The following is a 71,415-nucleotide window of genomic DNA, read 5'->3' as shown; positions in this document are numbered from 1 at the left end:
AGACAACAGAGTTTTACAACAGCTTAAAATGTAAAGGCCTGTTCTTAAAAAAAAAAAGAAGAATCCCACTACTATTGTACTATTGCTGTGGAAATTTACTACTTATTTTGTGGTAATCAAAATCTTTCTGATTATTAAGTTCATATGGCCATTAAAGAAAATTCAAGCACATAAAGTAGGGATATTACAAGTTCTGATGACAGCCATTTAGTCATAAAACTATTTTGGTGACAGCCTTTTAGTCATAAAACTATTCTGAATTTATTTTTAAATTAATTAGAAAATACAAGTTATGGGTAACGACAAGAAGCTACAAAACAGAACCTAGAAAATATCCAAGTAGAAAGATTAGCTTCTACACTTGGTTCATTATGAGATCACTTGTAATTAAACATATACCAGATTTAAAGACTGATTTTCTAAAACTTTGAGTCACTAAGAAGATTATTCATTTTGTTGTGTGTTTTCCTTGGTAATCCATCCATTGCACCCCTTTCAGTGCTAAAAATATTGTCATTCTTCTGGTACGCTGCCAGCATGTCAAACTCAAACCAGTGATATTAGCCCTATTTCCCTCACTGGAAAAGTACTTCAGTCACACTATATCATTTTCTAGAGCAGCAATTTTGACATGGTGCTTCACAGGCTACTTCAACATGTTCTTTGGAAGGTAGGTATGTTTGGAAAATGCTCTCAGACACATGGTGGAATTCTTGGGGTGTCCTGTATAGGGACAAGGGTTGGTCTTGATGCTCCTGATGGTCCCTTTCAACTCAGCATATTCTCTGATTCAACACAGAAGCTCTGCCCTTCACTGGAAAGTGCATTGTATCAGTCCATAAATCTGAAGTGATGGTGAAGTATTCAAGCAGGGCTCTTGCCCCTCCTTTTCCTCAGTCTTCTTTGTGCCACCCGTGCTTGCTTTTCCAGAGTTTGTCCAAAGTAGCTCCAAAATGAACTCTGTTCTTTGCTCCCTTGTCATGTCCAGTAAATGGTGTTTTTTTCCAGGGTTCTGCCAAGGTACCCACAGAGCAGCACAAACAGCCCAGACCTTTCTCAAGCAGCCTTAAAGCAGGACTGAGAATTCACAGGTAAGCATGTTGGTTTAGGATTCAAAGGGACTTATTTCAGTTGTGTGGAAAAGATGAAGTTCAAAGCACACTAAGCATTTCATTTGGCCATCAGCTCAACAACTCTAAAATTGCTTCAAATAACAGCAAAGAATTTGGGGTTCTGTGAGCAGAAAAAATTCTTTCAAACAGAAGGACAACATACATGCAGCTATCCATCTGGTATGTTCATACTGCATGTTTTTACTTGCAAATATATTTTTAACTTCTCTCAGGTCATTGCATATATAAATGTTAAGAAGTCCTCTAATCACTACTCAGTTCTGAACAGAAGGATAGAGGGATAAGACTGGCCTCTTTGATTTAAAATGATCTACAGGTGTTAAACAAATCTGGCTGAGACAGTCTGTAAAAGTCAAGGAACGACTTTTAAAATTTCTGATCTTCATCAAACCTAATATGGTCTGCTCTTCTAACACTTGCAAAATAATAGAATTAGAGTTTAAAATGTGGGTTTTGACTATTCTTCTGGTCTGAAGAAGCAGGAAAATTTATAAACTTTCTCACATGAAAGCAACTATTTCTAATGCTATGCAATACTTACAGTGCTTGGACTATGATAGTAATTAAAGTAGATTTTCATGTCAGCCATGTGAGTAAATATTCGAATATATCATGGTGAATGATTTTGATTTCTAGGTGTTGAACATGAGTGTTTAACTAGGGTTTTCACTGAATAGTCTTGTCTCAGGCATGTTCCTTTATGTTCTATGGGAATGTAGAGGCAAAAAAGATGAAAGAATTTTCATGATACACTGTAGTTCCATAATTAATCATTTATTTACCATATATTTTTCTCACTTTTTCTTATAATAAAACAGTTACTAGCATAAACTTAGCCAGTGTAATAATTCTTCATTGTTTCTAAATATCTTCAGTGTTTTTTCTTCATCGTGAATTTATTGTTGGACTCAAACTGCTGGACCTAACTAGTCTAGAACAGCACTGTCAGAACAACACTGCTGCTTTTGTGACTTATCTGAAGGACATTCACAACACACAATGGTTCTGAATGTGTATGAAATCTAGTGATACAGGCCAAATATTCCACTGAAACATTCTGTAAGTGACAAGGGGTTCGTCTCCTCCCTCTGTAGCAGCTTTCTGGGACAAGTGACGTTGGCAGTGTGGACACCGTGAGAGTTGACAAGCTGAAAGGAAGTGGCCTAAAATGTGCTTAACTAATCTTCTCCAGGAATAAAACAGATAACAGAATCTGAGCAAAAAGCAGGTTGGATCTGAGGGTTGGGGTAAAGAGAAGGATCTGCTCTGTTTTTCAGGGATTGGGTGGTCCCTGCAGCCTGACCACCCCTTGCAGAACAAGCTACTGCTGGAAACCACCAAGGAAAGGATCTGGACCTGGCAAAGAGTGACTGGGGAGAGGGGTCCTTCCCGGGCTTCTGTTAATTTTCTTCTCTGGCTGGTGGCGAAGACAAAACCAAGACAATACAGATGTGGTTTATTTGCTTTTCAAGGCACAAAAACATTTGAAGAACCTGCTAGAATAAACAAAACACATTAGCCTTCTCAGATTCCAAGGCTGGAGGGAGCTCCCTCCCCACCTGGGGTTTTTAGACATCTCTAACTTGTAGGACTACCGGTAAGAATCGACATTAGGGATGTGGCAATATTTGTGATGCCATGAATGGTTCTGTACATGTACTTATGCAACCTATAAAACTTTTAAAATTCAAATGCTTTTTAAAATTGCTTCAGGAAGAAAAGATTTAGCAACTCTGCCTCTCTGCAACTGACAGCAGAGATGACACTTTTGAAAGGCAACTCCAAGTGGTCTTTTCCAAAGCTCAAGAGAACATGAGAGAACATGTTGACAGACTCATATTTCCATAATAAAAAATTTTATTACATTCCTCATTCATATAAAAGTTTTTTAGCTAATAAAAATTCATTAGAACTGCCAGAGGCAAGGGCAGTTTCAGGGAACTTCAAAAATTCAGATGGACTGAAGGCTGTGTGGAAGGAATAATATAATTCTCAATCCTTGGAATGCCTGTTAGGTTCACTATCATTGCTAGATCCTTCCTACTTTCTATAAGTTTGTACACTGCCATGCACATACCAAAACTTGCATATGAATGCAAATACATGTTTTGACTATATCTGGAATTTAACTTTCAACTATTGTTATGTTAAGACTGGTTTTAATTAGACTTAAAAGATATTTGAAATATCTAGTGTTTTTAAGACAATGTGGTTTTTTGATCAATGCTTTGGCATTCATACCTGTTTCAACAGTGAGCTGCACTACTCAGGATGACTTTTGGTGAGAGAGAAGCACAACCTGGAGGAGCAGACTAGTTCTGAAGAGTCAGAAGAGTCTTGGCAAGAGAGGGTGCTGCACAGACCCTCTCTCTCAAAGCCAGTGCACGGGTCAGCGTTCTGGGTTTTTAACTACAAACAAGTTGCAAGGAACTAGTGTGGTGGGGAAAGACACATGCTGAATGAGCAGTTACTCTTCAGTAAAGAAAAGGTGCAATAGTGATCCTGCAGCCAAGCCGGGGTGCTGAGAAGAGCTATTTTTTGGTACGGGCAGTAGGACAGTTGTAGGGCTGCAAGACAATCAGTAGCCATCACAACTGAGTTACGAGTCCTCCCCACAAATATAACCTTGACTGGTGATGAGTGCTGCTGTGTTTCATTTGGTTTTGGGGTACTCTTTGCAACCATTTTAGTACCCATAGAAAAGTTGCATTTTCATAAAAGTTTGGGTTTTCTCTTCTAAAATTTGCACCCCTGTTTTATGCAGATCTGTAGCCTGGGTTAACAGAGAAATACAACAGCTTGGCTTTGTCAGGTTGTAAAAATCTACAAATGAATGCCTACTTTGGAGAAAGTTAGTTACTTGGCTCTAGTAAGTCATGCTTAGTTCTCTAGCCAGCTGTACAAATCCTTTGTTTAGCCATCTTTAAATATTGCTAAAACGTGTATTCAGAAAGAGATTAATGCTCTCAGGAATCATTACTAGGGCTAGTATCAGGTTAAAATTACTATTCCATTATAGATGTAGTCCCCAGCAACCTACAGGGGTATTCAGAGCATGACACAGAGGCAGCATACAGACTCAGGAGGTTGCAGTTATATGTCCCTCCTCTGAGCCACACTGGATGCATGTTGCAGCTTTCACTACTTCATGGGAATTTCCACCTCCACCAAAATATTTCTAATACAGTTATTTATCTGGATCCTTGTACTGCTGTTGTCTGGGACAGAGCTGGTTTTCTTCACAGTAGTTTGCATGGTGCTTTGGATCTGTGCTGGAAGCAGTGTGAATCCCACAGGGATGTGTCAGTCCCTTGCACAGTGCCAGGGGCTGCTCTGCTCCTCAGCCACCCCACAGCCAGGGTGGCACCAGGAGCTGGGGGACACAGCTGGGACAGCTGATCCCACTGGACACTGTACTGGGACACAGCTGGGACAGCTGATCCCACTGGACACTGTGCTCAGAGCTGGGACAGCTGATCCCACTGGACACTGTGCTGGGACACAGCTGAGACAGCTGATCCCACTGGACACTGTGCTCAGAGCTGGGACACAGCTGGGACAGCTGATCCCACTGGACACTGTGCTCAAGGGACGTCCCAGACCACTGTGCTCAGCATATAAATCTGGGAAAGAAGTCAGGGGGGATGTTTGAACTGGTGGGGTTTGCATTCCCAAGTCACTGTCATGTGTGCTGGAGGCTGGCTGTCCCGGGAATGCCTGAGCACCTGCCTGGTATAGGAAGTGGGGAATTAATTCCTTGGCTTGCTCTGCTGGGAAGCTAAATTCTTGCTTGACATACTAAACTGTCTTTATCTCAACCCATGAGTTTTCCCAGTTGAACCCTCCCAGTTCTTACACTGAAGGCTCACCTGCCATTTTGCCAAGCTCCCCTATAATGGCTGAGGGAGTCTGCACAAGCAGAATCATAAAGCAAGTACCATGGCCTATATACCCATTCTGCAGTCATAAGATTCTTCTTTCTAACTTCATCAGAAGGGCAGAATTAGCAGAAAAAACATTCTTTCTGGTTTATTAAAATGTGATTTATTTTGAAACCAATTGATTTTTGAATTCTCTTTTACTTATGTAATCTAACAACGAAATGGTACAAATATCTGAACATCAGATTTAAGTGCAAGGCAGCTACCAGGCTAGTGTGAAGCTGACTGAGTTTTATCCCTGTACAAAAAGACTTTCTAGCCAGTTTTTAGGAGCATAGAGCCTGGAGCTTATTTTTATGAGACACATTGCATCTCTAGAGATATTAAACCACTGACTTCAGACAACGTGTAGTAGCACCTTTCCTCTTTTCCAGCGGCTGATCATTGCTTTGAGAGAGCTAATGGCAAGGCAGTGAGGTTTTCTGTTTCTGTTAAGTCACTTAGATGAGGTCCTGTGTGCTTAAATATCCTCGGATAGTTGAACTCAGGACCCAGTTTCAGGAAAAAACACGGAAAAGGAAAGGACCCCCTATTCTGCTCTGGTAACAATAATGAAAGTGGCTTTGGTTCTGGTCCCACCTAGTGGAGCCAGTGTGGTGTCTGCTTCTCCACTGCCCCATGTCTCACCATGGTTGCACCTGGGGACTTCCTCAGAGGAGGCATCAGCCTTTATCTTGGCCCCTGTGCTCACCGCTTTTTCACCAGCTCATGGGTCTTGTGGAGCACAGAAGCACTTAAGGGGCATGAGCACAACAGTTTCAGCTCTACACTGAGGCAATGGCTGCATCCTCACCTCAAATTTGTCACTTCAGCTGGACAACTGCAATGCTTAGGTGCCCATGTTGCTTTGATGTACAGTTAACCAAGAAACTAAGGTAGGAAGAGAGAAGACCCAATTCCTTCCGCAGCACAGGCATTTTCAGTACTTGGCTGCAGTGGGTGATGAGATGTTAATGGATCTGTTGTGCAAAGATCCCTCTTTTTCTGTCTCTGTGCTGTGCACCTGGAGCTGTAAAGGAAGGGACCCCCTGCAAAACCCTATCCCTAACCCTAGTCTGTTTGACAGGCATCTTTGGGATTATCACTTGGTCATTTATACAGTTCAGCAGCAAGGGATACTCAAGCCTTCACTTCATGTACTCCACAGCATTTTCAGAGGGTTCAGAATTGCTGGATTCAAAACCTTCCCTGATTTCAGTGGCTTTCCATCTACTGTCCCAAAGTCTGAAATGCATTAACCAAGTAGAGATTTCTGAGATATAAGGCACTAACTTTAGGATTTCATGTGCCATGATTTATGATGACAAAACAATTCAATTTTGTCATCTTCCCTTCATTTATGAACTCTGTTAGCAGATTTAACTCATCTTCATCTCCCATAAAGGTTATGGCCTGACATTAAAAAAAAGAATATACTTTCTAACATTTTTACAAATGTTTGATCATATTTTAAAATATTCTTTATAGTAGTCAATCACAGTTTGAATGCTATTAGTTGCTTGACCTCCAGAACTTCCTACAGCAGCAATTTCCTCAGTCTAATCACATGTTGCATAATAAAGTCCCTTGTGTTCATTTCAAACTCTTGCCTTTGTTCAGCAAGTGTCCTTCATCTTCCTGACAGGAGATGCAGAGAATAGATATTTCCTCATTATTACCCCCAAGTGACCATTTTGTGTATAACTGCCACTTCTTCCTATTTCTGTTCCTTGGTAGTGCCCACCCCATAATCAAAGTCAGCATAGGCCATGTGCCCCAACAGATTTATGGCAGAGACAGATGGCACTAGTGTGGGTTTGGGATCCAGCCCTACTTTTACCAGGATTTCTTCCTGTATGCACAGATTATATGTTCTTCCTTTCTCTTGTAAGAGAGACAGCTGAAGATGTTACAATCAGAGAATCCATTAAGGAATGCAAACCATCAGTTTTATCTGTGTACTAAAGTGGAAGGCACTGTTCCTAGGGTAGCAGTTTCAGTCTCCCTGAGCTTTAATCATCTCAACTTTCACTGCTAGCTTCAAGTGAACTGCCACCTAAAATGCAATGAGCATACTACTTCTGCAGGGAGTGTAATTTCTTTGAAAGAAGAGATTCTAGACAGAGAAATGCTTCCTTTGCCATCAGTTCTCCTATTAGGATAAAAACCCCTAAAGATCCATGTTTATTTTGTGGTCCAAAGTATTCCAAGGGACTCATGGCTATGCGGTTTTTTTATGTGTATTTTCCATTATTCTTCAGGTGCCTTTCAATAGTGGCCAGTATAATTTTCTCCAGAATTTTCCCAGGAATTCAGGTTAGATTAGCATGTCTGTAGGTTCCTGGGATGTGCTTCAAGCCCTTCTTGTAAACTGAAATTACATTGACTAGCTTTCAGTCAGCAGGAATCTCCCCATACTCCCAAGATGTATGGTAGATGAATTTATCAATTTCTGTTTGTAACATCTTCTTTTTTTTTCTTTTTTTTTTAATGCAGGATATTTTTCAGGGAAAAAAAAGAGAATTCTTTCAATGTGATTTATTACAGAATCCTTCTACATTCAAGATGCTTCTGCTTTTATTCACCCTCATGGTTGCTTTTGGAAGTAGTACTTTCAATTGACTCATGTCACCACATACAAAGTCACTTGAAATGTTAGGACCATGTTTGAAGATCCTTTCTGAAACTTGGAATAATATATTGGTCAGGAAAATATGATATCTTTGTTTCTTTTAATTCATTTGAAGGAAACAAACTAATGCTTCCTTTCATTTTATAATATATTTTATCAGAACCTTCATGTATTTGCCAGTACAAGGAGTCAGGGCCCAAGATGTCAAAGAAACACACAATATTACATCACCAATTTTTTCCTCCTCAGAAGTATAAGCAAAGGGTCCATTTTTAGAGAGGTTTAATCTCTTTTGTCAGACAGACCCATTAGAGTACTTATCCCCCATCCTGACATTCTCTTAACAATTCCTCACCTAACCTCTTGGTGACTCGATCCTTGAAATTGTTTAAAATCCTGTTTCCAGTTAGATTGCATTTATGGTCTAAACAGGGTCTCTGCTCCCAAGACCAGGTGTGTTCAGGGGGTGCAGGAAAGAATCATCTAGGATTCATTAATTTTTGAATGCTTAATCTGAACACTTCTTATCAAGGCTGAATAGAGCACTTGTGCACATCCGCTCCAGAAGGTAATTTGCTGTCTGTAAACTGGTGTGAAAGGAAGAAATCATTGTGTCAATTGACACAAACAAAGAAATCACTGCACAAGTTTGCAGGCCCAACATCAGTCAGGAGGTGGCTTACACATCATGGCTCATTCACGCACGGTTTTCCCTCTCAGACAGCTGCAGTTAATGAGCTGAATACAAGAGACAGCAGCTCATAGTTTGTCTCTAGAAAACGTGAAAATTCCCATCTTTTCTGTTATTTTTTTTTTTCATCTTTGTGGTTATTTATATACAGTTACCTATATAATGTGCAGAACAGTCTATTATTATTGCTGCCAGCTCTAATTGTGTGATATCCAGGAAATTCAGGCATGAATTACAACCCTGTTCTTCTACTTGCTGCACAAGTACAGACCAGAAATTACTCTGCTCAGAAACATCAGTACAGATGTTCACTATGAGAATAAGGCAAGTGGAGCAGACAAACAAGGGGAAACAAGGAAACAATGAGTCAATAAAAGAGGGAGCTTATGTTTTTTTGATACTATGCTGACTGCCTATCTAGGTCACAGAATCTCACCTCACTTTCAAGTACCTGTAAGGCTAGGTTGTCCATTAGCAGCCTTGTCACTCAAGTAATCAAACCCAGCTCCCTCCATTGCTCATCACATCCCATATGTTCAGCCCCACCTTGAATCCCATTTATTACACTCTCCCCAGTTCCTTGGTAAGTTTTTCATACTGGGATCCACACACCTGTGGATACACATGAGATGCAGCGCTGGACAGAGGGTGTGCTGCCTGCCTTGGACTTGCTGACAGCACTCCTGCTAAAGCAGCCGGGGCTGTGGGACCTGTCCATCCAGAGCTCCAGGTCTGTGAAAAATGATGGTTGTACAGACACACAGTGAATTAGAAAAATTGTTGTCACATCTGAAATGGATAAAAGGAGCTGCAAGAAGGTCACGCCCAGTTTGGGCAGAGCAGGTGTGACAAGGCGTGGCAAACAGCACAGAGCTCAGGGCATGTTATTAGCAAAAGCAATACCATGTTACTGGGCTACATGGTTATAATATGACACACCAGTTGGTATTAAATTTTTTTCTTCCTTCTGATCCATCTCCACCTTTCTCAGACCCATGACTCCCCCAGTAGGATATTTTACAAGGGAAAGATGTTAGAAAATATTTAGACAAATATTTCAGAGGGAAAGCTGTATGTGTTTTTGTGACATTGATTTTCTTGCTCTTTGCTACCTGAACCAAAGTGAAAGTATGGGGTAATGGCCACTAGGCAAAGCCTTTAGTCAGCAGGGTCTGACAGGTGACCTGGTCACTGCCTCAACACGTGCTTTGTCACGTATTCAGAACACGTTTGACATTAATGACCCTGCAACACAGTAAATCTGCACATTTGTTTTACAAAAGTAAATAACAGCTATGAATCATGTCTCCAGAATGTTTTACTGAAGCCATAAAATGCTGCAACACGGTCTGCTTCAGAGCAAACACGAGGTAACACCAAGCACCCCTTTACACCGTAGGGCCCAAGCCCTGATACCACCGTGCCAGGCAGCCACAGCGCAGGATTGCCATCTGCAGGGCAGCCTGGCACCGGGCTCCCTGGAGGCTGGCATGCTCCTGATCCCCATGGATCTCAGAAATATTTATCTCGCTCTTGCAGTGTTTAGGTGCTCAGATGCCTGGAGGGATTCCCAGGTTTTGTGCTTGTACTGTTCCTATAAAAATACTTGTTGTCTTTTACTGCCCTGGAGCTGCAAGTGACATAAAATCAAAGAATTATTTGTGGGGGAAGGAACCATCTAGACCACCTAGTTCCAACCCCTCTGCCATGGGCAGGGACACTTCCCATTGTCCCAGGCTGCTCCAAGCCCCGTCTGGCCTGGGGCACTGCCAGGGATGGGATAGACAGCAGCTTCTCTGGGCAACCTGTGCCAGGGCCTCCTGACCCTCACAGGGAAGAATTTCACCCCAATATCTCATAAGCCACATGCAAAAACACACATACGCTTTACAGCCATAGATGTACATGTCAGTATTAGCATATCTTGCATGGAAAACAGACTTCTTACTTTTTAAGGCTTCAGTAACTCTTATTTGAGTGCACAGCCTTTCTTCAGCTGAAAATGCATGCAAGGGAAGCATTAGAAGAAGACAGTAAATGCAAATGAATCTGCAAAATCATGAATGATCTGAAGAGCTGAGGTTCTCATTGTTGAAAAACAGATTGATATAATGAGGAATAATTATGGGATTATTATAAGCCATTTTCCCCACTTGGTATTTTCCATTAAATGCACTTACACGAACACACCCATCATCACAGACCCATACAGGTGGGAGACCAGCTGTCAGGCAACACAAAACCTCACAGAGGTGTTCCAGTTCCTCTCTGATAAGTCAACAAGAAAAAGAACATTACATCAGTAGGTTATGGAGTTTCTTTTACATTTACGTTTTTCTAGCACCTGAAATATGAAACAAGATGAGAAAAATGGGGACAGAATTTTTCAATGCTGGAAGGAGAAGATGGAAGTAAAAATCACTGCATGAAGAAACAAAGAGTAGAAAGTGCTGGAATGGAGGACAAACATTAAACAAGCAGTAATTGTACTTGAGAGGTGGCAAAAATGACCATGCACATGGTGTGCTGTCTTCATGCAGAGGTCAGCATTCCACAAAAAAATAAGGTATATTAATGCAGAAGCCAAATTCAGATGCATATTACTTAGAGAAATTGTGCATCCCTACAGAAAAACACACCCATGAAAACTGGTGAGTAACAGTAGAAGGGCCTGGCAGTGATTTTACTTTGCACCTCTCAACCCATGAACTTCCCTGTTTTGTTCTAGATTTTTCAATATGAAGGTGCTGGTCATATGATTGCTCTCTACAGCACCTATGTCCATCACATGCAGAAAGGCCAGCTTCACACAGCATGATGGTCAAAAGCACTGTTGTTGTCCAGCACCAACTACCACAGGCTGCTCCTTTGTAATCATGAGTAAATTACTCCCCACTCAGGTGGACCTCACCCCCTGCTTCAGCCTCATCATTTTCACTCCACCTTGTTCCCCCCTTTTCACCATGTGAAGAAGCCAGTTGTGACCAGTTCCCTTGGGCAGATCCCTGAGTGGTTACAGTCAGAGCTGGCAGGTTGATGTCTGAGCAATCAGCTGAGAGGGACAGTGGGAACTGCCTCCTGTCAGCATGGGTGCCCAGCAGCCCTGCATCATTTTGCTCATGTACTGAGAACCCAGGGCATACCACAAAACAGGAGACATTTCTCAAGAGACAACAGAAGTAGTCTAGAAGCAGATCAAGGAACCTGACCACAGTTCTTCGAGACACTGATAACCACACCAAAGATCAGGCAAACTCGACAGGCAGAGTGCACAAACCGGAAAGCCCAAAATGTAGTGCACTGCATGGCCAGACATTCCTTTGCTGTCAGATCATGTCAGAGCAGAGGCAAACTCCCCCTGACAACTACTAAAATGCTCCTCTTCTTTTCCCAGTCTATTTCCTGAAAAGAGGAGCGTCAAATCTGCACAGTCTGAGCCTGCTTAATCTTGCAGCACGCCATCGTACTGCATGTCTGAGGCACCTGTCTCAGCAAAACCCTGCCACTGCTCTGCATCCTGGGGAAGCTGGACTGTGCAGAAGACAGGTTACAGGTGGCACCAGGCTGTGCTGTGTCACCTCACACTCTCTTCCCGACTTGGACTGCTTTCCTGTTGTCTTGTGACTCAGAGTTGTTCAGTCTTATTAAATCTCCTCATTGCAAAGCGAACACTGGCCATATATTATTCTGCACCACCTCAGCTAAACTGCATGCAAAACCTCACAATGAATTTTACAAAGTTGCAAGTGCTGGAAAATATCCACGTCCTTCTTGTCCAAGGGTCCCAAAGCTGGATGCAGGACTCCAGGTGGGACCTCAGCTGAACAGAGGGGAGCAGCAGAATCCCCCCTCACCTGCCCACACCGGGGACGCAGCCCAGGTCACGGCTGGTTTCTGGGCTGCCAACACACACAGCTGGGACACATCCAGCCTCAAACCCACCATCACCTGCAAGTCTTTATTCTCCTCTGCAAACTTCTATGGCAGCAATCTGCATTACTCGGCACCCGGCTTCCTGCAGCACTACACAAGCTGAGCACCGAGCCACATCCTGGGAGCAAAGCAGCACATGCTGCTGCAGCTGAGCCTCTGCTGCTCCCCTGCTCCAGAGGCTGCTCCAGGGGCTCTCCCTGGACACTCCTGGGACCTGCGTGGATCTACAGGAAGGACGGCGGGGCTACACAATGCCTGTGAGGCAGTGGTAAACCTGGCTCTGGCTCTGGCTGTCTCCTGCTGAGCATGTCAGTCCTTGACTCTGAGTTGCAGGGAGGGGTTGAAACATCAAGGGCTGGGATTCTGGTGAACTGCTCTGCATTGTTTATTGCTTTCATCTTAATGAATACTGTTTCTCTTTTTTCCTGTTTTGTACAGAGGGTAAAAAAAGTTAATACTACTAATAATATATACAACATTATATTTATGAATATATGAATTATGAAAACTAATTCTTTTTTCAGCCAATGTTAATTGAACAGGAATCATAAATATAGATAATATATGTAGCTGAATATTTTAGAAATGCTTGCCATTGTCACTGGTGGCAATCAAGGTGTGTGTCTATGAATATTCATACAGTATCGAGATAAAATGACAAATAATGAAAATGTTACACTTTGAATGTTAATGACAGTCTAATTCTTAGTTTCTAAGGCCTTTATAACTGTTTTGTTGGCCTGAAAATGTCATCAGATCCATAGTGCCTAATCTGATAATGCATATTTTTATTTTTACAATGCAATATTGGTCATAAAGTAGAACCTTCCAGCGATTTTTATTGATTTTACTAAAGGGTTAAAGTACAGAAATGATTGTTTAAACTATGATTTTTGAATGCATAAATTATTAACAATATTTCTGTAAGACATTTACCATAACATGTTCAAAAATAAATATTTTAATATATTTTTGAAAATATTTTATATTTTCAATTCTATTTAATTTAGATAAATTTAATATGCCTTTTTCTCATCTCTGTGTCACAAGGGATAATGAAGTATTAACTTTGTACATTTTTTGCTCCTTTTAATGAGATAAAGTGTTTGTCTACTCTGGTAAAAATAGTGAGGAAAATAAAGAAAATAATGAAAGTATTGTAAAAGGGCAAACCTCCGTTCATCACACATTCCCATAAGGGTGTAACACACAAGACAGTCTTCAGGATCTCCCATCACAATTACTGCGTTCAGCAATTCGGACAAATGAGAACTAGAATAATTTCCAGCAGCCTTTCAGATTGTTAAAACTGCATAAAGGATGATGAACAGGTATATACACAAGATACAATTTAAACAGTCACATTCAATCTATCAAGGACATAGTAAAAAAGAATTGTGTAACAGTATAGAACAATCAAAATATATATGGAAGCAAATCAAATATTCAGGACTCATATGGCAAAAGAAAACAGCTGTTTCTTTAGTAAAGAGAATTAGAATATTAAGGCTTGAGTTTATTTTAAAGGAAAGTTATTTGATTGAAACATAAATTCTCTGCAAGATAAGAAGTGGGAATCTATGGATAACCAGGGAAGCAGGCAGTGATCTTCACTGAGGAAGACCAGAGAAGGCACCACTAAGAGCCCAAAATCAGATCTGCAGCAGTCTATCTCCAGTGAAACTTCAATATTAAAGGGGCAGGATGGAGATAAACTGTCCTCAAGTCCAATTCTGGCCTGCTGCACCTTGGGTGGGATTTCCAATTAGATATCTTGCAACTTCTAGAGCAGACATGACACAAAACATTCCAGGTGTGTGGAGCCAAGTTCTGTACAAATCACACAGCAAGGACCTGGCTGCCAAGCCAAACGTTTCTCCCAAAAGCTTCCTGCCCAAGAAGACAGGAACTGCACGGATGCATTGGCACTGGGCATCCCAGTCTCTGTACAGGCATGGCAGCAGACCTCTTGCAGAGACTGCATGGCTTGTGACATGGGCATGTCCTGCTGCAGGAGGGCGCAGAACCCGGCCACGGGCTGCAAGGGACTGCAGCTTCCTCACCACACTGGCAGAATCTATCTGGTTGGCAGAGATTAAAGGCCAGAACACAGAGTATCCTGCCATGGGTTTTCACATAAAAGACATTCCTGCATGGTTATTTTAAGTGAAAGACCCATACAGACATGAACAACACCACCACAATGCTTGAGAAAGCAAGTAAGTGCAAATTTTGAAACAGCAACTACAGTATATCTTGCTTAGACTTCAGCATTATTTGGGTCTTTAAATCTAACTTTATTGCTCCTGTGTTTGTATTTCTGGAGATATCCTTAGTTAAATATAATAATTTTCTAAGTCAAAGTCATCCAGAAATGAAGAACCAAGCACTTCTCTCCAAAATTGGTTCTGGTGCTTAGTTGTGGTTGGGATTAAATGCAGAAATAAGGTACACAAATTTCTGTGAGATAAGATGACTCTCTCTGAGCATTCTGCACTTTCCTTCCCTGAGTTATTGATGCAGACACAGGTGGCCATGTGTCATCCCTTCTAGGAGTACAGAACTTGGCACCTATATTTATCATTCCACTGGAAGTAATGCAAATCTACTTGGACTGGCTTGTAGGTAAATATAGGAAGCTACTGCACTCTAGCAGGGTATCTTACCCCACACAAAATTTTACCTATGGTTTGTTAACCAGTCAGATAACTCAAGCAGGACAAGTTGTCTTGTAGTGAGCAATTCTGGCATCATTTTGGCACCAGGGTTGGCGCTGGTCTGGCATCTCTCAACTACCAATAAACAACTTACTTTGAAGTGTGATCTGGAAGATAAGCTGAATTTCTGAGTGACAGCCATTTACTTTACCACTATAAAAGCCACAGCACACTTCCACAAAGCAGAAATCTTCCATATATTTTCCTGGAAACTCATGGAGTTTCTCCTGTCAGTAGGGACAATTGTTTCACAGTTACTCACCAGGGGCTGAGTGAAGGAATTAGTGCACATCATCACCATTGCGGCAGGAAGTTACATTTAACCCCTAATCAGTATTACTTATTTTCCTAGCTTTAATATAGGTAACTTGATACAGTGCACTGTTCTAAGTGATGCTATGATTTATTAGTAGTTGTTTTAGTTTTATATTCTATAGTAATTTTGATTAAGATCTTTTGCCTGTTATGTCTGTTCATTTGTCTTAATAAATATTTCATTTTTATATAAGTATATCTGATTTGCCATCATTAGAACTTTCAGGACAAAGTGCTTCCTTAAATTTATACTGTTGCCAAAAGCTGAGGCTAAAGAAGGATTTACCTTAATTTAAACCTTTTTCTGTGAAGGAGGTTAAATACACAAAGGAGTTGTTTCTGCCTCTCACACAAACTTCCCAGACAGCAAAGCTTCTTCTCAAGTAAACTTCATCTGCAGCTCCCACTCTCTCTGTGAGATGCACTATTTCAAGTTTTCACATTTGCAGTTTTCATTGACACAAAGTGTGGAAATAAGTTAAATATTCTCTCCACCCCATCAGTAAACTGCTCTGCACTGAATTTCTGAAGAGCTACATAATTGTAATTAATCTGACACAGAATATTATAGCATAAACAACACACCTGTGAGATAGCCACAACTTGTTCTCACAGCACCAGCCAGATAAAAAAAACAAAAGCTCATGCAAAATGAATTCTTTGACAGAAATGTCATTGGAGTCTGGTCAGGATAAATCAAGGAATCTTAGTTTTGTTTTTCATCGCATTCTGTTAAATGGGGATATATAAACAAAATCAGTGTTTGTGTGTGCTATGCAAACAAAGCTGATAAAATACTGTCACTACACTCCATAATCCCATTAAAACTACCTCATTTTCTATTACTTTAAATTCTATTACTTTTCAAAGGAATAAAGGAGAACTAGCTCTAGTATTTAATAACTGCACTAATATTTGAAACTAGCACTAGTATTTAATGACACTCCAAGTATAACATTACCCAGTGGGAAGCATTTCTGTCAACCTGGATTACTCAACAGAACAAGTAACACAGGTCTTCCATTAATCACTGCTGAGTTGTTACCTAACAGTTTCTCAGTGAGATATTTATACTCTGCTTGTTACACTGAAATCGTTGTGCAAATTTCTCCATTTGTAAGAGTAAAATAAACACTAGCAGCACTATCTGCTGCTAGCAGAAGCTTTAAACAGAATTTAGCAAGGCCACTCATGTTATATGTTATTCAGATTGACTTCTGTACCAACAGTCACGGTATGAGCATTTCACATTACTAGGAATTTATTTTATTATACAGATTGTTATTACACATAATACATATAGATTATACATAATGTACATATAAATTATGTCTGTAATATATTATAAAATATAATTAACATTATAGTAATACAATGATATTTTTAATGGATTCAATACATTATATATACCAATTTTCATTATTTATGATGCAAATACAGTTAAACCGTATGCTCTCTGACTCTTTCCTGGGTAAGGATTTATACTCAGCAGACCAAAACTACAGTGGCTCGTTGATTTCTGGGGATCTGTCCAGCCCTTTTTTGGTTTTTTCCTCCCAAGAATTCTCTAATCTCTTCCTTTCACATGGCCCTGTGAAGCTTATGGTGTTTCTCTTTTGGCTACAACCATATTATTCATTTCTAAATGAACAAATTATGGGAATTATCACTGTATGTTAAATTAATAAGAAAACTAATTACATCATATTTTACTTTCTTCTTTTTTTTCTTAGTAAGTTATCTCCTACTCATTTCCAATTTCTGGTTTTCTCTTTTTGATATTACAGATCAGGTTTTAGTTCCAGCAAGGTCTGTAGCATGAAAACTAGTCCAAAATAGAGGCGCTTACTTTGCAAATGACAAGGATCTATAAGTTATCCATGGCGAGTCATGCCCGAGCAGTCTGACTGCTCTCTGTGCTGAGGTCACTGGCTCTGTGCTGAACAGTGCACTGTGTTAGTTTTATCTTAAGCAAGTCATTAGACATAGCCTCCCATGAAATCCAAATGGTCAAACGGGCAAGAAATGGAAATATTCCATTACCAGAAATTAGTGAAAGACAAATTTAGAGCCAGAATGATGAGAATAAAGAACATTTCAGGTTCATCAACTGTCCTATTCTAAGAAGGATGGCTCTAGGTCAGTTTGCAGAGCTGCCATATAACTAGTTACAATTCTGACCTCTTTTGGTAAGAAGCAGGTACTGTATAGTACCTGATTAAAAAAGGAGATGCGGCAAGAGGAATTAAGGTCCAGAATGTCTGTTTTAAAATGCTGGGATTCAATTTCCTAGGGAGAAGAGGGCAAGGTCCTGATAAAACACTGAACTGAAAGGTCTTTGCATTTCACCTCCCGGCTTTGTCTCATATTCCTGACTGCTGATGGGGTGTGCTGGCATTAGTGCATGCAACATTTATATTTTTACATTAAATAGAATAATGGAAAAAAATGTATAGAATGTGTTACTAAGACTGAAAAGGCTGTCTAAGATTATGTGCAGACTGACAGAAAGAAAGCTAATAAAATGTAGTTTGGCTTTGAAGTAAAGCCTGTAGATTAGCCTGCACATTTCTGTGCCAGAGTTTTGTTATTTATTACTACTGACCGTTACAAAATCTTGAGAGAGATACAGAATTACATGAACAGAGAAGCAGATTTTTTTCTTCAGATCTCCATTGAAATAAATTGAGTCTGAACACAGACTTTGAAAGGAGTACTGGAAAGCAAATTATGTATTTAGGGATTAAGCTATTTTACGTAGCTGGTAAGTCAACAGCAAGCCACCAAAGCAATATGTAGGACATCTGACAAGAGAGCACGAGCCCCAAGTTCCAGGTTTGCTGCAAGGCTGTTGTCACCACAAGCAGCAGAAATACCTGTAAATGGCTGGTAGCCTCTAACTAAATCTACTGATCTATCCTATGACTGATAGGAATGAGACACAGAAGGCAATCAAACAGGATTTCTTCTGTGAGTTACCTGTGTTTTAAAAATATTTGACTTCATGAGAATTTACATTTTCTGCAAACTAGACGCTTTTTTTTTAACAGATACAGATTAATGTTCCCGCACTAACTTCATTTCATGTGGATTTGTGAAGTACTTTAATATATTTATTGGAATTCCCACAAGGATCCAAATACAAGTTACAGACTTTAAAGTAAGTAAAGTTACACATTTATCAATGACGGTTCAGATATTTTCCCTTTACTGGGCTTTTTTTTTTTTTTGTTTGGGAGACATGTTGAATATGTTTGAGGCATATGTCATCAGGGGGGGCTGAAGTGGACAGGGCTTGGACAAAACCCCTGAAAGAGATGATGTGATGATGATGTGAAAGCAGTGATGAATGAAAGTGAAAAGTGAAAAGTGAAATCTCCCTTGTCTGAAAAACAGTTCTTTGGCCAGGGATTGCTCTTTGGAAGGGGCTGCATATCACACTCCATGTTTGTGTCTCTGGGATGACCAGGAGAAGAATCAGATACCAGCCCAAGCAGGACACACCCGGCCTTCCCAAAGCCCCAGTCGTGCTCTCTGACCTGCAAGCACAAAGCTATCAAGAAATCAGGCTGTTGCATTCAGAACTATCCTGCACAACGTGCATGCAAAGCTGCAGGAGATCATCAGCTGCACAACAGCAGTAGCTGCATGCTCACAGAAGGATGGTGAGCAGCCACTCTGGGTTGTCAAGGGTAAATTTATGCAGTGTTTGAGATGTGTTTGGGACAGTTTGAATAAATGGAATCTATTTTACAGGAAAAACAAGGCAACCATCATATCTCTTAATAGAAAGATACTCTCAAAAGCAGCAGAAAGAAAAACTTCACAAAGCTTCAAGAGCCTTATCAAAATGTGAGTGGTGGCATGTTGAAGCACCACAAAACTCAATATGAAAACCCTTTTAATCTTTCTCCCTGTTTCCATGAACAAAAGAAATACTTCTTGTCTAATAGTTTCTAAGCTTATACACTTATGGTCTCACCTGCATTAGAGAAAAATGGTTTTAAAAATAGCATCTCCTTTTGTGAAATGCACTGTAATTGATCAGGACAATTGGTAAGTTTTGTATTTATTATGTACACAAAACATTGTAAGCCTAATCTTATACAAGAAGACCTTTTCTGCTTTGTCTCAAAAAAATACCTTGATCAAGGAAATAAAATGTTTTTGCAAAATGTTAGTTATTTGAAATAATTGCTTTTTAAGGGCAACAATTTAATTGCCATTCACTCTTTAATCTATTTAGAAATTCTCATGTTCTGAGGAGAGATAAGAAGTTATACAAGCTCTCTAAAATGCATTTCAATATTAATTTCAAAAAGCAACTTATGCAACTGAAGTGTACACTTTATATTTATCTGTCACTGAAAGATGAAAAGCAATCCGTTTTATCTCACCCAGTCCAACAAAATACGGGGTAAACTCTGTTTTCCCCTATTTTTTAAAACCAAAAATGACCTCTTTAGTGACTTCTTTTGGGGGGACAAAAAAAAGAAAGGAAGACAAATCAGCTTAAACCAATGCAGTAAATGCAGACAAATCAACTGCAAAAAAAGCAAGAAAATGATCCATATATGCAAATGAAAAATACAAAATGAAGGTAGGTTACTTAAGAAAAATTGTTTGTTCTTGTAATATTATAGTAATTCAATACAGTTTGCACTATTTAGAGATTGACGCATGCTTTTGCAACTCTGTACTTTGAGCCACAACATCTTATTCATTTACTCAAGGTAGTCTCATTTGAACTGTAAAATCCCTCACTGCCTTTACAACAATGTTAGAACAGGGCGTCCCAAGCTGGATTTGCTGCCATACAGAACATGGTAGGTTACTGCACACCTTGGAAAGGTGTCTGCACCTGACTCAGGAGGACCCTGGATCAGCACATCTCTCATATTCAGAAGGCTCTTACATATTTGCTGCAATACTTTTTGTCAGGCAGCTTGGACAAAGTGGGAAATGTGGGGGAAGAGAGTGAAGAAGCTGCCATTTCAACTCACAACTCACAGGGACAGAGCTGGATGTTAAACCCTTTCTGATGACCAGTTCACAGGTATTTCTGGGCACTCAGAGGGAGCTCTGTTATATCTGACACCTGCAGGTACTGGGACCCCTTTGTAGTGTACAGAGGGAATCACACTTACATCAAAGGGCCCCGAGCAAAAGTGTTGAACCAGGTGGCAGGAATTTGCACGGTGAGTTGGAGAGGATTCAGTAAGATGGACAGAATGTGTAAGAGGAAAGCCAGCTGAGAGCTGTAGTGGTTGTTGCCTTAAATAGTGCCAAGATAATTTAGGAACTTATCAAACAACCCAGAAGAGGGTTTTGCAGTATGGAATTGTTGCCAAGGCTGGCAATTCTTACAAGCCTGAGACAGACAGATGAATACAGCATGGTTCAAGGATGGATGGAGTTGCAGACAACATCCTTCCCTTTCCAGAACTACCAAAATGTAAGCACTTGGTATCTCAGATTTTGTTCAGGGAGGTTACCGATTTTTAACAATGCATTGTAATATTTTTTTTTTTTAATGCTGTGGATTTTCAGAGAGTAAATAGAACTTAGGACTCAAAAGTCTTGACTGTGTCTCATCAGCTGGATATACACTGAAAGATCTGTTGATCAGTCCCTAGAAAATTCATGAAAACTGCACGAAAGTTTCATGAAGCAAAATCCAATTTGCACAGTTAATACAAAGGCTGTTACAGAAGTAACCCAGTGCTTACAAATGCACTTTTACTTTTGATCTATACTGAGTCCCTGACAGCATTTAAAAATAAGCAGAAAATCTAAATTAATGCTGCTTATATTGGCTTAGAATGCACTGTGTAAAACTCACAATAGAATTTTAAAATCTCAGGGGAAAACTTACTCTTTCTAATCTCCCATTTAATTAAACTGATCCTTTAGGTTGCAATTGGATCCAGCAATAAAGTCAAAAGCCGATTAGCCATGGTTTAGACCATGCAGGATGTTCAGGAGGACATGATGTAGCCCTGTAGCTTTCTCAGCCCTATTTTATAGTTAGATTTGTGGAAAAAGTGAAGCTGACAACAGTATCCAGAACAGCCTTCTGTTTCTCTTCTCCAGAGAACAAGTGTCCACCATGAGGATAAGCAGATTTGGTGGGAGCTATGCCATGAGGGAAAGGCAGTGGCTCGAGGTGCTCAAACTATGGATCTCTCCTTTGATTCCTTGCTGGAGTTAAATAACTCCCAACAGAAATTTACAAACCCTGTCAGGAAAAGTCTAGATACACTTGATTCTCAGCTAATAAAGTCTGCTGCAGATGGTGTCTTACCATGTTTTTTAGCTTAAGCGAAAACTACACCCACTATAAAGGTAAAGGACTTTATCTTTTTTTATAGAAACAAGCTAAATTATTTTTAAATCTTTCCTTCAAACTATCAGCTGTCAGAAAACTTAACCACAGAACAAGAACACTCAGATGCAAAACAGAATTATATATACATGTATATATATATATACATATATATATTATATATACAGTTATAAATACAAAGCAAATGTTGGTTCCTTTTGTAGAGACAGGATCATAATACAAACAGAGAACCTCATTACAGTCATTTCTAGATATGTTCCATAGAAGCAACTTCCTGTCCTGTTTGCAAGGGTTCAACATTCTGTCTGAATGCACAGAAATATTCACATCATGACCTGTCCTAGGAGTTTTAAAATGTAGGTAAATGATGCAGGTATGAAAGATGCAATATCTACCACACAGCACTGAGCTGCGTTCTGCACCAGATAGCTGTGGTTCCTGGCCTGTTCCTGGTGGTTCCTGGCCTGTTCCTGGTGGTTCCTGGCCTATCAGAGCAGAATTGTAACTGGCACAGTTTGTGCTATGTTCCTTCAGTGCCTGGTCTTTGGTAGCAAGGACAGGGCAGCATGCAATCATATTGCTCATGTTTATGCTTTCTTTTAATATTTTTACCATCTCAAATAAAAGCAAAACAAGGATTAATATGTGTGCATTTTCTCACTTAGCCAGGCATTAATAACAAGGGTCTGTCAACAGACCGTGGTTCTGAAGCACTGCTCTATTCCTGTGCATCCATGTCAGCTGCTCTGATCCTAGAGGAGAACTGGAACAGCTGACTCAGATGGGAAGGCTCAGAGGAATGGAGGGTCACCCCAATTTGCCATTAGCATGAGAACTTAATTTTATTTGAGTTGAATCCTGTCTGCCAGGCTGGATGTGCCTGGAAGAAGAAAACAGCTTGATGATACAAATCACTGATTGCTGGTACACAAATAGTTTTTGCTTGCACAATAAAGATAATAAAACATCTGAGAAATAGAACAGATAAATGTTACAAACATCTGGCAAGCACTGGAACCTCAGGTTTTCAGCTGAAAAGTTTTATGCTTTTAGCAAACAAGTGACTAGAAGGGTGAAAAACACATGAAGCAAACCCCTCTGTCTCTTGCAGGGCAGATGGTAGCCTAGGGAACAGCTGGCTTCAGTTTTTCCATCTAGTTGAATTCTGGTCTGCCTAGTGCTACTCATTTGTGCTCAGACTAATGCTTCTCTCCCCTCTTCACTGTGCAGCTGCAAGTTGGGATTGTCAGTCTGTAACAACCACTGGAGTTATTTCACCACTGTTTGTCTGGAATGAAATGAGTGGTGACCACCTGCAGCTGCTCTGGAGATTGAGGATTCCTCCTCCTGCTATCCCTTTCCCCTGTCTTCTCACAGAGGACTTTAAGCTTTCTCGAGTCTCCAGGGCATGGCTCACTGAGGTGTCCTGCACCTGCCACGACTGGAGCAGTTTGCCATTTCTAAGGAACACAAAAGATGCTATTCTTAATGAGCAGTGGTTTAAAACAAAATATTTTTGCTATGCAGTAAGAGAGGGAATCAAATGACAGTCATATTAAATTCATAAAGTCTTCATGAAAATTCTTTCTTCCTTATGTTTCCTAAACAATACTTTCACAATATTCAGCTGCATTTTGGGTCCTAACGCGGAATCAAGAGGTAGACATGGCCAGCTGTTATTCATCCCAAGGCACTTACTAGACTCTCTAGCATCCTCCATCCTCATAATCTTTGACAGTGTGCTGCCACTCCCATCCCAATAGAATCAAAAGTTTACTTCTTCTCACTTCTTTTTATATTGTATCTTTTACCTCCATTTGCCTCAACATTATTTTGCAAATTCTTTTCAACTAACTCCACCACTATTCTTAGTTTTTATTCTGGTTTTGATGAACAACAACAACAACAAAAAGGAAAACAAACGCACAGATAAAAACAACAATTTTTTGAAGATGTAAGCCTGTAAAAGAAAGGTTAGAAAATACAAGGTCATGATAGCTGGCTAGAATACTTATCACCAAGGGAACCATTTTTCCCCTGAAGAAGGTACCAGTAACTTACTGATAATTTCATATAACTTACTAATAACAATCTATTTTTTAAAAAAAATTACTACAGTATGCAAATAGAATTATTCCAGTCAATATCAGGATAAGACTTAACAGACAAGAATTATTTCCATAATTTAATTCTTTTCCATGCTTATGACAAGAGTTTTCAGCATTTTATGAATAAGTTAAATGGACTAACTGAATGCTTTTAATCAATGCTTTGATTATCTTTATTAGAAAGAATAATTGTGCATTGTACTCACAGGTGAGGGCATGGGTAACTGCAAACACTCCAGGGAAGTACTAGAATAAGCAATGCACAACTCCATTGCACAGAGAAGATCCCTGCTCAAAGGTGCAGATGTAGACTGGATCTGTCCCAGATTGCAGAAGGCACCTGAACAAAGCAAAAAAAAAAAAAAAACAAAAAAAAAAAAACAACAAAACCTCCTGGGGCAATTAGAGAGTTGTTCCCATTCACTGGTAAAACCCTGCACCACGTTGTCCAGCCCTGCACACGGTCACTGGCTACAGCATCCATTTGTTCTATGCTGCCAGCAACATGACATCTGCATTAAGAGGACCACTACAGTCCATTGCACCTGTGCAGATGCTCATGGCACCCCTCAGTGCTTCTGGGCTGTGGAAAGCACCTTCCAGACTCTCAGGTCTCTCCCTGTGGCTGTGGCTCATCCAGTGCTGCTTCTCCAGCAGTAACAGAGCCCCCTTGGGCTGTGCCTGCCCTCTTGCACGTTCCATGTGTCCCTGGAGGCTGCTGGAGCACAGCGAGATACAGATATCCCTGGCTCAGAACCGGGCAAAACAACTTCCCTCTGCCTTGCCTGTGTAGATCCGTGCACACGGATCAGTGTGCACAGAAAACAATCAGTAACCAAGGTCACGTGTGGGAAATTCACTTTAAGAGCTGGACTTCGACAATCCTTTTTAGTCCATTCAAACGCAAAATATTCCATGAATACATGAATCAGGTTCTAAAGCTTTTCCTGTTTATGGAAAGAATATTTATCAGCAAAGTTAAGCAAGCTTTTTTTGGGAAATGATACCTGAGGTAAGCTTGAAGGAAGTAAAACAAGAGTCATTGTAGATGGCCTAGGTTTATTATCAGTAAAATGGATGAGGCCTTGCACATCTTGAAATAGGATTCTTTGAAAATTTTCAACTGATTTTAGCAGGTTCTTTTTCCCTCCTTTCCTTCTTTCACTCATTGCTCCACCTTAAAACTTCTCCTAAAGCTTCTGCAAAAGAGTGTAAAGACCTTTTAGATGCTCATTTTTTACTAGCTAATCAAACAACCTGGAGCATAATATTTTTACTCATATGTAAGAATTCCAAGCCGTTTTTAGTAAATGAATAGCCAAATTATTATTAGCTAAAAAAAAAATTTAATCTGTAACATTAAACTCAAGTACATGTTTTTAGTGTATTTATGTTTGTATTTTACTGGAAGTTCTTCTCAGCAGTATAAGTAAAGGCTTGAAGAGTCTGCTTCTAGAGGCTGACATTGTTGACCCTTTGACATCTGGAGCCAGGCACTCCTCCGATCTGTCTGTGTTCATCTCTTTCAACTCCAATTTTGCTGAGACAGTCCCAGAGGTTCTCTAATAATGACACCTAGCCTAAGCCTGTGCTAGGCTGGACAGACAGCAGCAGCATGTGCAGAGCTGTGCAGGGCTGTGTGCATGGCCCCAGACATTCAGGAAAGGAAAGGTGCTCGTATTTCCTTCACAGTGGGTCCTCTTGGGCAATGAGGCCACTATTCCTTCTGTGCTGTGCTGCACACAGGAAGCGTGCATGAAGACAGCCAGGCCCTCCAGGAACAGTGATAGTCTTGGTGCTCAGAGGAGTACACCCCTAAGCCTGGTAAGGACCAAGGAAGTCAGAAAGCTTTGCTCTGATCCTCAATCCTTTTGGTCAATCTGCATTTTATTAACAATGAATTCTTTATGCCATCCATGGGGGAAAAGAAAACAAAATTCTATTTTGTGGAGTGTTTGTTTTCAAAAAGAGGGATTGGAGTTTTGTTCATTTTTTCTTTAACTCAGTCAGTAGTAACTTCAACATGGGCTCTGTGTGCATACCAGGCCCCTCTCGGGGTGCAGCCAGAGAACTTGAGGCTGTGTCTGCAGTTGGCATGTACCTGAGGATAGAAAGCATGGAAGTCAAGTGTGACAACCCACAAAAGGAAGATCCAGCTGTGGCACAGCAGCTGCCAGTTCTGGGGGCCAGTACCAAACTGCCACTACATAGTGACAGTGCTGGTGACAGTAGTGATGGCTTCAGGCACAGTGACCACATTGGCCCTTATGCCAGCAGCCAGTTCTCTAAGAGAGAACCACATTGACTGCCCACTGGTCATTGCCACTTAATTGCGAGAGCCACATTAACCTTCTCAAGGTGTTGGTGATGTTAGATTGGGTGAGTGTAAGCCGTGCCAGTTGCCACTGTCACCTAGATCACCCTCTCAAAGCAAGGACAAGCAGCTGGCACGACAGGAAGGGTGATACCATTGTTCAGGTGCCAACTTACAAGTTCACCCCAGAACAACAACAGTTTTGGCAGGTACCTATTTCTAGTAAGAATAAACTGATCAGACTCTTCCCATGTGCTTTTCTTTGCTGTTCATGACTACTGCTGTGAAAAGGACTGCTGCATTTTTTGGTCAATGTTCTGGAATAGTTACCTTTAGCACTCAGTATTCAAACATAAATGCAATCAGTAGCCTTTAAGCAGAGTGCCTTCTATTGTTCTATTTACCTGTTTCCTGTGCTCAAGCAAAAAAGAGCTCATTAATGACTGAAATAAACCATCAACAGGAATACTAAATAGTAAGAACCAAACTCATCACACAGACACTAAAATTTGTTCTTGCAAATTGTTTGTATAATATCTAAATAGATATATTTGTTTGCTTATTAATAGCCAGAAAACTGACAAAAAATGTTAAGCAACTATTTATTCACCATAAAATATGTACAGTACATTACTTCCAGGCAAATCCCTAAATGGGAATGACATAGTTTAAAAGCACCATTAATATCTTCTGCAGTTACAACCAGAGAGGAAATTTTCTTTAGAAATAGCAGACTGCACTTGTCAGAATGTATATCTATCATCAACCAAACAAACCAAAACAAAATACACAGCAGTGCAAACTCTGAGAAAGATTTAATTTTCACATTGATGAGTGACTCCATTTCCCATTAATCTGAGTGGTTTGCCTGGCCTCTAGTAAATGCATCTTTCCATCTTCCCATAGAGAAGTTGAGTTTACACTTAAGAACTGACTACATGAAAGATGAGCCAATTATTAGACATGAAACAAGCTCTCCTGGCAGGGGAGGGAAGCAAAGCAGCAACCACTCCTCTATTAGGTGCCCAAGAGCGCTTTCTATTATGTTACAGCTGCATTTGATGGGCATTATTCACTTTAAGTGACTGAGAATGCAAACATGACTCAGATGAAGCAGATAAAGGCAGATCACATATGCTGCACAGGCAAAACCAGCAGTAGGGCACCACATTCTCCAGGATTATCTCTATGTTGAAATGCATTTGCCTTTCTGGAGCAGATACCAAAACACACTGAGCATCTGTGACATCCTTCTTGAATACAGAAGGGACAGCTTTCAGAAATCTATTTTCTCGTATACTTTCCTGTCTGCAAGGTGCAGAAACTCCATTAGCTGCTGTCATATGAGAAAGGGACCAGCTCATATTCCAAACAATTTTTCACTTTCTGATAACAGGAATGGTTCATGGTGCCAAATTTTTCCACACTCCATTTAGCCATGGCACAGTTGTATACCAATCACAGGAAGTCTGAATATTCAAACAAATCAGACTGATCTTCTCAGCCTCATTGTCCAGTAAGAAAAGAAAATATAACAAAATAAGAAACAGCTGAATCACTGGGAGACTTCCAATACAACATGTTTGAAAGAGAATACTAAAAGTTTGAGAAGCATGAACAGCCCAATTGCAGACTTCATTAAAGAATGAGTCAGGGACAGACCTGCTGCCTCCAAGTAAAACTTTCAATTTTTGCAAGCAGTGTCAAAAACATTATCAAACATGAATTTATAGATATTATGACCCTTTACTGTTGAGTCCATTAAAAGAACAACAATCACTTTTTTAGTTTGGTAAGAATAGCTATATTACTAGTAAACCAGGAAAGAATAGGAAACTGTCAGTCACATCCTTTGGTCCATATTTATTTAGTAATTTTCTGTCCATTAGCAGAGGGGAAAAAGAAAAAAAAGTAAAGGGTAGCTAACAGTTGTTTACACTCCTTAGTATGGCCTAACTGAGGCTGAGTACAGAGGAATCCCTGCCCTGGTCCTGCTGGCTGCACCGTTCCTGACACAGGCCAGGATGCCGTTGGCCTTGGCCACAGAGCGCTGCTGGCTCGTGTCCAGCCTGCTGTCCATCTGTACCCCCAGGTCCCTTTCTGCCTGGCTGCTGCCCAGCCACCCTGCCCCCAGCTTTTAGTGCTGCATGGAGTTGTTGTGGCCAAAGTGCAGGACCCAACACTTAGTCTTGTCAAGCTCCATATTGTTGGATTCAGCCCATCTACGCAGTCCTAAGTCCCTTTGCAGAGTGCTCCTACTTTTCACCAGGTCGATACTTCTCCCCCGCCAACTTGGTGTCATCTGCAAATTTGCTAGTGCCTGACTCAAGCCCCTTGTTCAGAGCATTGATAAAGGTGTTAAACAGAACTGGGCCCAGCACTGATGCCCAGGGCACAGCACTAGTACCTGACCACCAACGAGATGCAGCACCACTCTCTGGGCCCCACCATCCAGCCAGAGCTTGCTCTGTAGAGTGCACTGAATACTTTCACTGGGGATTAGAGCTTCTCTGTGTATTTCTTTGAATATGCTTTTGCAGTCAGATACTATCACCAACAATCCTTGAACCTGTCACTGTTTTGTATTGAGTCTTATTCCATAAACTGTCGACATGAGTCCTTCACAGACACCAGCAAACTGGCAGCAGGTGACATAAAATGAAGTGGGAAGATCAGCTGTGGGTCTCCCTTATGCCGTTGGTGCGTGTCCCTGGATAAGTGAGTTGAGCCATCCTTTGATCCAGCAGGACTGCTCAGTGGAGCGTACCAGTAACAGGGTGCTGACAGACTGCTCGGGCACAAGGGTCTCAGCTTCCCTGGGGTGCTGACAGGCAAGTTAAATGTTTAGACTCCAGGACATCTGCATTCACTAAGGGTGGAGGAAATCTCTCCTTTTCACATGACAGATGTTTTGTGTAAGTGTTGTGGGTTGACCCAGGCCCGATGCCAGGCACCCACGAAAGCCACTGACTCACTCCTCTCTGCAGCTGGACAGAGGAGAGAAAATATAACAAAGGGTTCATGAGTTAAGGACCAGGAGAGATTGCTCATCAAACAGCATCATGAGTAAAACAGGCTCAAATTAAGAGATATATTAATTGAATGTATTGCTAACAAAATCAGAGCAGGATAAGGAGTAAAACAAAACCTTAAAAACAGTTTCCCCCTGCCCCTTCCTCCTTCACAGCTCTACCTCCTACCTCATCAGTGCAGGGCAACAGGGAGTGGGGGTTATGGTCATTATATCATCCATTGTTTGTCCCGTGAGAGATGGTTCTCCACAAACTTCTGCAGTGTGAGTCCACCTCATCAGTAACAGATCTCTGTGAACTGCTGCAGTGTGGGTCATTCTTACACAGCATGCAGACCTTCAAGGACAGGCTGCTTCAACATGGGCTCCTCCACGGCCTACAGGTGGATCTCTCCATCCCCGTGAACCTCCAAAGGCTGCAGGGGCACAGCTGCTTTACCATGGTCCTCACAATGAGCTATAGAGGAATCTCAGCTCCAGTGCCTGGAGTGCCTCCTCTCCCTACTTTTCCACTCTACCTTGGTGGCTGCAGCATTGTCCCTCTCACATATTCCCACCCTGCTCTTCTCTGGTCCCAATTACAACTGTGGAATAAACTTTTTTGTTTCTTCTTAAATATGTTATCACTGAGGTGTTACACCATTTCTACTTGCCCCAGCCTTGACCAGCAGCATATCCTCTCTTTGGAGCCACCAGGGACTGGCTCTGCCAGACTTGGTGGAAGCTTCCAAAAGGTCCTTGCAGAAGCCACTGTTGTAGCCTTCCCACCCCCCACCACCACTACTACCCAAGCTTGTCCACGTGAGCCCAACACAGAAAGATACAAGATTTTTAAATGCAAATATAAATCTTGTATATACGTATAAATAAAGGAACCAATAAAGGACTTCAAAATGTAACAAAAGAATATATATATGAGGGAATTAAAAAGAGCTAATAGCTCTCTTAGCTCTTACACTCAAAGTATAAGCAGATATTAGCAGTAATCTATGCAGAGCTTTTCTAGAAGTAGATATCTAAGTCGAAATAGAGAAGTGTCAAGTATGAAAATACACAAATCTAAACAGTCTAAAGATGTGGTTTGTGTGTTAACAGAAGTTAAACAGATATGTGTCAATAGATCTGTAGGTATAAATAGATATTCTGTATATTAAGTGCAAATAGACATAGCCTAAATAGATGAATGTAAATATATAAAAGTGTATAGGGGGAAATAACAAAACTGTTTTGGTAAAGGTTTTGTTTCTCACTCTATGAATCCCAGCAGATTTGTCTTTCTCAGAAGCCCAAAACTGTGACATTTCTTTCAGAAACTGCATGGATTGATGCAGCCAGAAACAAAAACACACACCCCACCACCACCACCCCCGCCCCCCCACCACATTGTAATGGGCAAAAACAAAGTCAAAATTTACTCATTTTCATGTTGTGGAAAAGCACTGGAAACTCCTAAAATCAAGGATCTTGAAAAAGCAACCTCCTTTGCCCTAGTCTTCACATTATAGAAAAGAAAAAAAAAAATAAATAAATAAATAAACACCCCACACCGCCAAACACGTCAGTCCGGGCGGGAACTTGGGCAGTTTCGGGGCACGGCTGCAGCTGACCCGGTGTTGGGTGAATTGGTCACCCCGGCCGCGCTGGCTGCCGGTGGTTATCCCGGGGAGAGCCACTGCTGCCGGCCGCTCGCACGCAGGGCGCTCCCCGCTGCCCTCCGCCTCCCTCTCCCCTCCGCTCCCCCTTCCCTCCGCTCCCCTCCGCCTCCCTCTCCCCTCCGCTCCCTCTCCCCTCCGCTCCCCTCCGCCTCCCTCTCCCCTCCGCTCCCTCTCCCCTCCGCTCCCCTCCGCCTCCCTCTCCCCTCCGCCTCCCTCTCCCCTCCGCTCCCACTCCCCTCCGCCTCCCTCTCCCCTCCGCTCCCTCTCCCCTCCGCTCCCTCTCCCCTCCGCCTCCCTCTCCCCTCCGCTCCCCTCCGCCTCCCTCTCCCCTCCGCTCCCTCTCCCCTCCGCCTCCCTCTCCCCTCCGCTCCCCTCCGCCGCCCGCCCCGCCCGGCACGGAGATGGGGCCGGGCTGCGCTCCGCCGGATCCCCGAGGCGCGGCAGCGCAGCGGCGGCACCGCTCCTCCCAGGAGATCGTGCATCGCCCCGTGTAGGCGGGGCCTGGTGGGGAAAGAACATGAAAACACAACTGGTCGAGAAAGTAACATTAAAAGCATCTGTTACGAGCATTTTTATTGCTGTCAAGTGCCTGTCACCGTAGGGGTGAAGATTCTGTAGAGCCCGTCCGCTGTCAGACACTCGCCAAGGTCTCTCTTCTAGACAGAGAGAGAGACTTGCCCATGCTTGTTCTGGGTGAATAACAGTTTTTACCTGGTTATTAGTTTTGCCTCCTTTACTATCATTGCTGCAATATTTCTTCAGACATGGTGCCCTGCACCAGCACTTACAGCTCTTGTGCTGGGTAGTAAATAATTAAAATCAATGCAAATACATTATTTCTGTAATTTATATCAATATATTTAGTTTGCTGTCCTTAACAGGACAGTAACCCACCGGTTGCTCAGAGGATCAAACACACAGGTCCTCTCTCACAAAACTCAACTGAACTGGCTGATGTTACACACAGGTGATGCACTGGATCTTCTGGGTTACTATTAAGCCTTGGCAGATGACTTTGATTAGGTCAAGTGGCATTTGGAACTGCCTCGAGGACAGGAGGGTGGAAATGTTTCTCTCCTGTAGAAAAGAGACACTGTTCACAGCCAGGAGCTGGGGTTCAAATGCAGGATTCCACCTCTTAAAATTGCAAATATCACAGGATTCCTCTCAGACAAAAGCTGCCAGGAACTAGAGCTCCAGTTGGCCTCGGATTCCCGGGGCCTCCTCTAAACTGCCTCCAAGACTTTAAGGGGGAAATTTTTTCCTACCTTTTGGAAAGAGACACCGTTCACAGCCAGGTTCTATTTCAGGATGACTCACCAGCAAGGAAGAGGGAGAGAGAACACACTCCTGCCCAGTCAGGGAAACCTTTCCAGATAAGACATCTCAGAGAGTCCTATTTCAAAGAATAAATATTTCATATTTCATATTTGCCTATTTCATAAGGCAAATAAGAAAAAGAGATCTATGACACCCTCCCATTAAATTCCAAACAAATCAGCAGGGAGTCTACTGATATTTAAACCCAAATGCTCTCACTAGGCTTTGGGAAGGACCCCCCATACTCCAGTGTCTCAGGCTAACCCAGTACCAGGACCATGCCAACCAAAGAGGTGTTAAATGCACAAAGGAAAGCAAAGTATGGCTCAGCTGTTTCAGTCACAGCAACATTAGTTAATCCACACAGAACACCTCCAGGAGAAGCATGGCCGGGGCTGCTCCCACGTTCAGACTGAGGGTCACACAACCACCACCTCTGAACCATCCCTTCGACCCTCTTCCCTGCTTCCCTCCGACCTGGCTGACTGGAACAGCACATGGCACACGCACTGAAAATCACCCACCATCTGAGCCGTGCAGCATTTCCTACCGAGGCTGAACCAAATCCTCTGAACCATCCTGCAATGCCTCACCGAGGGCACAGGGAGGAAGGATAAAGCAGTTATCCTTCCCTCAGCAAAATGACAGACATGCTTCCTTTAAGATGATGTTTAAAGGATGAGTAAGCTTCCATTCCATTCTCTTAGCCCATTTCAAAATCAAATTTCTGTATGTGGATATTCCAGGAGGTGCAGCTCACTAAGGCTCTCAGAACTGAGCCATATGAAACTGGATTACTGCTAAAATGTATTTCACTAGACTGTGCATATCTTATACATTCTACGTACTGTAAGAACTACAACCAGCTATAAGGCTAAACACCTTGTTTAGTCTCCAGTATTTATTAAAATATTTGGAGAAATGTCTAACTGTTTTGAGATCAGTATTGTCAATTTTTGTAGTCTAAAAAGTGGTAGCACCATCATCAAAACCCAGAAGCTTTTGACAGTTTAAAGTGACGCTGTTCTGGGTTTAAACTGATACATACTTAATCTGACTATTTTTCTATTTATTCACAGAGACTTTACAAACATGGGAGATCTTCCCCAAGGGACAGTGGTATTTCATTAACTTTGTCTATTGTACCAATACCTGGAATTTGGTACAGCTACAGACTGGAATCTTCTGGATGGATTCTGTGACATGACCAGCGAGATGGAGAAGGAGCACTTCACAAATCTTCCTGAGTACTAATAATTGTACTCCTTTAAATACACATAAAAAAGAACAGATATCAGATTGGAACAGAAAACAGAAAAAGAGAAGAAAAAAACCCGAGCAAGGGAACTCCTGGACTTTTTCTCTTGTCAGTTTAAGATTGTGATCTTCCAACCATTCAGAAAAATATGGTACCTAAAGAATTTAGGGAATTAAATGGAAATAAAATACACGGAATTAAAGCAAAATGCCACTGCTAAATTTTCATTAGGAAACTATGCCCGTGTACCAGACAAAGAGTAAGCAGTTTCCTGAAACTGAAAACCATACTCAGTGACTACTTCCAGCTGAGCATGAACATTTGCTATCACATAACCTTCCAATTATAATTCCAGGAACAGTGCTTTGCAGATTAATAATGCGCTATCACTAGGTACAGAACCCAAGAAGAGATGTTTTTAAACTTCCTTCAGGTATGGCTTCCTCTGCTTGGTAGCAACAAGGCAGAGAATATGGCAAGAACTTTGACGTGTTTTAATTTTTAGGGAAGGATGTTAGCAGTCAAGGTAAGTGGGCTAGGTGAGCAGTGGCTGGAGGGTGGAAGCAGTTGGTATTGCTCAGGTCTCCGTTCCTGGTGCAGCTCTCAGCTGCCGTTCTTGTTCACTGGTATAGCACCGAGACACCCTCACCAATGACCCGGATCATTGCTCTCGTGGGAACTGATATTGAGCAGTAAATTTGAGTTTGAGTGATTATGGGTTTTTTTAATATATTATCATGTCGAGTCTCAGTCGTGTTAATTGTTTTAAATTATATTTTTGACACTTTGAGTTAACTTCTTTGTGGTTTTGTGGGTTTTTTTGTTAGGGTTTTTTGTTGTTGTTGTTTTTGGGGGGTTTTTGTAACTAATATTATACAAGTATTTTTTGTAATGATTTTAATATTTTTTATTTTTGTGGTTTAACTGTAATTTGGGTAAGAGTGTATAAATTGTATTTTAAGAGTTTATGTTATGTATAGGATTTTTTGATTAACAATTTAAAGTTTGTGAGAGATAAGGTTAGGTGTTAAGAGGTATACTAACAATGAATGTAGAAAATGGATTTTGTGGATTGGTGATGGATAAACACCGTATTTGGATGTGTGGTTTTAGTGTTGCTTATTTTGTTTTGGTTTGGTTGTGGAACTATTTATCTTGAGGTTTTTTGGTGTGTTTTAAATAAGGTTTGACAGAGTGAGTAGCAATCTCATGTGGGGTTTTTTTTGTTTGCTTTTTTTTTTTTTGTGGAAAGAGAAGTATAACTTTTTCTTTAGGTTATGAAATTTACAGGATTACTTTATTGATTACTTACTAAATATTGTTCTCGAGTAGGTTTTCGTAACTCTGATTTTGAAATCAAAGAAAAATGAGTGGAAAAAGATGAGGTAGAGCAGTTTTCTCCTTATGGGATATAAAGGGTTTAACACAGAAGCTGCTTTGTCTAATCTTGCTTGGGGGGGTTTCCGTGCGACGGCCGGGCCGCCCTTGGGACCCGGCTGCAGGAGCGCAGCGATCTGTGCGCGCTGAACGTGAGGCGGCTCGGAGCCGAGCCGAACGGAGCCGAGCCGAGCCGAACGGAGCCGAGCCGAGCCGAACGGAGCCGAGCCGAGCCGAGCCGAGCCGAGACGAACGGAGCCGAGCCGAGCCGAGCCGAGCCGAACGGAGCCGAACGGAGCCGAGCCGAGCCGAGCCGAACGGAGCCGAGCCGAGCCGAACGGAGCCGAACGGAGCGAGCGGCTCGAAGTTCTGCCGAAGCGAGCCGAGCGGAGCAGAACGCACAGAGCGGCTCCGAGTTCGGCCGAATATAGATATTATTGTTTTATAATTCTAAATAAAGAAACATATAATCAAGATATAAAAATCTATATAGAAATATAAATTATAAATATAAATATAAGTAATACGAAGATATGTAATATAGAACATAAATAACACTAAACATCAATATACGTTTTAAATGTAAATGTGAATATAAATATGAGAAATATAATTTTAAAAAAATTTAAATACAGTTTAAAAGAAAGGGGTTCTTTTTGGCTATTATTTGGAGAGAGGCAGGGGTTTTATTTTAAATAATATAAGCGTTACAGAAGCAAAAATCTTAAAGCAGAAATATATAATCAATATATACAGGCATGTATAAAAATATATAAATAAGTATAAATAATAGGAATAGATGCAATATAGAATAGACATTTATATAAAAATAGAAATTTATAAATATAAATGTAAAATCAAACTATGCATCCATATACATTATAAATGCAGAATATACATAATAAATGCAAAATATATTTAAATATTGTTTAAAATAAAGGGTGTTATGGTTATTTTGGGTTCTTATTGGATTAGAGGCAAGGGTTTTTTTAATCTGGGTTGTTTTGGGGCATATATTTTAGAAGAGGTTTTGGAGGGGATCCCCCCGGTTCGTTTTAGCCCCGCCCCGCCCCGCCCCGCCCCGCAGCCCCGCGGCGTGCGGCGCCCCCGGCTGAGGCGGGCGGCAGCGCCGCCGCCTTGTGGCCAGAGCGCGGTACTGCAGCTCCCCCCGGCTGAGGCGGGCGGCAGCGCCGCCGCCTTGTGGCCAGAGCGCGGTACTGCAGCCTCCCGACAGGCAGCCGAGGGGCGGCGGCGAAAACGCCTCTCTGTGCCGCGCTGCTGCAGCGGCCGACGGCGTGGGGGGGGCTCGGCCGGGACGCGCTCGACCTTCTCAAGATGGCGGCAAAAAAGAGCGGGAAAGTCGAGGACCTCCGTCCGTTTACTGGACTGCCTGCGTGGCACCCCGAGGCCAGAGCAGCAGCGGCGGGATTTTCTGTGGCGATTTAAGTGCTGTGGACACGGGCTGTGGGCTCAACGGCACCGAGAGCTGAGGTATTTCGGCGGGTTTCTGACAGGCATAGGCGAAAACGCCTTTCTCTGCCGGGGGCCTCTCGCGGCCGCCATCTTGGGAGTGGCGTGTCGCGTCGTGTCGCGGACCGGCTTGACCTTCTCAAGAGGGCGGCCAAAAGGGCGGGAAAAATGAGGCCCGTGGTGTGTCTATTGAGCTGCCCGCACGCCGCTCCGACGCCGGCGCGGCCCCGGAGGAATTTTCTGTGGCGATTCAAGTGCTGTGGACACGGGCTGTGCGCTTAGCGGCGCCGCGGGCGGTGGCGTTTGTGGCGGGCGCTGACAGGCTTGAGTATAGACGCCTCTCTTTACCGAGGGCTTCTCGCGGCCGCCATCTTAAGAGTGGCGTGTCGCGTCGTGTCGCGGACCGGCTTGACCTTCTCAAGAGGGCGGCCAAAAGGGCGGGAAAATCCAGGTTAGCCGAGAATAGCCGAGTGTAGCCGAAGAGCCGACGATAGCCGAGTTTTGGCGACAATAGCCGGGTGTAGCCGAAGAGCCGACGATAGCCGAGTTTTGCCGACAATAGCCGGGTGTAGCCGAAGAGCCGACGATAGCCGAGTTCAGCCGAAGTGCCGAAACAAGCCCAGCTTAGACCAACAGCCGAACCAAACCGCCGCTGCACGTACGTGTTTTAATCGCGTAACCAGGCGGACTCGGGAAAGCCGACAGCCGGAGTAGATTTCTGTTTGGTCTGTGTCTGTGAGGAGCGGGCTGTGTGCTGGACAGGCAGAGACGCTGTCGGAGCGTGGCAACAGCGCCAGCTGTGAGCTCTGAGGATGATGAGGGCTCCGAGCAGCCCCAGCCCTGAGCTGCGAGGATGAGGAGGGGGCGGCTCCTGCCGGGAGGAGGCTGTTTTAGGGGGGAAGGGGTCGCCTGAGCTCCCTTTTGCCTGGAGCTGCTGAGCAGAGGGGTTTAGGGGGGCTCCCGGCGCTGTCTCGTGGAAGGACGCCGAGAGCTTCTCCGAGGGTCTGGGGGAACACCTGGATACGCACTTGGATGCGTGGAGCATTGCTCAAAGGAGGTGCCGAGGAACAAAGCTCCGTGCCGGGAAGCAGCAGCCGAACAGGTGAGCTCGTGTGGATTTGTAGCGGGGACTTTTCTCCTTTCCCTTTCCAATTTCATCTTGCCAATCCCTCCCCGGTGCCCCCAGGAAAAAAAAAAAAACCTAAAAAAACAACAACAAAAAAAAGGCAGGTGCGGTTATGAGAGCAAAAGTTAATAAAAAGCAGGAGGGGGTGTTATGAGGGAAAAAAGTATTAAAAAGAAGGAAGCAACTCCTCTTCCATTACTGTCTGTGTTTGAACTGGGGAAGTTCCCTCCTCCATTTGTCGTTTTATGGGTATTGGTTTGAAGGAAAACCTGCCTTCTCCAGTCTGTTAGGGGTATCGCAGGGGTGATAGGGAGTCCCTGGGTTCTATTTTAAATGGAAGGGGAAAAATGTTGTATTATGGGTTTGATTTGGAGTTTGCCCCCCCCCAAATTTTCATCATCCTAAGGTCTAAATTGAGGGGGCAGCGCTCTTGTCCCTCCTTTTCAAGGGTTTGAACTGAGGTCAAAATCCTCCTTTTACCACAGTTGGAGGAAAACCCCATTTTCTGCTACCGTCGGGGATGAAATTGCAGGGGAGAACACATTAATTCGCCCTGGCTGAAGCGGGGTGAGCAGCCCGCGCTGCCTCAGTTTCGGGGTTCAGCTGAAGGAAGCTGCAGCTCTCGCAGCCTTTGCGGGGTTGAACTGGGGCCGTGCCGCTGCCTTTGAGGGCGCTTCTTGTGCCCGCGGCCCGGCCCCGAAGGTTGCGGCGCGGGAGCGCTCCTGGCGCGGCCCGGGCAGTTGCTGCGCTGGGAGGGGAGCGCGGCCGGGCTGCCGCGGGAGTGCCGGAGCCGCGCCGGTGCGAGCCGTGCGGAGCCGAGGGGAGCCGTGCCGGGCCGGCGGGCGGCAGAGGCGGCACGGGCGCTGCGCTGGCCCCGGCCGCTGCCGGCCGCTCCGGGCGCGGGGCTCGGGCGCCGCCGGGGCCCCCTGGGCCCGGTGCCGGCCCCGCCGGGCAGGGGCAGCGGGCGGGGCTCTCCCGGCGCGGCGCGGCCCCTGCGTGCCGGAGGAGCCGCCGGAGGAGCCGCGTTCCCGCCGGGAGCCGCGGCTTTAATTATGGAAAGTTCTTTTACGTCGTGGCTTTGAGGTGGTTTGTAGGAATTTACTGTATCATTTTGTTTGCAGTTGGTGTATCGTGAACTTCTTCGATGTTTTGGTTGTTGGCTCAGGCGTTGATGACAGGGCTGTTTTGGAATTGAGTTTTGTTGTCGCTTTTTTTTTTTTTTTTTTGGTGGGGTATTATGCTTTTAAACGATATGTTTTTTATAGTTGACTATGGTTTTTATGGATCGTGAAGCTTGAAGTGGAATGTAGGTTTTAAATTCCGTTGTGGTGGCTTTTATTAGCGTATGTAGTGTTTGTTTCTAGGTAGTGTCCTGTAGTAAATTTGTGCGGCTTTAAAAGTTCATATTATTGCATTTTTGTTTATCATATTATCGGGGTTTTATGTATTTGGTTTGTTTGATTGTAGTGTGTGTTTTATGGTTACGAATAGTTAGGGAGGTATTGTTTCTGGTTACATATATCCTTTGGCTTTGTGTTTATTTCTAGGTGGTATTTTTGTTTTATTGGACAGAGGAATTTTGGGTTTATTGAGTCAGGAATAATTTTTTTGTTAATTCTAGTTTGTTTGTTGGGGTTTTTTTTGTAGTTTGACTTGTTTTGTTTTTGCTTTTTATTGGTTTTATTTTTGGGGATGTGGGTATTTATATGGTGGGTTTTTTTGGTAGTCATTTGAGTTGGTTTTTATTGTTTTCAATTTTCATTGTATCGTTAATTTGTTTAGTTATTAAGTTAATTTTATAGAGTATTGCTGCCTCCTTGAGTTAGCGTAGAGGTAGAGATTTGCTTATTTTTTTTAATAACATGAGGGGTCTGTTGTACAATTTGGAGTTTAGTAAGTTGGTTGGTTTCTCTTTTTTTAGTGGTTTCTGGCATTTGCTGTGTGGTTTCCTATAGGGTTGGTTTTTAATTTTGTTCCATTTTTGTGATGTGATAAGAATTGTTAGTGAAAAGAGTGTAGTGTGGTTTTTTTCACTAGTATTTGGTTGCATGGTGGAGTTTTTTCGGTTTGTGGGGTTTTTTTTGGTTTTTTTGGGGTTTTTTTAAATTTTTCCTTGTTGCTTAGAGATTAAAGTTTTGTTTTTTGGGGTTAATTTGTAACTATTTTCACGGTTTTAGTGTGGTTTAGATTTGTGATGTGGGTGCAATGTATGATGAGAGTAATTAATATTATGTGGAATTGATGGCAGGGTCGAAGACAGTTTTGTATAGCATATGCATTTTAATAATGGTAGTTGGGATGGTCAGAGGAATTGCATTTTAGTGTTTGTTTTTGAGGTGGTCTGGGGTTTTATTAGAGGCTAGAGGTTTTTTTTGGCTGGTGGAGCTATTCTGACTTTTTAATGATATTGGTGGGAATTTCATGCTGTCTCTTTTGTTATTTTACTTTTAGGAATTGGATCTTTGCAGTAGGCTTTTTGGTTTTGTATTTTTTCATGATCAAGTTGTTTTTGAGGAGAATTTGGATGAGTGTTTCAATTATTTTTGCTATACTTTTTATCTGATGTTGGTTTATTGTAAATGTTTTGGAGGTGATTTTTTAGTTTAAATTAGCTGCATTTACGGTAGATGGTAGGACTGTGTTTTTGCTTTTGGGGCAGTTGGTTATAGGTGTATTGTATGTTCTTTAAGTGAAGGTAAATGGTAGTTTGTATTTGTTAGAGGAAATGTTAGAGAAAAATGTATTGGTAATGTTAATAATGGCGTGTTATTTTGTTGTTTTGGATTTTTGTTTGTATTGCAGTTTTAATAAGTTTGATACAGTAGTGTTTAGTGGTGGAATTACTTAAGGTATGGCAGTTTATAGTTAATTTTAATTTGTTTTAGATCTGTGCATGGGTTAAATGGGGTTCTTGAAAGCTGAGTAGGTTTTGTTGATTACTTTTTGGTGTTTTAGTTTATGGAATATTTTTTGGCTGGGAGTTCAAGTATTTTGAGTTGCTTGGTCTTGCTGGAGGTGTATTGTTGAGGAGATAATGGATATTTGTAGGGTTGTTTTTAAAGAGGTTTTGTTGTAGCTTGTCCTAGATATTTGAGGTTAGGTGTTTATTTGTTTGATGGTTCTTGGCATTATAGTAGCTATTCTAAGGGTTTGTGTTTTTTTGGTTGTTGAAATATTTCTTTTAGACAAAGTTCATGTTCAGAATGTATGAATTTTTGGGTCGAAATAGAACTTACGAATTTTATTTGTAGTGTGGGTTTTATAGGTTGTATTACAGTTAAACTTTATATTTGTATTAGGTTAGTAAAACAAATAGGTTTGTTTTATATTTTATGATAAGGATAGCGTATACTGTGTACAGGTGTTCATTAAGGTATTATATTTTAGCAGGTCTGAAGTGTTAAGTTAATGAATTTATATAGTTCACCAGACAGGGATTATTTGTGTTTATTTAGTTAGAGGCAGGGCTTTTTTAGCTTTAAGGGTGATTTTAGCAAAGATATCAGAGGTTTTATTAACTACATTGGGAATGGGGGTCTTTGTAAATAAGTTTGGTAGCTAGCTTGTGGGAAAATGGAATTGACATTTTTGGTGGCATTTTTGGGTATTGTCCTTTCAGAAATTTATGATTGTGTTCCTGATTGCAGCCGTGACCAAGGGACCAGAGCCCGGTGACTGCAGGACATTGCCAGCGAGAGAGGCGGCCTTCCTTTGCAGCGGACGTGGATTCTCATCCCAGGATGCTCGAGAGATAAGTCGAGGGCTGTGCCACGCTGAGGGGATGGAAGCGAGGTGCTGGGAGGGCCTTTTGAGTAGCTTCTTGGGAGGCAGGGATGTGCAGGAGATGGCCCCTTAGGCCACATGGAGGAGAAGTCTCAGCGTGCTGAGGTGCTCAGGGCAGAGCGGTCCCGGTGCCTGTCACTTGTGTCACTTGTCTGTCGTGCCTTCTGTGTCTTTTGGATGTCTCGTGTCTTGTGCCTTAGTCCTTTGAGGAGCTTATGGTTTGTCCTGTTCTGTGTCACGGGTGTCTGGGTGTTTGGGCCGATGCCGCTCTGCCCTGCTGCAAAGCCTGGTGTAGGTATCATAGGAGAAGTCCTGGGGGCCTGGAAAGATGCTGGTTTTTTCTGGAAGAATTACGTGAGAGCAGAAAAGTTACAATGGCATTGGAGTTGCCTGCACAGAAGAGACCCAGGGAAGTGGAACACAGCCAGGTGGTTTTGTGTGGCACCACAACTGAGAGCATCAGTTAGGTGAGGAGGCGCGAGCAGCTCCCCGCTTTCGCAGACACAATAGTCATGTCAAGCAGTTTCGCCCTTTTCCAGACCACTGGCACGTGCTTGGGGACAATAAGCTGTATTTTTTACAGCCAGGTCTTCTGAGCCGCACTCCTCCTGCTCTGGGGTGGCCGCTGCTCACTGATCACGGTGAAAACAACCTTGTGTCCCGGCACCCTGCAAAATTCCCAGCTTAGATGGCACTGAAGCGCAGCTTTGGCTTTCAGGCATCTCCCCTGCAACCTGTGCCTTGTGTCGTCTCTGCAGGGAATTAGTTATTAATTAATTGCTTCCATTTTTTTTTTAATTTCCAAAGAATATCAGGTGACTTTTACATCCTCTTCAGTGCTCCCCAAGCTTCACACCACACCTAAGTGCTGACTTTCACTGCCTACAGGTCGTTTGTGACCGAAATGATTCTGTGAATTCTTCTCTTAACTTGAGCTTAAGGGCAAAGCGCCACATTGATTGCATTTTGGAGAGAAAGATTTGAAGGCTCGGCTGTAAATTTCTCTTGTGTCCCGTCTTCCGGGTTCATTCGTGTTGTAATTTGCAAGTGGCAGAAGAGTGTTGCTGTTTATTAAAAGCAATAGCGCTCTCAAAGTGTTGATGGGGGCGATGATTGCAGGGGTGCCAATTGTGAAAAATAACTTTGCCCACATCTTCCCCAGGGCCTGGGCAGAGAGAGGTGGAGCTGGGCCGTGGAGTCCCCCGGATCCTTCCACGGGTGTGGGCGTCTGCAGCACCGGGGATCCGTGGCACAACTCCTTCCTGCAGAGGCTGAAAGCTGAGCCTACAGTTTCAAGCAGGACAATCACCTTCCCAAGGCAATAACAAGCGCCTCCCAAGAGCAGCTGGTGAAGGCGGCTCAGAAGGGATGTGGTGAAACGTTTGGTCCATCCGTCGTGCTTCTGGACGTGGTAGGGGAGACACACCTTTTCATAGACGACACTGTATTTTTTAGGCTTTGTGTTTGTCTGTGCTCCCATTCTGATCACCCCTTGAATTATTATTTTTCAAGAAGATGTCTAGGAGAGAAATTCCGTTTATTCGGGGACAGCCATAATTTTCATCTGTTTAAAATGCACCAGGTGTCTTTAAGCCCTGCAAAGCCACCGAGAGCTCCAGAGTTTGTAGTGCAGTTTTCTGCAGTACTGACTTATTCTCTGTTGCGGTGCCCATGCCCTGAGGTACCAGGCAGGCTCAATAGCAGGAGCAGGAGAAACTGACCTGAGAGATGCTTTGGGTGCAGCCCAGCCCGGTTTTATGCCGCCTGCAAAGTCTGGCCTTGCACTACAAAGCGGTCTGCTGTTGCCATCGGCTGGAAAAATCCCTAATGGATGTTTCCAAACGTGGGGAGGAGTATCTGCTCCTGTTACAGCAGTACTGGGGGCTTTTCCCCCACTAGGTCTCTGTGAACTGGCCAAGACCAAGGCGTGCAGCAGGCTGTTACCGCTCTCTGCACGGTGAAGCACCTTCGACCAAGGTCAGTGTAAGAGCAAAGCAATTCTTGCAAGAAAAGCCTGCTACTAGAGGGGTCAAAAATTATCCTTCCAAAGGAATTCATGCTTCTTGTCCCTTACACCTCTCCTGTTGCATCACACCGTAGAATGGTTTGGGTTGGAAGGGACCTCAAAAACGACCCAGTTCCATCCCCCTGTCCCGGGCAGGGACACCTTCCCCTGGGCCAGGTTGCTTTGCTGTGCCCCCAGATCTGTCACCTGAGCTGAGCCGTCCCGACACGTTCCACGCATGTTCCCGCGGAGACCACGCAAGCTTTGCCACAAGGAAAAGTCCTAAAGGCCCTGTTCATCCCAAAGACATCAAACCTAGAATTTCTTTCTTGCTGCACTGTTTGCACTTCTTTCTTTCTCAAAGTGTCACGCACACGAAATATTGCTGCGGCCTACTCCTGTGGGATTTTCAGGAGTATTGGATATAGTTTCCTTTTTTTTTTCCCTTTTCTTTGTAGCAGGAATCTTCAAACTCCTTTCCTCCTCCTCAAGACTCTGGGGCTCCTCATTCCGTAGAAGGTAAGAGCACATAAAGTGGTGGGACGGGGAAATGCCTTCTCGCTTGCCAACAGCCTTAAGCTGTACAGGGTGCTGTTTGCCACAGGCATTCTTAGCTCCGTGTCATCAGGCGCCAGTCTAATCTGCCAGGTGTAATTGCCATGGAATAAAATCCTTTGCTGGTGGCTGATCGCCCCCAGTCAATTGGATTACACAGGCAGGAGCTGGCGCTGCCAAAGGCAGCGAGGGTTTAGGAATCGTGGCTGCTGCTGCTGCCGGGGCTTTAAAGGCTCCTGCTGAAAGGAGGAGTCAATGGGGTGTGCATCCTCCCCCAGCAGAGCTGGGAATAGCAGGACCCGTGACTGTGCTGTCTCTGAGCTACGCTGCTACTGCCTAAAACCTGTCCTGCAGTGTGCCGTGGAATTGCAGAGCAAGGGCTGGTTAGGGCATAAAGCCTGGCCAGGGGTGACAGGGACCGTTTCAGGCAGCACAGGGAAGTGGTGCCGCTTTGCCTGGTGGAGAAGGTGTGAAAATGAGTTAGCCCAGGCACACGGCACCGTCGGCTGTGGCCAGTGGCCTCCAGCGGGCTGCGCGGGGGGACAGAGGCAGCCTGCGCCTTTACAAACGTGTTTATTGTTCAAAGCGCCTCTCTTAGCCTTCGCTAGCAGAATTCAGCATCTTCAGTTTGAAAACTACCAGACCCAGAGCCCGAGCATCTATTGTAGCCTGGAGGACTTGTAGCATGGGAGAGGCAAGAACCTGCATCCTGTGCCGTGCGTGCTCTTACTTGATGTGGGAATCCTAATGGTATTATTAAGGCCTGGCCTCAGTATGTCTCTTACTGCCTTGCCATTCGTGAAGCCCGAGGCTGGCTTGTCCTGGTTAGCTGTCTGATGTGGAGGAGCTGACCTGCCAGCTCCTGTGGAAGTGAGTGCTCTCCGTGGAGTGACATCCTGTAAAATTTCTGTCACAGAATCTCTGTCTTTATGGCTCTCCTCCACCGAGAAGGACATGGCCTCGTTGTCAGCAATTGCTATTTCTGCAATAGCGTAAAAGTGCTATCTTAGTACTATTTATTATTTCAAAAGAAAATACTTTGAATCTGTGTAAGTGATAGCTAAAATGCCACCTGAAAGCTAGAAAGAGCACATACCTATAATCCTCTTCCCTCTTGTGTCACCGAGTGTGTGAGACAGAAAGGCCCTTTCCGTGGAGGGATAACGGCACTGAAAGATCTTTTCCAGGAAAAGCAGAACACTGGAACACGGAAGTAGCCTTCAGTTCCTGCAGCAGATTTGGGACCACGTGGAAGGAGGAGCAGAGCTGGCCCGGTGCCACAGCTGCGCATGCAGTGGGGATGGAGAAGCTGCCATTGTCTGTCTTCTTGGCTGAGCCTTTAAAAACAAGGCACGTCTCTGTAGTGCCTTTTCCAGCCTGACATAAAAGTTCCCCCTAGACGTCCAAAGGCAGCTGTTTTCTTAGCAGAAGGCGGTCAGGAAGAGGCAAAGCAGGCAAAGGCATCAGCTAAGTCTGGCTAAAGAAGTTGGCTGAGGTGTTTCTCCCCCCTCCTAAGCAGCCAATTTGGAAGCACTCTGCAGAGATCTGTCTGCCTGGGAGGAGAAGCAGAGCCAACCACTGAAAAGTGGCACGTGAGCTCTGGTGAGGACTGCTGCTCCGCCTGCCTTGGTGTGGGAACTGCTGAGCTGCCATTCCTGCCGCGGGAGTGTTTCTCCTCTCGTGCAGGCAAGGCAGAGACCTCCCAGGTAAGGAGCAGGTAAGGTTTAAGTGACGAGATGTCCCAAGGAAGAAGTGACATGACAAAAGGAAATGGCCTCGAGTTGCACCAGGGAAGGCTTAGATTGGATTGTAGGAAACACTTCCTCACTGAAAGGGTGGTGAGGCATTGGAGCAGGCTGCCCAGGGAAGTCCCCGTCCCTGGAGACATGGAAAGGATGTGTAGACGTGGTGTTGAGGGACCTGATTTGGGGGTGGGGGGGGCTTGGCAGTGCTGGGGCAACGAGGGAGGCAGGGAGGGAGGGAGAAAAATCCTCCATTAACATGTACCAATTAATCTGTGAAACTCATCACGGCAGGACAGCAGGAAGACTGAAAGTGTGATAAGATGTGGAGTGAAATGGAGAATCCGAGAAGTGACAAGAGCATCCGGTGCACAGGGGGACTGTGCATTTTGCTTTTTGCTTGGATTTCAACTCCAAAGTTGTGAGGAATTTGGAATGAGATGGGACATTTCAGAAGAAGACCAAGGAGAGGAAGAAGAAGTTGTTGCAGTCCTGGCAAAATCTTTTTTTCCTAGCTAATAAAAGAAGTTAGTTTGAAAAAAAAAAAAAAAGTGTTTTTTTTCCCTTCACTCGTATATTCTTTGGTGGTGGATGTATGGTGTGTTGTTTTCCTTTTTGGTATTATTAACTATGTGCAATTTGGTTTTGGAGTGAAGATAACCTTATGGATGGGGTTGGTTTGTATTTGAGGTAGAATTAATTTCAATAGGTTTCCTTAATAGACTTCTGAGATGTATAATATTGGGATTTTGGTTGTGTTCCTTGTATGTGTAAAGATACAGATTTGGTAGGGCTAGCTGGGCTGCTGGAGTTTTGGGTGTTAATTTATTAGATGGCTTTCGCTGGATGCCATTTTTAATTTTTGAAAGTTTTTTTAATGTAGCAGTTTTCAAGTGGTTTTTAAGAATTCATAGTATTGGTTTATATTGTTTCTGCTTGGTGTATGACAATATGGTGTACCTCTTGAATGTTACGGTTTTGGTGTTTCATAGGTTTCGATTTATTTCTGGATAAATGGTTGGGTTTTTTTTTAGTTTTATTTTTTGGGCTCAGGGGCATTTATGTGGTGGGTTTCTATAGGCAATTTTTTAAAATCTGTGTCGTGATCTTTTTAAGTGTTTTAATATTCAATTTTTATTATGCTTTTAATTAGCTTTTTAAAAATTCTTTTTATGGGTTATTGGTTATTATTTGTGAGTTAGCATAAAGGTAGAGCTTTGGGGGCTTTTTTTAGACGTGTTTAGGGTCAGTTGTACAGTTTGGAGTTTAGTGAGTTGGTCTGATGTATTTTTTATGCCATTTGTTTTTATTAGCAGTTATTTCATTTTAAATGTGTATTTGAGTTTTTTGGGTTTTTGAGATGTTGGTTGAGGAGGAAGTTTACGCTTATAAATGATGGAGGTTTTGGGGTAATAATAATGGGATTTTAAAATTGATTTATAGTTGGGTTTATTTGAATTTTGAATGGGGTTAAGTGTGGTGGGATCCTTGTTCTGTTAGTAATAGAAACAGGTTTTGTTTTTAAACGGTGTGACGGGGCGAGCGTGTACTGCGGCCTGGTGCTGAGCAGGGCGTGGTGGTTTTGTGGTTCTGATGTGTTAGGTCAGTGAATGCATATGGTTTACTCTATAGTTTAAAATAGAAATAGCTTCAAATTTAAAAAGAAAAATGAAATTATAATGATAAAAATAAATACAGAAAACAGATCAATACATAAAACTATAATATATAGTGTACTATTGTAAAGATAATATGATATATAAAATGCTGTCTATTGTATATCTATACAAAATATATAAATATAGATTGTAAATATAAAAATATTTAAATATAGTTTAAAATAGGGTGTTTTTTGTTTTTATTAGGTTGTAGGCAGGGGTTTTTAATAAATAGTATAAATATAATTAATCTGAAAATATAAATCAAATCTAAACATATAGAATATATATAACAATAGGTATAAATATTAAATATAAATAAACTAATTTAATAGATGATATAAAATAATATTATATTTTCTAGACTATACATAGAGAAAATTATAAATGTCTATGTAAGTATAATTATGAATGATATAATTTAAATATTTTAAAATATGGTTTAAATAAAGGGCTGTCTTTGGTTTTTATTTTGTTAGAGGCAAGGGTTTTATTTGAAATCATGTAAAGTATTATAGAAATATAAATCTAAATATAGAAATTCATAATAAAGGTATAAAGATAGATAATTAGAATTAAAGCATAAATACAAATTTAAATATATGTAAGTAATATGAAGGTAAGTAATATAGAATATAAATAATATTATAGAGCAATAGAAACTATAAATATAAATGTGAATATAAATATGAAAAAAAGATAAAATATGTAAATATAATTTAAATAAAGGGGTTTTTGGTTTTCATTTGGTTAGAGAGGGGGTTTTCATTTTAAATAATATAAATATGGATATTGTTTCATAATCATCAATATAGAAATGTATAATCAGGATATAAAAATATATATAGAAATATAAAATATAAATAAAGTAATGAGAAGAGATCTAGTAGAATACAAGTAACACTGTAAGTCAATATACATTTTAAGTGTAAATGAATATAAATTTTGAAAGTAATTTAAAAAAAAATTTAAACACAGTTTAAGAGAAAGAGGTTCTTTTTGGCTTTTCTTTGGATAGCTGCAGGGGTTTTATTTTAAATAATATGTGTTACAGAACTAAAAATATGAATCCAGAAATATAGAATCAGTATATAAAGAAATGCATAAACATATATGAGTAGATGTAATATAGAATATGAATTTATAAATATAAATGTAGAACTAAACATGATATATCCATGTACATTATGGATATAAAAGTGAATATAAATATGAAAAAAAAATGCAATATATTTAAATATTGTTTAAAAGAAAGGCTTTGTGGGGTTTTTTTGGTTGTTACCGGGTTAGAGGCAGGGATTTTTTTTTTTCCCCCTTCCGGGTTGTTTTGGGGCATTTATTTTAGAAGAGGTTTTGGAGGGGATCCCCCCTGTTCGTTTTAGCCCCGCCCCGCCCCGCCCCGCAGCCCCGCGGCGTGCGGCGCCCCCGGCTGAGGCGGGCGGCAGCGCCGCCGCCTTGTGGCCAGAGCGCGGTACTGCAGCTCCCCCCGGCTGAGGCGGGCGGCAGCGCCGCCGCCTTGTGGCCAGAGCGCGGTACTGCAGCCTCCCGACAGGCAGCCGAGGGGCGGCGGCGAAAACGCCTCTCTGTGCCGCGCTGCTGCAGCGGCCGACGGCGTGGGGGGGGCTCGGCCGGGACGCGCTCGACCTTCTCAAGATGGCGGCAAAACAGAGCGGGAAAGTCGAGGACCTCCGTGCGTTTACTGGACTGCCTGCGTGGCACGCCGAGGCCAGAGCAGCAGCGGCGGGATTTTCTGTGGGGATTCAAGTGCTGTGGACACGGGCTGTGGGCTCAACGGCACCGAGAGCTGAGGTATTTCGGCGGGTTTCTGACAGGCATGGGCGAAAACGCCTTTCTCTGCCGGGGGCCTCTCGCGGCCGCCATCTTGGGAGTGGCGTGTCGCGTCGTGTCGCGGACCGGCTTGACCTTCTCAAGAGGGCGGCCAAAAGGGCGGGAAAAATGAGGCCCATGGTGTGTCTATTGAGCTGCCCGCACGGCGCTCCGACGCCGGCGCGGCCCCGGAGGAATTTTCTGTGGCGATTCAAGTGCTGTGGACACGGGCTGTGCGCTCAGCCGCGCCGCGGGCGGTGGCGTTTGTGGCGGGCGCTGACAGGCTTGAGCAAAGACGCCTCCCTTTGCCGAGGGCTTCTCGCGGCCGCCATCTGGAGAGTGGCGTGTCGCGTCGTGTCGCGGACCGGCTTGACCTTCTCAAGAGGGCGGCCAAAAGGGCGGGAAAGTCGAGGACCATGGTGTGTCTATTGAGCTGCCCGCACGCCGCTCCAAGGCCGGCGCGGCCCCGGAGGAATTTTCTGTGGCGATTCAAGTGCTGTGGACACGGGCTGTGCGCTCAGCGGCGCCGCGAGCGGTGGCGTTTGTGGCGGGCGCTGACAGGCTTGAGCAAAGACGCCTCCCTTTGCCGAGGGCTTCTCGCGGCCGCCATCTTGAGAGTGGCGTGTCGCGTCGTGTCGCGGACTGGCTTGACCTTCTCAAGAGGGCGGCCAAAAGGGCGGGAAAAATGAGGCCCATGGTGTGTCTATTGAGCTGCCCGCACGCCGCTCCAAGGCCGGCGCGGCCCCGGAGGAATTTTCTGTGGCGATTCAAGTGCTGTGGACACGGGCTGTGCGCTCAGCAGCGCCGCGGGCGGTGGCGTTTGTGGCGGGCGCTGACAGGCTTGAGCAAAGACGCCTCCCTTTGCCGAGGGCTTCTCGCGGCCGCCATCTGGAGAGTGGCGTGTCGCGTCGTGTCGCGGACCGGCTTGACCTTCTCAAGAGGGCGGCCAAAAGGGCGGGAAAATCCAGTTAGCCGAGAATAGCCGGGTGTAGCCGAAGAGCCGACGATAGCCGAGTTTTGCCGGGAATAGCCGAGTGTAGCCGAAGAGCCGACGATAGCCGAGTTTTGGCGACAATAGCCGGGTGTAGCCGAAGAGCCGACGATAGCCGAGTTTTGCCGACAATAGCCGGGTGTAGCCGAAGAGCCGACGATAGCCGAGTTTTGCCGACAATAGCCGGGTGTAGCCGAAGAGCCGATGATAGCCGAGTTCAGCCGAAGTGCCGAAACAAGCCCAGCTTAGACCAACAGCCGAACCAAACCGCCGCTGCACGTACGTGTTTTAATCGCGTAACCAGGCGGACTCGGGAAAGCCGACAGCCGGAGTAGATTTCTGTTTGGTCTGTGTCTGTGAGGAGCGGGCTGTGTGCTGGACAGGCAGAGACGCTGTCGGAGCGTGGCAACAGCGCCAGCTGTGAGCTCTGAGGATGATGAGGGCTCCGAGCAGCCCCAGCCCTGAGCTGCGAGGATGAGGAGGGGGCGGCTCCTGCCGGGAGGAGGCTGTTTTAGGGGGGAAGGGGTTGCCTGAGCTCCCTTTTGCCTGGAGCTGCTGAGCAGAGGGGTTTAGGGGGGCTCCCGGCGCTGTCTCGTGGAAGGACGCCGAGAGCTTCTCCGAGGGTCTGGGGGAACACCTGGATACGCACTTGGATGCGTGGAGCATTGCTCAAAGGAGGTGCCGAGGAACAAAGCTCCGTGCCGGGAAGCAGCAGCCGAACGGGTGAGCTCGTGTGGATTTGTAGCGGGGACTTTTCTCCTTTCCCTTTCCAATTTCATCTTGCCAATCCCTCCCCGGTGCCCTCTGGAAAAAAAAAAAAATTCTTGTCGTATTATGGGTGATTTGTGGGTAGGCCCCCCATTTTCATCATCCTAAGGTCTAAATTGAGGGGGCAGCGCTGTTGTCCCTCCTTTTCAAGGGTTTGAACTGAGGTCAAAATCCCCCTTTTACCACAGTTGGAGGAAAAGCCCTTTTTCTGCTACCGTCGGGGATGAAATTGCAGGGGAGAACACATTAATTCGCCCTGGCTGAAGCCGGGTGAGCAGCCCGCGCTGCCTCAGTTTCGGGGTTCAGCTGAAGGAAGCTGCAGCTCTCGCAGCCTTTGCGGGGTTGAACTGGGGCCGTGCCGCTGCCTTTGAGGGCGCTTCTTGTGCCCGCGGCCCGGCCCCGAAGGTTGCGGCGCGGGAGCGCTCCTGGCGCGGCCCGGGCAGTTGCTGCGCTGGGAGGGGAGCGCGGCCGGGCTGCCGCGGGAGTGCCGGAGCCGCGCCGGTGCGAGCCGTGCGGAGCCGAGGGGAGCCGTGCCGGCCCCGCCGGGCAGGGGCAGCGGGCGGGGCTCTCCCGGCGCGGCGCGGCCCCTGCGTGCCGGAGGAGCCGCCGGAGGAGCCGCGTTCCCGCCGGGAGCCGCGGCTTTAATTATGGAAAGTTCTTTTACGTCGTGGCTTTGAGGTGGTTTGTAGGAATTTACCGTATCGTTTTATTTTCGTTGCAGTTGATGTACGGTGCGGGATATGGTGAACTGCTTGCACGTTATGGCTCTCGGTTCAGCCGTTGATGGTAAGGGTTTTTTTGAACTGAGTATTGTTGTCGCCCGCTTTCCTCCCCCGGGTATTATGTTTTTTAAGGGTTTCAGTGGTTTTTATGGCTTATAGAATAAAGTAGAGGTTAGGTTTTTAATTCTGTTGTGGCGGCTCTCATTTGCGTGAGTATGTGGTGTTTGTCTTGGGGGGGGGGGTTGAGGTCGTGTCACGTAGTTAATGGGTGAGGGGTTTTTTGAATACTTTTAATTGCATTTTTGTCGATTATCTTACCGGGCTCTTATTTGCTTTGTTGGGTTGGAGTGTATGTATTTGTGTTATGGATAATTTGGGAGATATTGTTTATGGTTACATTTAGCTTTAGGATTCGTATTTTTTTCTAGGTGGTATTTTATTTTGCTGGTTCGAGGCGTTTTGGGTATATTGAGTTAGGAATATTTTTTTTCTTGTTAATTTAGTTCAGTTGGGTTTTGGGTTTTTTTTTTTTTTTTTTTTTGGTGTTTTTTTTTTTGTCATTTGATGTATTTGGTTGTTGTTTATTAGTTTTATTTTTGAGAATATGGGTTTGGTGGATATTGTTAGGAAGTTTTTCATGTAGGTAGTTATTTTATTTTTCTAATGTTTGAAATTTATTTTTATATCGTTAATTACTTCGGGGTTTTTAGTGATTTTTACCGAGTATTGGTTATTCTGTGAGCTAGTGTAGAGGTAGAATTTTGGGTATATTTTGAGTAACGTTCAGGGTCAGGGGTATGGTTTGGAGTTTAGTAAAGTGGTTTATTTTTTTTTTTTTTAGTAGTTTTTAAGATTTGCTGCGTGGGTTTCTGTAGGGCTTTCTTTTATTTTCGTTGCATTTTTGTGATGTGACAAGAATTGTTAGGGAAAAGAGTGTCGTGTGGGTTTTTTTTGCTGGTAGTCGGTTGGCTGGTGGAGCAACTTTGATGGTTTTGGACGATATTGGTGGGAATTTGCTGCTGTTTGTTTTGTCATTTTATTTAGGGATTGGATTTTCAATGTAAAATTATAACTACAATTAAACAAAGCAAACATATATACAGAAATGGGACAAAAAACCTTAAAATTTAAAAACAGACTGAATTTATAAAAATAAAACATGTAGGATAAACAGTATTGTGTATTACAGTAAGATACTATATTGTTTAATAATATCCAGTATTTTATAAGTTTCTAGAAATATTAATATCGATTATAAATATAAACAAAATCCCATATAAAAATATAAATACGGAACTCTTACAAATATATGAAGAGATATATAAAAAGAAAAAATGTTCAAAAATATAGAACAATATAAATCGATACAATGCATAATTCAAGGAATACTGTTTATATCTTATTATAGTGTATTATAGGAAATATATAAAAATACATAAATACAGTACATCAATATGTTATCATATCATATATAACAAATAAAAATATAAAGAAAAAAATATAAATGTAAACTATTTTTAAATAGTTTAAAGTAAAGGGGATTCTTTTTTAAATTTGGCAATAGACAGAGTTTTTATTATAAAAATTATGAATACAAATAATATGAAGGTAGACGTATAGCATAAATACATCAAGACATATAGAAAAATTAAAAACATAAGAAAAACAAGTTGTACCAGTAGATGTGGTACATAATATAAGTAATCTTTTATCTATATTATTCAAATATTTTACGTATTATATATAATTGTAATGCATCAAGAGAAACTGTAAATATTAATGTGTATGTAATTATGGAAAGTATAAATATACAAATATCTCCATGTAGTTTAAAAAAGGGGCTTTTTTCTATTTATTTGGTTAGAGACGGGGTTTTTTCTTTTAAACAATATAAGTAATGTAGAAATGTAAATCTAAATATAGAAATATATAATCAGTATACAAAGACATTTACAAAAATATAAAATATAAATAAATATAAATAATAGGAAAAGGCCTAATATATCATATAAATTACATAGCACCTCAATGTCTCTTACAGATGTGCTTGTGAATGTAAATATGGAAAATGTGAAATACGTTTAAACATGGTTTTAAAGAAAAGGGGCTTTTCGGTTCCCGCTGGGTAAGAGGCAGGTTTTTTGGCGTTTATTTCAGGCGGTTTTTGGAGGGGATCCCCCCTGTCCGTTCGTGCCCCTGCCCTGCCCGCAGCCCCGCGGCGTGCCGCAGCCCCGGCTGAGGCGGGCGGCAGCGCCGCCTCCTCGTGGCCGGAGCGCGGTACTGCAGCCCCTGGACACTCGGCCGGCCGGCAGCGGCCATGGCGCGTCTCTCTGCCGGGGCCCGCCCGCGACCGCGACCTCGGCAGCGGCTGGGCCGGGACTCTCTTGACCTCCCCAGGATGGCGGCAGGAAGGGCGGGAAAAGCGTGGGCTCCGGTCCGTGTACCAGACCGCTCGCACGCCACCCCGGCGCCGCACCGGCGGGATTTTCCGTGGCGTTTGCGGTGCTGAGCGCACGGGCTGTGGGTGAGCGGCGCCGCTGGCGGGCGGGTGTCGGGCGGGCACCCACAGGCAATGGCACAGACGCCTCCCTGTGCCGGGGAGCGGCAGCCGTCGCCGTCTCGGGACGAGCGGCTGGGCCGGGACTCGCTTGTCCTTGCCAAGAGATGGCACGATGGCAAGTTTTGAAAAAGAAGCTTTCCTCTTGGGTGCAGATGAGATGGGTGGCGCCTGGCAGCTTGTGCACTGCCTCTGCGTTAAGCTGTGTGCCTCTCCTTCCCTCCCTGCTCCACAGGCGCAACGCGGGAGCAGCAGGGAGAGGTGGGTTTGTCCTGGGCCACGGACGAGCTCCGCGTGGATATGTGAGGCTGCGGCTGCAAGCTGCCGCAGGAGCCGAGGTCTGCCCGCAGCCGCGTACAGGTACCGTCAGGAACGCGGGCTGTCGTGCCTGGGACTCGGGACGTGGCAGCGCCAGCTGGGAGAACTGAAGTGATTTCCAGCCTTTCCTTTTGTCTGCATTTCCAGTGTTCAGTCAGTCGAATTACTACTGGGCCTCTGCCCATCTTGTTGTGAAATGCTTCGGGGGCTAAATGGTGAGGGGAGCGTTGGGGGGGGGGGGGGGGGGGGGTGGGAAATGAAACTGCGGTCTAAACCTCAGGAGGAAGAGGGCATCAGTCAGGACAAACTCTTAACGGGAATGGGATAAGGAATACTTGTTTACTAAATCTTTCATCTCTGCAGCTAGTTCAAAGATGTCTCAGAGTCCTTCACGTTAGAAGAGCAAAGGAGCAAGAGAGAAGGCCTCAGCCTAACCCATTAAAAGCGGCTGCGGCTTTGTGTGCTGTAGCGTGGCAGGCATTCACAGGTTGGCTTTTTTCTTTTGCATCTTGTACCGCTGGTGAAGTTCTTTCAGAGGGGACAGTTCCACCCCCGTATTGAAACGTGAGCAAAGTGGAACTTTCTCCGTTGGATTTGGGTTTCTTGAGGGCATTTGTAAACAGTGTTAACATAAAGATAACACATGTGAGGAGTGTGCCGTGCGTTACCAGAAGTGCTAGAGGATTTTAGGACAGCGATAAGGCGGTTTCCCCTTCAAGATGCTGTTTTTTTCTGGAAGAATTACGTGAGAGCAGAAAAGTTACAATGGCATTGGAGTTGCCTGCACAGAAAAGACCCAGGGAAGCGGAACACAGCCAGGTGGTTTTGTGTGGCACCACAACTGAGAGCATCAGTTAGGTGAGGAGGCGCGAGCAGCTCCCCGCTTTCGCAGACACAATAGTCATGTCAAGCAGTTTCGCCCTTTTCCAGACCACTGGCACGTGCTTGGGGACAATAAGCTGTATTTTTTACAGCCAGGTCTTCTGAGCTGCGCTCCTCCTGCTCTGGGGTGGCCGCTGCTCGCTGATCACGGTGAAAACAACCTTGTGTCCCGGCACCCTGCAAAATTCCCAGCTTAGATGGCACTGAAGCGCAGCTTTGGCTTTCAGGCATCTCCCCTGCAACCTGTGCCTTGTGTCGTCTCTGCAGGGAATTAGTTATTAATTAATTGCTTCCAATTTTTTTTTTATTTCCAAAGAATATCAGGTGACTTTTACATCCTCTTCAGTGCTCCCCAAGCTTCACATCACACCGAAGTGCTGACTTTCACTGCCTACAGGTCTTTTCTGACCGAAATGATTCTGTGAATTCTTCTCTTAACTTGAGCTTAAGGGCAAAGCGCCGCATTGATTGCATTTTGGAGAGAAAGGTTTGAAGGCTCGGCTGTAAATTTCTCTTGTGTCCCGTCTTCCGGGTTCATTCGTGTTGTAATTTGCAAGTGGCAGAAGAGTGTTGCTGTTTATTAAAAGCAATAGCGCTCTCAAAGTGTTGATGGGGGCGATGATGGCAGGGGTGCCAATTGTGAAAAATAACTTTGCCCACATCTTCCCCAGGGCCTGGGCAGAGAGAGGTGGAGCTGGGCCGTGGAGTCCCCCGGATCCTTCCACGGGTGTGGGCGTCTGCAGCACCGGGGATCCGTGGCACAACTCCTTCCTGCAGAGGCTGAAAGCTGAGCCTACAATTTCAAGCAGGACAATCACCTTCCCAAGGCAATAACAAGCGCCTCCCAAGAGCAGCTGGTGAAGGCGGCTCAGAAGGGATGTGGTGAAACGTTTGGTCCATCCATCGTGCTTCTGGACGTGGTAGGGGAGACACACCTTTTCATAGACGACACTGTATTTTTTAGGCTTTGTGTTTGTCTGTGCTCCCATTCTGATCACCCCTTGAATTATTATTTTTCAAGAAGATGTCTAGGAGAGAAATTCCGTTTATTCGGGGACAGCCATAATTTTCATCTGTTTAAAATGCACCAGGTGTCTTTAAGCCCTGCAAAGCCACCGAGAGCTCCAGAGTTTGTAGTGCAGTTTTCTGCAGCACTGACTTATTCTCTGTTGCGGTGCCCATGCCCTGAGGTACCAGGCAGGCTCAATAGCAGGAGCAGGAGAAACTGACCTGAGAGATGCTTTGGGTGCAGCCCAGCCCGGTTTTATGCCGCCTGCAAAGTCTGGCCTTGCACTACAAAGCGGTCTGCTGTTGCCATCGGCTGGAAAAATCCCTAATGGATGTTTCCAAACGTGGGGAGGAGTATCTGCTCCTGTTACAGCAGTACTGGGGGCTTTTCCCCCACTAGGTCTCTGTGAACTGGCCAAGACCAAGGCGTGCAGCAGGCTGTTACCGCTCTCTGCACGGTGAAGCACCTTCGACCAAGGTCAGTGTAAGAGCAAAGCAATTCTTGCAAGAAAAGCCTGCTACTAGAGGGGTCAAAAATTATCCTTCCAAAGGAATTCATGCTTCTCGTCCCTTACACCTCTCCTGTTGCATCACACCGTAGAATGGTTTGGGTTGGAAGGGACCTCAAAAACGACCCAGTTCCATCCCCCTGTCCCGGGCAGGGACACCTTCCCCTGGGCCAGGTTGCTTTGCTGTGCCCCCAGATCTGTCACCTCAGCTGAGCCGTCCCGACACGTTCCACGCATGTTCCCGCGGAGACCACGCAAGCTTTGCCACAAGGAAAAGTCCTAAAGGCCCTGTTCATCCCAAAGACATCAAACCTAGAATTTCTTTCTTGCTGCACTGTTTGCACTTCTTTCTTTCTCAAAGTGTCACGCACACGAAATATTGCTGCGGCCTACTCCTGTGGGATTTTCAGGAGTATTGGATATAGTTTCCTTTTTTTTTTCCCTTTTCTTTGTAGCAGGAATCTTCAAAATCCTTTCCTCCTCCTCCTCAGGACTCTGGGGCTCCTCATTCCGTAGAAGGTAAGAGCACATAAAGTGGTGGGACGGGGAAATGCCTTCTCGCTTGCCAACAGCCTTAAGCTGTACAGCGTGCTGTTTGCCACAGGCATTCTTAGCTCCGTGTCATCAGGCCCCAGTCTAATCTGCCAGGTGTAATTGCCATGGAATAAAATCCTGTGCTGGTGGCTGATCGCCCCCAGTCAATTGGATTACACAGGCAGGAGCTGGCGCTGCCAAAGGCAGCGAGGGTTTAGGAATCGTGGCTGCTGCTGCTGCCGGGGCTTTAAAGGCTCCTGCTGAAAGGAGGAGTCAATGGGGTGTGCATCCTCCCCCAGCAGAGCTGAGAATAGCAGGACCCGTGACTGTGCTGTCTCTGAGCTACGCTGCTACTGCCTAAAACCTGTCCTGCAGTGTGCCGTGGAATTGCAGAGCAGGGGCTGGTTAGGGCATAAAGCCTGGCCAGGGGTGAAAGGGACCGTTTCAGGCAGCACAGGGAAGTGGTGCCGCTTTGCCTGGTGGAGAAGGTGTGAAAATGAGTTAGCCCAGACCCAGGGCACCGTCGGCTGTGGCCAGTGGCCTCCAGCTGGCTGCGCGTGGGGACAGAGGCAGCCTGCGCCTTTACAAACGTGATTATTGTTCAAAGCGCCTCTCTTAGCCTTCGCTAGCAGAATTCAGCATCTTCAGTTTGAAAACTGCCAGACCCAGAGCCCGAGCATCTATTGTAGCCTGGAGGACTTGTAGCATGGGAGAGGCAAGAACCTGCATCCTGTGCCGTGCGTGCTCTTACTTGATGTGGGAATCCTAATGGTATTATTAAGGCCTGGCCTCAATATGTCTCTTGCTGCCTTGCCATTCGTGAAGCCCGAGGCTGGCTTGTCCTGGTTAGCTGTCTGATGTGGAGGAGCTGACCTGCCAGCTCCTGTGGAAGTGAGTGCTCTCCGTGGAGTGACATCCTGTAAAATTTCTGTCACAGAATCTCTGTCTTTATGGCTCTCCTCCACCGAGAAGGACATGGCCTCGTTGTCAGCAATTGCTATTTCTGCAATAGCGTAAAAGTGCTATCTTAGTACTATTTATTATTTCAAAAGAAAATACTTTGAATCTGTGTAAGTGATAGCTAAAATGCCACCTGAAAGCTAGAAAGAGCACACACCTATAATCCTCTTCCCTCTTGTGTCACCGAGTGTGTGAGACAGAAAGGCCCTTTCCGTGGAGGGATAACGGCACTGAAAGATCTTTTTCGGGAAAAGCAGGACACTGGAACACGGAAGTAGCCTTCAGTTCCTGCAGCAGATTTGGGACCCCATGGAAGGAGGAGCAGAGCTGGCCCGGTGCCACAGCTGCGCATGCAGTGGGGATGGAGAAGCTGCCATTGTCTGTCTTCTTGGCTGAGCCTTTAAAAACAAGGCACATCTCTGTAGTGCCTTTTCCAGCCTGACATAAAAGTTCCCCCTAGACGTCCAAAGGCAGCTGTTTTCTTAGCAGAAGGCGGTCAGGAAGAGGCAAAGCAGGCAAAGGCATCAGCTAAGTCTGGCTAAAGGAGTTGGCTGAGGTGTTTCTCCCCCCTCCTAAGCAGCCAATTTGGAAGCACTCTGCAGAGATCTGTCTGCCTGGGAGGAGAAGCAGAGCCAACCACTGAAAAGTGGCACGTGAGCTCTGGTGAGGACTGCTGCTCCGCCTGCCTTGGTGTGGGAACTGCTGAGCTGCCATTCCTGCCGCGGGAGTGTTTCTCCTCTCGTGCAGGCAAGGCAGAGACCTCCCAGGTAAGGAGCAGGTAAGGTTTAAGTGACGAGATGTCCCAAGGAAGAAGTGACATGACAAAAGGAAATGGCCTCGAGTTGCACCAGGGAAGGCTTAGATTGGATTGTAGGAAACACTTCCTCACTGAAAGGGTGGTGAGGCATTGGAGCAGGCTGCCCAGGGAAGTCCCCGTCCCTGGAGACATGGAAAGGATGTGTAGACGTGGTGTTGAGGGACCTGATTTGGGGGTGGGGGGGGCTTGGCAGTGCTGGGGCAACGAGGGAGGCAGGGAGGGAGGGAGAAAAATCCTCCATTAACATGTACCAATTAATCTGTGAAACTCATCACGGCAGGACAGCAGGAAGACTGAAAGTGTGATAAGATGTGGAGTGAAATGGAGAATCCGAGAAGTGACAAGAGCATCCGGTGCACAGGGGGACTGTGCATTTTGTTTTTGCTTGGATTTCAACTCCAAAGTTGTGAGGAATATGGAACGAGATGGGACATTTCAGAAGAAGACCAAGGAGAGGAAGAAGAAGTTGTTGCAGTCCTGGCAAAATCTTTTTTTCCTAGCTAATAAAAGAAGTTAGTGTGGAAAAAAAAAAAAAGAAAAGTGGTTTTTTTCCCTTCACTCGTATATTCTTTGGTGGTGGATGTATGGTGTGTTGTTTTCCTTTTTGGTATTATTAACTATGTGCAATTTGGTTTTGGAGTGAAGATAACCTTATGGATGGGGTTGGTTTGTATTTGAGGTAGAATTAATTTCAATAGGTTTCCTTAATAGACTTCTGAGATGTATAATATTGGGATTTTGGTTGTGTATGTGTAAAGATACAGATTTGGTAGGGCTAGCTGGGCTGCTGGAGTTTTGGGTGTTAATTTATTAGATGGCTTTCGCTGGATGCCATTTTTAATTTTTGAAAGTTTTTTTAATGTAGCAGTTTTCAAGTGGTTTTTAAGAATTCATAGTATTGGTTTATATTGTTTCTGCTTGGTGTATGACAATATGGTGTACCTCTTGAATGTTACGGTTTTGGTGTTTCATAGGTTTCGATTTATTTCTGGATAAATGGTTGGTTTTTTTTTTTAGTTTTATTTTTTGGGCTCAGGGGCATTTATGTGGTGGGTTTCTATAGGCAATTTTTTAAAATCTGTGTCGTGATCTTTTTAAGTGTTTTAATATTCAATTTTTATTATGCTTTTAATTAGCTTTTTAAAAATTCTTTTTATGGGTTATTGGTTATTATTTGTGAGTTAGCATAAAGGTAGAGCTTTGGGGGCTTTTTTTAGACGTGTTTAGGGTCAGTTGTACAGTTTGGAGTTTAGTGAGTTGGTCTGATGTATTTTTTATGCCATTTGTTTTTATTAGCAGTTATTTCATTTTAAATGTGTATTTGAGTTTTTGGGTTTTTGAGATGTTGGTTGAGGAGGAAGTTTACGCTTATAAATGATGGAGGTTTTGGGGTAATAATAATGGGATTTTAAAATTGATTTATAGTTGGGTTTATTTGAATTTTGAATGGGGTTAAGTGTGGTGGGATCCTTGTTCTGTTAGTAATAGAAACAGGTTTTGTTTTTAAACGGTGTGACGGGGCGAGCGTGTACTGCGGCCTGGTGCTGAGCAGGGCGTGGTGGTTTTGTGGTTCTGATGTGTTAGGTCAGTGAATGCATATGGTTTACTCTATAGTTTAAAATAGAAATAGCTTCAAATTTAAAAAGAAAAATGAAATTATAATGATAAAAATAAATACAGAAAACAGATCAATACATAAAACTATAATATATAGTGTACTATTGTAAAGATAATATGATATATAAAATGCTGTCTATTGTATATCTATACAAAATATATAAATATAGATTGTAAATATAAAAATATTTAAATATAGTTTAAAATAGGGTGTTTTTTGTTTTTATTAGGTTGTAGGCAGGGGTTTTTAATAAATAGTATAAATATAATTAATCTGAAAATATAAATCAAATCTAAACATATAGAATATATATAACAATAGGTATAAATATTAAATATAAATAAACTAATTTAATAGATGATATAAAATAATATTATATTTTCTAGACTATACATAGAGAAAATTATAAATGTCTATGTAAGTATAATTATGAATGATATAATTTAAATATTTTAAAATATGGTTTAAATAAAGGGCTGTCTTTGGTTTTTATTTTGTTAGAGGCAAGGGTTTTATTTGAAATCATGTAAAGTATTATAGAAATATAAATCTAAATATAGAAATTCATAATAAAGGTATAAAGATAGATAATTAGAATTAAAGCATAAATACAAATTTAAATATATGTAAGTAATATGAAGGTAAGTAATATAGAATATAAATAATATTATAGAGCAATAGAAACTATAAATATAAATGTGAATATAAATATGAAAAAAAGATAAAATATGTAAATATAATTTAAATAAAGGGGTTTTTGGTTTTCATTTGGTTAGAGAGGGGGTTTTCATTTTAAATAATATAAATATGGATATTGTTTCATAATCATCAATATAGAAATGTATAATCAGGATATAAAAATATATATAGAAATATAAAATATAAATAAAGTAATGAGAAGAGATCTAGTAGAATACAAGTAACACTGTAAGTCAATATACATTTTAAGTGTAAATGAATATAAATTTTGAAAGTAATTTAAAAAAAAATTTAAACACAGTTTAAGAGAAAGAGGTTCTTTTTGGCTTTTCTTTGGATAGCTGCAGGGGTTTTATTTTAAATAATATGTGTTACAGAACTAAAAATATGAATCCAGAAATATAGAATCAGTATATAAAGAAATGCATAAACATATATGAGTAGATGTAATATAGAATATGAATTTATAAATATAAATGTAGAACTAAACATGATATATCCATGTACATTATGGATATAAAAGTGAATATAAATATGAAAAAAAAAATGCAATATATTTAAATATTGTTTAAAAGAAAGGCTTTGTGGGGTTTTTTTTGGTTGTTACCGGGTTAGAGGCAGGGATTTTTTTTTTCCCCCTTCCGGGTTGTTTTGGGGCATTTATTTTAGAAGAGGTTTTGGAGGGGATCCCCCTGTTCGTTTTAGCCCTGCCCCGCCCCGCCCCGCAGCCCCGCGGCGTGCGGCGCCCCCGGCTGAGGCGGGCGGCAGCGCCGCCGCCTTGTGGCCAGAGCGCGGTACTGCAGCTCCCCCCGGCTGAGGCGGGCGGCAGCGCCGCCGCCTTGTGGCCAGAGCGCGGTACTGCAGCCTCCCGACAGGCAGCCGAGGGGCGGCGGCGAAAACGCCTCTCTGTGCCGCGCTGCTGCAGCGGCCGACGGCGTGGGGGGGGCTCGGCCGGGACGCGCTCGACCTTCTCAAGATGGCGGCAAAAAAGAGCGGGAAAGTCGAGGACCTCCGTGCGTTTACTGGACTGCCTGCGTGGCACGCCGAGGCCAGAGCAGCAGCGGCGGGATTTTCTGTGGGGATTCAAGTGCTGTGGACACGGGCTGTGGGCTCAACGGCACCGAGAGCTGAGGTATTTCGGCGGGTTTCTGACAGGCATGGGCGAAAACGCCTTTCTCTGCCGGGGGCCTCTCGCGGCCGCCATCTTGGGAGTGGCGTGTCGCGTCGTGTCGCGGACCGGCTTGACCTTCTCAAGAGGGCGGCCAAAAGGGCGGAAAAATGAGGCCCATGGTGTGTCTATTGAGCTGCCCGCACGCCGCTCCAAGGCCGGCGCGGCCCCGGAGGAATTTTCTGTGGCGATTCAAGTGCTGTGGACACGGGCTGTGCGCTCAGCCGCGCCGCGGGCGGTGGCGTTTGTGGCGGGCGCTGACAGGCTTGAGCAAAGACGCCTCCCTTTGCCGAGGGCTTCTCGCGGCCGCCATCTGGAGAGTGGCGTGTCGCGTCGTGTCGCGGACCGGCTTGACCTTCTCAAGAGGGCGGCCAAAAGGGCGGGAAAGTCGAGGACCATGGTGTGTCTATTGAGCTGCCCGCACGCCGCTCCAAGGCCGGCGCGGCCCCGGAGGAATTTTCTGTGGCGATTCAAGTGCTGTGGACACGGGCTGTGCGCTCAGCGGCGCCGCGAGCGGTGGCGTTTGTGGCGGGCGCTGACAGGCTTGAGCAAAGACGCCTCCCTTTGCCGAGGGCTTCTCGCGGCCGCCATCTTGAGAGTGGCGTGTCGCGTCGTGTCGCGGACCGGCTTGACCTTCTCAAGAGGGCGGCCAAAAGGGCGGGAAAATCCAGTTAGCCGAGAATAGCCGGGTGTAGCCGAAGAGCCGACGATAGCCGAGTTTTGCCGGGAATAGCCGAGTGTAGCCGAAGAGCCGACGATAGCCGAGTTTTGCCGGAATAGCCGGTGTAGCCGAAGAGCCGGCAATAGCCGAGTTTTGCCGACAATAGCCGGGTGTAGCCGAAGAGCCGACGATAGCCGAGTTTTGCCGACAATAGCCGGGTGTAGCCGAAGAGCCGATGATAGCCGAGTTCAGCCGAAGTGCCGAAACAAGCCCAGCTTAGACCAACAGCCGAACCAAACCGCCGCTGCACGTACGTGTTTTAATCGCGTAACCAGGCGGACTCGGGAAAGCCGACAGCCGGAGTAGATTTCTGTTTGGTCTGTGTCTGTGAGGAGCGGGCTGTGTGCTGGACAGGCAGAGACGCTGTCGGAGCGTGGCAACAGCGCCAGCTGTGAGCTCTGAGGATGATGAGGGCTCCGAGCAGCCCCAGCCCTGAGCTGCGAGGATGAGGAGGGGGCGGCTCCTGCCGGGAGGAGGCTGTTTTAGGGGGGAAGGGGTTGCCTGAGCTCCCTTTTGCCTGGAGCTGCTGAGCAGAGGGGTTTAGGGGGGCTCCCGGCGCTGTCTCGTGGAAGGACGCCGAGAGCTTCTCCGAGGGTCTGGGGGAACACCTGGATACGCACTTGGATGCGTGGAGCATTGCTCAAAGGAGGTGCCGAGGAACAAAGCTCCGTGCCGGGAAGCAGCAGCCGAACGGGTGAGCTCGTGTGGATTTGTAGCGGGGACTTTTCTCCTTTCCCTTTCCAATTTCATCTTGCCAATCCCTCCCCGGTGCCCTCTGGAAAAAAAAAAAAAAATTCTTGTCGTATTATGGGTGATTTGTGGGTAGGCCCCCCATTTTCATCATCCTAAGGTCTAAATTGAGGGGGCAGCGCTGTTGTCCCTCCTTTTCAAGGGTTTGAACTGAGGTCAAAATCCCCCTTTTACCACAGTTGGAGGAAAAGCCCTTTTTCTGCTACCGTCGGGGATGAAATTGCAGGGGAGAACACATTAATTCGCCCTGGCTGAAGCCGGGTGAGCAGCCCGCGCTGCCTCAGTTTCGGGGTTCAGCTGAAGGAAGCTGCAGCTCTCGCAGCCTTTGCGGGGTTGAACTGGGGCCGTGCCGCTGCCTTTGAGGGCGCTTCTTGTGCCCGCGGCCCGGCCCGAAGGTTGCGGCGCGGGAGCGCTCCTGGCGCGGCCCGGGCAGTTGCTGCGCTGGGAGGGGAGCGCGGCCGGGCTGCCGCGGGAGTGCCGGAGCCGCGCCGGTGCGAGCCGTGCGGAGCCGAGGGGAGCCGTGCCGGCCCCGCCGGGCAGGGGCAGCGGGCGGGGCTCTCCCGGCGCGGCGCGGCCCCTGCGTGCCGGAGGAGCCGCCGGAGGAGCCGCGTTCCCGCCGGGAGCCGCGGCTTTAATTATGGAAAGTTCTTTTACGTCGTGGCTTTGAGGTGGTTTGTAGGAATTTACCGTATCGTTTTATTTTCGTTGCAGTTGATGTACGGTGCGGGATATGGTGAACTGCTTGCACGTTATGGCTCTCGGTTCAGCCGTTGATGGTAAGGGTTTTTTTGAACTGAGTATTGTTGTCGCCCGCTTTCCTCCCCCGGGTATTATGTTTTTTAAGGGTTTCAGTGGTTTTTATGGCTTATAGAATAAAGTAGAGGTTAGGTTTTTAATTCTGTTGTGGCGGCTCTCATTTGCGTGAGTATGTGGTGTTTGTCTTGGGGGGGGGGGTTGAGGTCGTGTCACGTAGTTAATGGGTGAGGGGTTTTTTGAATACTTTTAATTGCATTTTTGTCGATTATCTTACCGGGCTCTTATTTGCTTTGTTGGGTTGGAGTGTATGTATTTGTGTTATGGATAATTTGGGAGATATTGTTTATGGTTACATTTAGCTTTAGGATTCGTATTTTTTTCTAGGTGGTATTTTATTTTGCTGGTTCGAGGCGTTTTGGGTATATTGAGTTAGGAATATTTTTTTCTTGTTAATTTAGTTCAGTTGGGTTTTGGGTTTTTTTTTTTTTTTTTTTTGGTGTTTTTTTTTTTGTCATTTGATGTATTTGGTTGTTGTTTATTAGTTTTATTTTTGAGAATATGGGTTTGGTGGATATTGTTAGGAAGTTTTTCATGTAGGTAGTTATTTTATTTTTCTAATGTTTGAAATTTATTTTTATATCGTTAATTACTTCGGGGTTTTTAGTGATTTTTACCGAGTATTGGTTATTCTGTGAGCTAGTGTAGAGGTAGAATTTTGGGTATATTTTGAGTAACGTTCAGGGTCAGGGGTATGGTTTGGAGTTTAGTAAAGTGGTTTATTTTTTTTTTTTTAGTAGTTTTTAAGATTTGCTGCGTGGGTTTCTGTAGGGCTTTCTTTTATTTTCGTTGCATTTTTGTGATGTGACAAGAATTGTTAGGGAAAAGAGTGTCGTGTGGGTTTTTTTTGCTGGTAGTCGGTTGGCTGGTGGAGCAACTTTGATGGTTTTGGACGATATTGGTGGGAATTTGCTGCTGTTTGTTTTGTCATTTTATTTAGGGATTGGATTTTCAATGTAAAATTATAACTACAATTAAACAAAGCAAACATATATACAGAAATGGGACAAAAAACCTTAAAATTTAAAAACAGACTGAATTTATAAAAATAAAACATGTAGGATAAACAGTATTGTGTATTACAGTAAGATACTATATTGTTTAATAATATCCAGTATTTTATAAGTTTCTAGAAATATTAATATCGATTATAAATATAAACAAAATCCCATATAAAAATATAAATACGGAACTCTTACAAATATATGAAGAGATATATGAAAAGAAAAAATGTTCAAAAATATAGAACAATATAAATCGATACAATGCATAATTCAAGGAATACTGTTTATATCTTATTATAGTGTATTATAGGAAATATATAAAAATACATAAATACAGTACATCAATATGTTATCATATCATATATAACAAATAAAAATATAAAGAAAAAAATATAAATGTAAACTATTTTTAAATAGTTTAAAGTAAAGGGGATTCTTTTTTAAATTTGGCAATAGACAGAGTTTTTATTATAAAAATTATGAATACAAATAATATGAAGGTAGACGTATAGCATAAATACATCAAGACATATAGAAAAATTAAAACATAAGAAAAACAAGTTGTACCAGTAGATGTGGTACATAATATAAGTAATCTTTTATCTATATTATTCAAATATTTTACGTATTATATATAATTGTAATGCATCAAGAGAAACTGTAAATATTAATGTGTATGTAATTATGGAAAGTATAAATATACAAATATCTCCATGTAGTTTAAAAAAGGGGCTTTTTTCTATTTATTTGGTTAGAGACGGGGTTTTTTTCTTTTAAACAATATAAGTAATGTAGAAATGTAAATCTAAATATAGAAATATATAATCAGTATACAAAGACATTTACAAAATATAAAATATAAATAAATATAAATAATAGGAAAAGGCCTAATATATCATATAAATTACATAGCACCTCAATGTCTCTTACAGATGTGCTTGTGAATGTAAATATGGAAAATGTGAAATACGTTTAAACATGGTTTTAAAGAAAAGGGGCTTTTCGGTTCCCGCTGGGTAAGAGGCAGGTTTTTTGGCGTTTATTTCAGGCGGTTTTTGGAGGGGGATCCCCCCTGTCCGTTCGTGCCCCTGCCCTGCCCGCAGCCCCGCGGCGTGCCGCAGCCCCGGCTGAGGCGGGCGGCAGCGCCGCCTCCTCGTGGCCGGAGCGCGGTACTGCAGCCCCTGGACACTCGGCCGGCCGGCAGCGGCCATGGCGCGTCTCTCTGCCGGGGCCCGCCCGCGACCGCGACCTCGGCAGCGGCTGGGCCGGGACTCTCTTGACCTCCCCAGGATGGCGGCAGGAAGGGCGGGAAAAGCGTGGGCTCCGGTCCGTGTACCAGACCGCTCGCACGCCACCCCGGCGCCGCACCGGCGGGATTTTCCGTGGCGTTTGCGGTGCTGAGCGCACGGGCTGTGGGTGAGCGGCGCCGCTGGCGGGCGGGTGTCGGGCGGGCACCCACAGGCAATGGCACAGACGCCTCCCTGTGCCGGGGAGCGGCAGCCGTCGCCGTCTCGGGACGAGCGGCTGGGCCGGGACTCGCTTGTCCTTGCCAAGAGATGGCACGATGGCAAGTTTTGAAAAAGAAGCTTTCCTCTTGGGTGCAGATGAGATGGGTGGCGCCTGGCAGCTTGTGCACTGCCTCTGCGTTAAGCTGTGTGCCTCTCCTTCCCTCCCTGCTCCACAGGCGCAACGCGGGAGCAGCAGGGAGAGGTGGGTTTGTCCTGGGCCACGGACGAGCTCCGCGTGGATATGTGAGGCTGCGGCTGCAAGCTGCCGCAGGAGCCGAGGTCTGCCCGCAGCCGCGTACAGGTACCGTCAGGAACGCGGGCTGTCGTGCCTGGGACTCGGGACGTGGCAGCGCCAGCTGGGAGAACTGAAGTGATTTCCAGCCTTTCCTTTTGTCTGCATTTCCAGTGTTCAGTCAGTCGAATTACTACTGGGCCTCTGCCCATCTTGTTGTGAAATGCTTCGGGGGCTAAATGGTGAGGGGAGCGTTGGGGGGGGGGGGGGGGGGGGGTGGGAAATGAAACTGCGGTCTAAACCTCAGGAGGAAGAGGGCATCAGTCAGGACAAACTCTTAACGGAATGGGATAAGGAATACTTGTTTACTAAATCTTTCATCTCTGCAGCTAGTTCAAAGATGTCTCAGAGTCCTTCACGTTAGAAGAGCAAAGGAGCAAGAGAGAAGGCCTCAAGCCTAACCCATTAAAAGCGGCTGCGGCTTTGTGTGCTGTAGCGTGGCAGGCATTCACAGGTTGGCTTTTTTCTTTTGCATCTTGTACCGCTGGTGAAGTTCTTTCAGAGGGGACAGTTCCACCCCCGTATTGAAACGTGAGCAAAGTGGAACTTTCTCCGTTGGATTTGGGTTTCTTGAGGGCATTTGTAAACAGTGTTAACATAAAGATAACACATGTGAGGAGTGTGCCGTGCGTTACCAGAAGTGCTAGAGGATTTTAGGACAGCGATAAGGCGGTTTCCCTTCAAGATGCTGTTTTTTTCTGGAAGAATTACGTGAGAGCAGAAAAGTTACAATGGCATTGGAGTTGCCTGCACAGAAAAGACCCAGGGAAGCGGAACACAGCCAGGTGGTTTTGTGTGGCACCACAACTGAGAGCATCAGTTAGGTGAGGAGGCGCGAGCAGCTCCCCGCTTTCGCAGACACAATAGTCATGTCAAGCAGTTTCGCCCTTTTCCAGACCACTGGCACGTGCTTGGGGACAATAAGCTGTATTTTTTACAGCCAGGTCTTCTGAGCTGCGCTCCTCCTGCTCTGGGGTGGCCGCTGCTCGCTGATCACGGTGAAAACAACCTTGTGTCCCGGCACCCTGCAAAATTCCCAGCTTAGATGGCACTGAAGCGCAGCTTTGGCTTTCAGGCATCTCCCCTGCAACCTGTGCCTTGTGTCGTCTCTGCAGGGAATTAGTTATTAATTAATTGCTTCCAATTTTTTTTTTTATTTCCAAAGAATATCAGGTGACTTTTACATCCTCTTCAGTGCTCCCCAAGCTTCACATCACACCGAAGTGCTGACTTTCACTGCCTACAGGTCTTTTCTGACCGAAATGATTCTGTGAATTCTTCTCTTAACTTGAGCTTAAGGGCAAAGCGCCGCATTGATTGCATTTTGGAGAGAAAGGTTTGAAGGCTCGGCTGTAAATTTCTCTTGTGTCCCGTCTTCCGGGTTCATTCGTGTTGTAATTTGCAAGTGGCAGAAGAGTGTTGCTGTTTATTAAAAGCAATAGCGCTCTCAAAGTGTTGATGGGGGCGATGATGGCAGGGGTGCCAATTGTGAAAAATAACTTTGCCCACATCTTCCCCAGGGCCTGGGCAGAGAGAGGTGGAGCTGGGCCGTGGAGTCCCCCGGATCCTTCCACGGGTGTGGGCGTCTGCAGCACCGGGGATCCGTGGCACAACTCCTTCCTGCAGAGGCTGAAAGCTGAGCCTACAATTTCAAGCAGGACAATCACCTTCCCAAGGCAATAACAAGCGCCTCCCAAGAGCAGCTGGTGAAGGCGGCTCAGAAGGGATGTGGTGAAACGTTTGGTCCATCCATCGTGCTTCTGGACGTGGTAGGGGAGACACACCTTTTCATAGACGACACTGTATTTTTTAGGCTTTGTGTTTGTCTGTGCTCCCATTCTGATCACCCCTTGAATTATTATTTTTCAAGAAGATGTCTAGGAGAGAAATTCCGTTTATTCGGGGACAGCCATAATTTTCATCTGTTTAAAATGCACCAGGTGTCTTTAAGCCCTGCAAAGCCACCGAGAGCTCCAGAGTTTGTAGTGCAGTTTTCTGCAGCACTGACTTATTCTCTGTTGCGGTGCCCATGCCCTGAGGTACCAGGCAGGCTCAATAGCAGGAGCAGGAGAAACTGACCTGAGAGATGCTTTGGGTGCAGCCCAGCCCGGTTTTATGCCGCCTGCAAAGTCTGGCCTTGCACTACAAAGCGGTCTGCTGTTGCCATCGGCTGGAAAAATCCCTAATGGATGTTTCCAAACGTGGGGAGGAGTATCTGCTCCTGTTACAGCAGTACTGGGGGCTTTTCCCCCACTAGGTCTCTGTGAACTGGCCAAGACCAAGGCGTGCAGCAGGCTGTTACCGCTCTCTGCACGGTGAAGCACCTTCGACCAAGGTCAGTGTAAGAGCAAAGCAATTCTTGCAAGAAAAGCCTGCTACTAGAGGGGTCAAAAATTATCCTTCCAAAGGAATTCATGCTTCTCGTCCCTTACACCTCTCCTGTTGCATCACACCGTAGAATGGTTTGGGTTGGAAGGGACCTCAAAAACGACCCAGTTCCATCCCCCTGTCCCGGGCAGGGACACCTTCCCCTGGGCCAGGTTGCTTTGCTGTGCCCCCAGATCTGTCACCTCAGCTGAGCCGTCCCGACACGTTCCACGCATGTTCCCGCGGAGACCACGCAAGCTTTGCCACAAGGAAAAGTCCTAAAGGCCCTGTTCATCCCAAAGACATCAAACCTAGAATTTCTTTCTTGCTGCACTGTTTGCACTTCTTTCTTTCTCAAAGTGTCACGCACACGAAATATTGCTGCGGCCTACTCCTGTGGGATTTTCAGGAGTATTGGATATAGTTTCCTTTTTTTTTTCCCTTTTCTTTGTAGCAGGAATCTTCAAAATCCTTTCCTCCTCCTCCTCAGGACTCTGGGGCTCCTCATTCCGTAGAAGGTAAGAGCACATAAAGTGGTGGGACGGGGAAATGCCTTCTCGCTTGCCAACAGCCTTAAGCTGTACAGCGTGCTGTTTGCCACAGGCATTCTTAGCTCCGTGTCATCAGGCGCCAGTCTAATCTGCCAGGTGTAATTGCCATGGAATAAAATCCTGTGCTGGTGGCTGATCGCCCCCAGTCAATTGGATTACACAGGCAGGAGCTGGCGCTGCCAAAGGCAGCGAGGGTTTAGGAATCGTGGCTGCTGCTGCTGCCGGGGCTTTAAAGGCTCCTGCTGAAAGGAGGAGTCAATGGGGTGTGCATCCTCCCCCAGCAGAGCTGAGAATAGCAGGACCCGTGACTGTGCTGTCTCTGAGCTACGCTGCTACTGCCTAAAACCTGTCCTGCAGTGTGCCGTGGAATTGCAGAGCAGGGGCTGGTTAGGGCATAAAGCCTGGCCAGGGGTGAAAGGGACCGTTTCAGGCAGCACAGGGAAGTGGTGCCGCTTTGCCTGGTGGAGAAGGTGTGAAAATGAGTTAGCCCAGACCCAGGGCACCGTCGGCTGTGGCCAGTGGCCTCCAGCTGGCTGCGCGTGGGGACAGAGGCAGCCTGCGCCTTTACAAACGTGATTATTGTTCAAAGCGCCTCTCTTAGCCTTCGCTAGCAGAATTCAGCATCTTCAGTTTGAAAACTGCCAGACCCAGAGCCCGAGCATCTATTGTAGCCTGGAGGACTTGTAGCATGGGAGAGGCAAGAACCTGCATCCTGTGCCGTGCGTGCTCTTACTTGATGTGGAATCCTAATGGTATTATTAAGGCCTGGCCTCAATATGTCTCTTGCTGCCTTGCCATTCGTGAAGCCCGAGGCTGGCTTGTCCTGGTTAGCTGTCTGATGTGGAGGAGCTGACCTGCCAGCTCCTGTGGAAGTGAGTGCTCTCCGTGGAGTGACATCCTGTAAAATTTCTGTCACAGAATCTCTGTCTTTATGGCTCTCCT

General features: G+C 44.4%; 2 long non-coding RNA genes across 19 annotated transcripts; both read left to right on the top strand.

Moving 5' to 3' along the window:
- Window positions 1–36,249: 36,249 nt before the first annotated feature.
- On the top strand, window positions 36,250–59,482 carry LOC135302377 (uncharacterized). 15 transcript variants are annotated; one of them, XR_010364025.1, is made up of 7 exons: window positions 36,258–37,322; window positions 51,397–51,461; window positions 54,190–54,314; window positions 54,636–55,130; window positions 55,826–56,074; window positions 57,127–57,190; window positions 58,743–59,137. It is a non-coding gene; the product is annotated as an uncharacterized LOC135302377 (long non-coding RNA). The 15 variants fall into 15 exon arrangements; XR_010364024.1 differs by adding an exon at window positions 59,268–59,482 and having other exon boundaries at window positions 36,264–37,322; window positions 54,636–56,074; window positions 58,743–58,932; XR_010364020.1 differs by adding an exon at window positions 59,263–59,482 and having other exon boundaries at window positions 36,264–37,322; window positions 54,636–56,074; window positions 58,743–58,932.
- A 3,798-nt stretch (window positions 59,483–63,280) lies between these two features.
- LOC135302376 (uncharacterized) lies at window positions 63,281–71,208 on the top strand. Of its 4 annotated transcripts, none has more exons than XR_010364011.1 (6): window positions 63,281–63,882; window positions 64,650–64,714; window positions 66,688–66,771; window positions 67,440–67,564; window positions 67,885–68,009; window positions 69,076–70,370. It is a non-coding gene; the product is annotated as an uncharacterized LOC135302376 (long non-coding RNA). The 4 variants fall into 4 exon arrangements; XR_010364009.1 differs by lacking the exon at window positions 66,688–66,771 and adding an exon at window positions 70,377–71,208 and having other exon boundaries at window positions 63,295–63,882; window positions 69,076–69,324; XR_010364008.1 differs by lacking the exon at window positions 66,688–66,771.
- Window positions 71,209–71,415: the final 207 nt, after the last annotated feature.

The sequence above is a fragment of the Passer domesticus genome, chromosome 6 (genome assembly GCF_036417665.1).
Source record: "Passer domesticus isolate bPasDom1 chromosome 6, bPasDom1.hap1, whole genome shotgun sequence".
NCBI lineage: Eukaryota > Metazoa > Chordata > Aves > Passeriformes > Passeridae > Passer > Passer domesticus.
Note: the sequence above shows the minus strand (reverse complement) of the source record. Positions and strands in the feature narration are given on the sequence as shown.